Source organism: Emys orbicularis, chromosome 7 (genome assembly GCF_028017835.1).
Source record: "Emys orbicularis isolate rEmyOrb1 chromosome 7, rEmyOrb1.hap1, whole genome shotgun sequence".
NCBI lineage: Eukaryota > Metazoa > Chordata > Testudines > Emydidae > Emys > Emys orbicularis.
The window spans coordinates 1202605-1270712 of NC_088689.1; the positions used below are offsets into that span (position 1 = coordinate 1202605).

General features: G+C 64.3%; 2 protein-coding genes across 2 annotated transcripts; one reads left to right on the forward strand and one right to left on the reverse strand.

Moving 5' to 3' along the window:
• Positions 1-1774: 1774 nt before the first annotated feature.
• Positions 1775-27958, forward strand: CRTAC1 (cartilage acidic protein 1). Its single transcript, XM_065407538.1, has 16 exons — positions 1775-1965; positions 7634-7830; positions 10306-10436; positions 11852-12008; positions 16109-16243; positions 16621-16766; positions 18147-18283; positions 18987-19069; positions 20082-20182; positions 22467-22635; positions 23390-23535; positions 23896-23938; positions 24313-24456; positions 26279-26404; positions 26769-26891; positions 26943-27958. Exons 1-16 carry the CDS (start codon positions 1775-1777, stop codon positions 27956-27958), a joined length of 3045 nt encoding a protein of 1014 aa, XP_065263610.1.
• Positions 27959-30308: 2350 nt separating this feature from the next.
• On the reverse strand, positions 30309-42400 carry GOLGA7B (golgin A7 family member B). The gene is made up of 5 exons (XM_065408086.1): positions 42389-42400; positions 36520-36645; positions 33716-33868; positions 30711-30812; positions 30309-30395 (listed from the first exon to the last, which is right to left on the reverse strand). The coding sequence occupies exons 1-5, from the start codon at positions 42398-42400 to the stop codon at positions 30309-30311; spliced, it is 480 nt and encodes a 159-aa protein (XP_065264158.1).
• Positions 42401-68108: the final 25708 nt, after the last annotated feature.

The following is a 68108-nucleotide window of genomic DNA, read 5'->3' on the forward strand; positions in this document are numbered from 1 at the left end:
CAGGTCCCAGGCCTAGCCAAGCTGCCTCCCCGGCTCCTGCTCGCTGCTGGCCAGAGGCGCCTGGGAAGCTGCACAGACCATGGGTTGGATGCTCTCAGGTTGTGGTAGTCTCAGCCATGTCCCTGGGGTGGCGCCAGGGCTACCCGGGAGGGTGGGGGGGGGGCAAATGGGGCAATTTGCCCCAGGCCCCTCAGGGGCCCCCACGAGAATATAGTATTGCAACTTTTTTTTATGGAAGGGGCCCCTGAAATTGCTTTGCCCCAGGCCCCCTGATTCCTCTGGGTGGTGCCCGGCTCATGGGGCTGTGAGGGCCAGGGACTGGGGATCTCGTGCTGCAGTCACTGCGCTGGGCTGTTGTCACGGACTCCCAGGTCGTGCCCACTCTTGGCCCCATGCGGTCCGTGTGTGGGGGGGGTGCCCCTTTCAGTGAGACAGCCCTTCTCGGGGATCCACTCTCTCTCGGGGTCAGGCCCCTCCATCTCCTGGAGCCGCACCTCTCTGAGCCTTAGCACGTCTGTCTCTGCTGTGGGCCCCCTCAGGGAGTCCACTCGCTCTGGACCCCCGGGGCCTCCACCCCCCCGAAGGGGTTGATGCAACCCTGTTCTCTAGCCCGGAGTGACTCTCAGCCAGCGTAACACAGGAGGGTTTATTGAGCGTCTGAACCCAGCAGAGGAAACTCTCAGGGCCTCAGGCCTGGCCTCCCTCAGCCCAGCACATCCCAGTCTCCCCTGCATCCAGGTGGGCTCTGCCTGCTCCCCCTCTCCAGCCCAGAGCCCCCCCGCCCTGCTTCCCAGCTGGGCATCTGAGATCACCGGCCCCAAGCCCCGCCTCTGTCCATTGTCTTCTCTCCAGGGAAATAGGGTCGCCTGGGCCCCCTCTCCTCGCTTCTGTCCTCGGGCTGGAACCGGCTGGTTAGGTCACGGGGTCCTCTCTCCCCAGCCCATTGTCCTCCCACTGGGCAGAACCGGCTGTGGCTCCTGAGCTGGGCCGCCGGGTCGTCAGGTCACCGGTCGCTGGGGTATCCATCCTCCAGGCCATCAGCTGGGTCCCAAGTTCCCTCTCCGGTCCTCTGTAACCACAAACTCCCTCTCCCCTCACCTCGTTAAACCAGTAACAGCCAGGGACACTGAGTCCCACCCCCTCCGCATGCAAACCATTGGAAAACAAGGAAAAAACAAATCCCCCACTTCATCACAGCTGGGTATGCCCGTCTCCTGGCCAGACCTCGCTGTCTGGTTGCCCTGTGCAGCGTGGGCCCGTCTCCCCCCGTGGCTTCGCCTGGTCCCCGGGGCCTCGTCTGCACTAGAAAACGGGCACCCAGGGCACTGGGCAGCCACCTGGGTGTCACACAGCACAGGCCTCCGCAGAGCCTGCTGCACCCGCTGCTCATGTGCCTCAGCTGTCAGCAGGCGCTGCCACCGGTGCCTGTCCTGGGCCCACCGCTCACAGGGCCAATCCCTGCCTGGGGGCACAGGCCAAGTGTGGACGGACAGCTGGGGCCATGGCCCAGCCCTAGGTGCCATCTGCAGCAGTGACCTCACCGCAGCGAGGGCGCCTTGGAGGGGCTGAACTCTGGAGCGGCTGGGTCTGGGGGCAGGGCTGTGATGGCAGCTGCGTGGGGGCTCGAGCAGCAGCGCTCTCTGGCTGGTGTCTCGGGGGGCGGTGCTGGGGCGGTAATAGGCCGGGAGGCCGGGGGAGCTCCCCAGGCAGGGGGGCAGACGCTTGGGTGTCGCCCAGATTGAGCCCCGTGTGGGTTTGGTTCCAGGTGCCGAGGATGCTGCTGCTGCTGTGGTTGCTGCCGCTGGCGTGGCCCGGCGAGGGCTCCCAGCGCGGCGAGCCGATGTTCACAGCCGTCACCAGCCGTGTCCTCCCGCCCGACTACGACAGCAACCCCACGCAGCTCAACTATGGCGTGGCCATCACCGACGTGGACGCTGACGGGGACTTGGAGATCGTGGTGGCAGGGTGGGTAGCGGGGCGGGAGCAGGGTCCCTGGTGCTCCCAGTCCCACCCTTCCCTCTGCCCTGGGGGTGAGCAGGGTCCCGAGGCCCCGTGTCCCTCTGCTGGTCTGGGTGTCGTGTGCCCAACCCCGACGAGGGATGGGGCGCAGCTGAGCTCTGGCACTGGCGCGCTTGCAGGCCGTGCTGACTGCTGGGTCCTGGCACCTGCATGCTGCCTGGCTCCCGGGTGCTGCCTCTGGCCTGGGGCGTGTCTGGGCCAGCGGCAGTGCCCCCGGCCAGGGAAAAGCCTCTGACAGCCAGGGCCCTGGGGATGTGTCGCCGGGAGCCTGTTCTTGCATTTCACCCTTCCGAAAAAGCAGTGCTGGCTGCCGGCTCCCTGGGCTGCCCTTCTGCCCCAGCGGGGCTCCCATCCACCGAGAGGGGCCCGGTGCTTGGGGCATCAGCCACGCCCATGGCCCACTTGACCTTGAATGGAAGATGTCGGTGGCTCAGGAAGGGTGGCAGGGTGCCCCAGCCTCCAGGTCCCTTCTGCAGGGCGCTACCAGCTCATCCCTGTGGGGCTGGGGCCCCACTCACCTGTGATGCTGCTAATGGGCTGGAGGTTTTGTATAGCCCTTGACTGGGGCCCCCTGGCGTAGGCCAGCCCTGTGCTCCCTGCACACCCCGTCCCTGCAGCACCCACTGGAGCTGGCAGCGGTGCACGAGGGAGGGCACGCATGTGGGGGGGGGCGCGTGCCCAGGGGCATCTGCATATGTAACGAGCTAGGTGTGTGGAGCTCGTAGCCCTTGTCCCGTCCCCCGTGGATCCCAGCCCCTCTCCAGGGGCTGGGCCCGTCCTCCAGGTGCGGGGCATGGCTGCCTGGGCCCCTAGCCGCTGCATGGTGCTCTCCTGCTGATAGCGCCTCCTGCCCACAGCAGCCCCAGAGCCGGATCTCTGGGTATTACCCCCAGCCCCTTGCCATGGCCCTGCCTACGAGCCCCCCCCCCCTGCCCCAGAGCCCGCAGGGCGCACTGGCTGCTGCTTCCTCCTGCGCAAGGGAGAAGGGAAGCCAGCAAACCCAGCGAGAGCCACGCTGCCCCAGGCCAGAACCCTGCTGCCCCACTTAGGGTGTCCCCCCTTGTCCAGGTGCTGGAGGAGGGGCTAATGGCAGTGTAGACAGCCTGAGAGGATGTGGCAGGTAGGGGAGCCAGAGTCATGCCCGGGGCTCTGTGATTAAAGCCCCCCCAACACACATCGTTCTATCTCATAGAGCTGGAAGGGACCTTGAAAGGTCATCGAGTCCAGTCCAGTCCCCTGCCTTCACAGCAGGACCAAGTACCGTCCCTGACAGATTTTTGCCCCAGATCCCTAAATGGCCCCCTCAAGGATTGAACTCACAGCCCTGGGTTTAGCAGGCCAATGCGGAAACCACTGAGCTCTCCCTCCCGCCCATAGGGCTCACTTGGGCCCCGCGGGTGCTTGGAGGTGGGTTGTGAGCCCTGTTGCAGCAGGAGCAAGCAGCAGGCCCTGCAGACTCCCCCCGGTTCATGGATCTGGCTGGTGGCCCGGCTGGCGAAGGCCCCATCAGACGGTTGGGCTGGAGGTGTCTGAGCAGGGAGTTTCCATCTCTGGCTTCCAGCTGTGCCCTGCCCCCACGCTGGGGCAGCTGGGGATGGGTCTGTCCCTGTCCCGGCTGGGTGGCTAACGGCCTGGCCTGCTGGGGTGGGGTGTCTCAGGGGTTCTGGTTCTGCTGCTGTTGCCTGAGGCCTGGCTAGGTAAAACCTGCCCCTGTAAATGCCCATCCTCACCCAGCCTAGGGCTGCCCCCTGTTTTCCTCCAGCCCCCCAGCCCTTGCTGTGCCCAAGTCAGATGATCTCACAGAGGGGCAGCTCCTGGCTGCCTGCAGCACACCTGGATGGGTGTTTCCAGGTGAGGGCAGCGTGGGGGGCCATGCACCCCCCGCCCGCCCCCGGGCACAGCAGTAGCTGCTCCCCGAGCTCCGGCTCGTTCGGCCCCAGCGGTGCTGTGAGGTGGTGACTGAGCAGGCCGAGCAGAAGGAAAGCGGCTCTCCCTCGTTAGGGCAGCACGTGGGCCCGGCTGGGCGGGGGGGGCTCGACTGCTCCCACACGGGCAGTGCCCCGTGCCATGGTCCAGTGTGCAGGGCCGGCTCCAGGCACCAGCCCACCAAGCTTGTGCTTGGGGCGGCACCTGGAGGGGGGCGGCGCGGTGCTCCGGCCGCCGGGGAGAGCGGGGCCACGGCCGGGCTCGGCGCCCTCCCCCCGGCGCTCTGGCCGCCCTCCCCCCCGGCGCCCTCCCCCCGGCCGCCGGGGGGAGAGCGGAGCCCCGGTCAGGGCTCGCCGCCCTCCTCCCAGGGCTCCGGCCGCCCTCCCCCCGGCCGCCGGGGGGAGAGCGGAGCCCCCACCGGGGCTCGCCGCCCTCCTCCCAGGGCTCCGGCTGCCCTCCCCCCGGCGCCCTGCCCCCGGCCGGGGCTCGCCGCCCTCCCCCCGGGGCTCCGGCCGCCCTCCCCCCCCCTGGGGCGGCAAAAAAGCCAGAGCCGGCCCTGCCAGTGTGGGGGAACGTGGGCCTCGCTGCCATGGACAGAGCCTGCTGGCCTGCCCCTGCCACCTGGGCCCATCTGCTGGAGTAGGGGTGAGGCTGGAGCACCCTCCCTAGGCCTGTATCCCTGGAACAAGAGAGGCCCAAGCAGCACCCCAGCAAGTGCCCCCTCCACTGCCCCCCCCCCCGGCGATGGGCCTTAGCCCTGCCCTGAACGGGCTGCTTGTAGGGACCCCCAGCTGGGGCATCAAGGCCTCGGCTCTCCCCGCGTGGGGCAGGCAGGTTGCAGGTGGGGTAGTCTGCGTTCCTGGGGCGCCCTGGCGAGGGGGGCGGTGCGGCTGGGCTGGGAGTGCAGGCTGCTGCTGCTCCCCCCCCCCGGCGGATCTGGGCCTGCTCCCCTCCCGTGCCGCGTGGAGCGGAGTCAGCAGCAGCTGGAAGGAGGGTTGTGTAACCAGCCCTGGCGCCAGTTGTGTAACGTGTTTACTGGAGCTGAGGGCAGGGCAGGGCCCCTCTGGGGTGGGCAGAGCTCAGCGGGGGTCTGACTTGTTCCAGGCCTCCCCAAGCCTCCTGTGCTGGGGCCCTGTGGAGGGGCCTTGCCCTGCTCTAGGGCTGCCCCATGGCTGGAGGGGGCAGAGCACGGAGCCTGCAGAGGGGCAAACGCTCAGCTCCCGGCACTGGGCCACGTCCTCCCCGCAGTCTGTGCCGCAGGGGCCCCAGCAGGGCAGTGCCCCGACCCGTCCACAGCCGTGCCCTAGCTTCCTCTGGCGCAGCTGCCTGGGTCGCTGGCACCAGAGCTGTGGGCCTGGGCCCGGCCCCATGTGGCTGCCCCTCACTGTGCCATGCTTTGCCCTGCCCTGAGGCCATGGTGCAGCAACGTTCAGTCTTGCTCCTCCCTCAGCTGGGGGGCCCAGCCCCTCTGAGCCTTGCCTGGGGCAGCCATGTCTGGGGTGGTGAGCAGAGGGGCCAGCCCCGCTGTTTCCATGCGTGCTGGCAGGGTGCTCTTGGGGGGCCAGGCCACTCTGCATGCTGGAGCCTGTCGGCCTGACAGAACAAGAAGCAATGGTCTCAAGTTGCAGTGGGGGAGGTCTAGGTTGGACATTAGGTAGGGTTACCATATTTAACAAATAAAAAAAGAGGACCCTCCACGGGGCCCTGGCCCCGCCCATTTCCCACCCCCAGCCCCGCCCCAACCCAACCCCGCCCCCTCCTCCCTCCCACTCCCAGCCACGCGAAAAGGGCTGCCCGAGCGCTACCGGCTTCACGGTTTGCCGGGCAGCCCCCAGACCCTGCGCCCCCAGCCGGCGCTTCCCCAGCGCAGCTGGAGCCCGGGAGGGGAAGTGCCCAGCCGGGGGCGCAGGGTCTGGAGGCTGCCCGGCAAACCATGAAGCCGGTAGCGCTTGGGCTTCGGGCAGCCCCTGTGCCTCCGGACCCTGCGCCTGGCTCCCGGGTGCTGCCTCTGGCCTGGGGCGTGTCTGGCTGAAGCCCGTAGCGCTCGGCTCTTAAACAGAGCCGAAGAGTCAGGGGAGGAGCAGAGCCGCCGCGGCCGGAGGCTCTGCTCCTCCCCTGACTCTTCGGCTCTGTTTAAGAGCCGAGCTGCCCGAGTGCTACCGGCTTCGGGCAGCTCCCATGCCTCCGGACCCTGCACCGCCGGAGCCCGGGAGGGGAAGTGCCCGGCCGGCGGCTGGGGTCCGGAGGCAAGGGGGCTGCCTGAAGCCCATAGCGCTTGGGCAGCTCGGCTCTTAAACAGAGCCGAAGAGTCAGGGGAGGAGCAGAGCAGCCGCGGGAGGGGAAGTGCCCGGCCGGCATTTTCCCGGAGATGTTCGGCTTTTTGGCAATTCCCCCCAGACGGGGGTTTGATTACCAAAAAGCCGGACATGTCCGGGAAAAACCGGACATATGGTAACCCTAACATTAGGAAAAACTTTTTCACTAGGAGGGTGGTGAAGCACTGGAATGGGTTCCCTAGGGAGGTGGGGGAATCTCCTTCCTTAGAGGTTTTGAAGGCCCGGCTTGACAAAGCCCTGGCTGGGATGATTTAGTTGGGAATTGATTCTGCTCTGAGCAGGGGATTGGACTAGATACCTCCAGAGGTCCCTTCCAACCCTGATCTTCTATGAGGGCAGGGGCCACATGAGGCCAGTCACCCCACGCACGCCAGGGAGCTGAGCGGCGTCTCTGAGCAGCAGCAGCCACTTGGGTGGCATGGGCAGCACCCACCACATTCATGGCCTGGCCTGGCCATGTGGGGCAGAGGAGGGGGCAGTGACTCTCCACCGTTAGGGGCCACGTGATGGGGGTGATCCTGCAGCAAGGATACATGGTGACTGGCCACGTGCCTCCCAGGGCCTGGCAGGAGATGGGGGAGCTATGGGGTGTCTGCCCCGGCCATGCTTGCAGCTCTCCCCACGGCCCGGCTGGGACCTCGTGCCCCGGCACTGCTGTGTGGCTGGCCTGGATGTGGCCACCCCAAGCCTCCCCTGCTGGCTCAAGCAGGCGGACGCAGTGCCAGTCCCAATGCTGCCAGGCAGGGTGGGGCTCAATTAGGGGCAGAACCTCACCCCCCCCCACCCCACCCCCAGCTTGTTCAAGGATCCCCCCAACCAGGAGCACCCCCGCTCGTTCCTTCCTCCCCAGCCACTGCCCCCCCCCGCCCTCCTGCCTCTGGGGGTGCAGGGAACGAGAGGATGTCCATCTCCCCGTGGGGCTGGGCCCCGTGCTGGGCACAGCCTGGTCCTGCCTAGCCCTCAGGCTCCAGGGATTCCCTACTGATTTCTAGCCAGCGGGGATCATGTAGCCCGAGCCCTGAGACTGCCCCAAGCCGTTCCCCTGGGGCTGCTGCCCGCGCTGCGGCCCCTCTGTGCTGCCCCCAGCCCAGGGCAGCGGACGGGACGTTCTTCTCTGCAGCCCCCGGGGACTGCCGGGCATCTGAGCTGCAGCCCGCCAGACTGGCACCAGGCGGGCGGTGCCACCCCCTCCCCACGGCAGGGGTCAAGTGGGGGCTTCGAGGAAAGGGCCTTGGGGCCGCCCCAAACCCTCTGGGGGCCCAGGCCCGGCTGTGTCAGCCTGCTCCGAGGCACCTGCGCGGCCTGGGGCGAGTCCCTCGTGCCTGCCCCAGCGCTCACGCTCGCCCCCCCAGGTACAACGGGCCCAACCTGGTGCTGAAGTATGACCGGGCGCGGCAGCGGCTGGTGAACCTGGCGGCAGACGAGCGCAGCTCCCCATACTACGCACTGCGGGATCGCCAGGGCAACGCAATTGGGGTGACGGCCTGCGACATCGATGGGGACGGGCGCGAGGAGATCTACTTCCTCAACACCAACAATGCCTTCTCAGGTGAGCGGCACCCGCCCCCCGGCACGGAGCCCATGGGTCATCCCCCTGCACCCCCCGGCACAGAGCCCATGGGTCATCCCCACCCCCACGGCACCCGGGCCCCTGCACCCCCCAGCACAGAGCCCATGGCCCATTTCCCCTGCCCCATGCACCCCCCCCGCCTCCCAGCCCATGTCCCATTGCCCCACCACAGAACCCATCAGAGGCCTGGGGGTCCCCGGGAGGGCGCAACGACAGCTCTGGACTGGGAATTCATGGGGAGGTGCTGGGGGCAAGTCCCTGGGGGCGTGGGGAGGGCCCGCCCCGGGCCTGCCGTGCGGCGCCGCTGTGACCTTCGGCGCATGAGAGATGGCTGCAGCCTGGAGTTAATTTCTCAGTCGAGTGACTCCATTGATTCATGGCCGGGACACGGAGCCAGCGCAGCCGCTGAGTCAGCAGCGCCCGCGGCCCCCCCAGCCCTCCCGCCGCGCCGGGGGCCCACGGCCAGGCCGCCCCTGAGACCCTTCTCCCTTGCTACCCAGCACAGGGCCTCTCCCCAGAGCCACAGCACAAACTGCGGCCAAAGAGAAGGGGGGAGGGGGGAACCTGCTGTATTCACAAGCAGGTGCATGTCCCAATACCCCTCGCTGCCCCCCCGTACCCTGGCTGAGCCCAGCCTGGCATCCCGGGGCGCGGCGCTTCCCCCCCGTACCCTGGTCGAGCCCAGCCTGGCGCCCCGGGGCGCGGCGCTGCCCCCCGTACCCTGGTCGAGCCCAGCCTGGCGCCCCGGGGCGCGGCGCTGCCCCCATGTACCCTGGCCGAGCCCAGCCTGGCATCCTGGGGCGCGGCACTGCCCCCCCGTGCCCTGGATGAGCCCAGCCTGGCGCCCCGGCACGCGGCGCTGCCCCCCCGTACCCTGGCCATGCCCAGCCTGGCGTCCCGGGGCGCGGCGCTGCCCCCCCCGTACCCTGGCCGAGCCCAGCCTGGTACCCTGGGGCGTGGCGCTGCCCCCCCCCCGTACCCTGGCCGAGCCCAGCCTGGCTCCCTGGGGCGCGGCGCTGCCCCCCCGTACCCTGGCCGTGCCCCAACTCTCCAGGCGGGGGATGGGCTGACTAGCTTCCATCCCCCCATCCCCAGGGTAGAGATAGGGGCTGCCCCTTAACCCCTCGTATGCCCCCTCTCCTGCCATGGCATTTAAGGCTGCTGCCCATCTCACACCCCTAGCACAAGGCCAGGGCAGCTGCCCCTTATTCCCTGCACTCCATCTCCAGTGGCCAGTACTTCCCTGCAGGCCATGGCCCCCTGGCAGCCCTGGGCTGGCTGGGCTGGCCCCCCACTGGCACTGCAGGAGTCTGCCCAATGCCCCTCGTGCCCCTGGCCCCGGCCTGCCCCCTGCAGTGGCCAGGGACAGTGATGGGGCACCTTGCCAGGGAGAGGGGAGGGGTGTGACGGTGCCGAGTCGCTGCCGTGGTGGGAGCGGTGCCAGAGTCACGGGGGCCTGGCAGTGCCCTCAGCGGTGTGCGGGCACGTCACCAAGTGAGACTGGCAGGTCCAATGGCTCTGCAAGGGCCTGCCAGCCCTTCCTGCCCCGCTAACGGCCTGGCTCCTGGAGGCAGGGGCCGTTGTGCGCCGGGATCTCCCCTTGGCGACAGGTCACCAGCGCGCGGGGCAGCGCCAGCCTGCCCAGCCACTGCAGCGGGAGCTCCCAGCTGCCTGTCCCTGCAGGGCACCCAGCTCTGGTCATGGGAGGTCTCTGTGGGCTGGGCCCACTCATGCTCTGCCAGGCTCCTGGCCTTGCCGGGTGCCTCCACCTCGGGATGCTGGGCCCCGGTGCATTGAGCTGAGCTGGGACAGGGACCCTCCTGGCCTGGCTTTGGTGCTGCTCTCAGAGTGTCTGAGATCGGGTCCCCCAGGCCCCCGTCAGTGGGCTCCCCCCTTGTTTGTCCTAGCAGCAGGGGCCCTGCCAAACGGGGGCCATGTGGCCATCAACCTGAACTGCTCACCATGGATCCGTCTTCCTGACACACCTAATTACCCAGGTTGCAGCTGCCAGCGCGTTGCCTGTCCCTAAATCAAGCACTCCCATTACTCCTGTCGGCTGGCCGTGCGGCCGCGGGCCCTGCTATCGATTTCCCTCCCCCCTGTATGATGTACAGGCTCCGCACAGCTCACCTTAATGAGTTCATTCTGCCGGGCAGCCCTTCGCTGGAGAGCAGCCCCTGCCCCACGCCACTGGGCACCTGCCCCTGGAATGCAAGTGGGGGCTGCAGGCCGGGATTGAGGGGCCCCAGCAGGGCTGGGGGGCTCAAGAGAGCAGGGCCTGGGTGCTGTGATCTCCCCAGGGCAGTACAGTGGGGGTTCTGCAGGGTATGGCAGCCCCCCCCCCCCCCCCCCCCGCACCTTGCCCCCTGCCTGGGCAGATCCACGCCGAGCCGGCCCGTCCCCTGCTCCTCTCCCTGGCCCCTCCCTTCCCCCCTGACCCTCTCTCTCCCCCAGGCCTGGCCACCTACACGGACAAGCTGTTCAAGTTCCGGGCTGGGCGCTGGGAGGACCTCCTGAGCGACGAGGTGAACCGGGCAGTGGCCAGCCGCTTCGCCGGGCGCTCAGTGGCCTGCGTGGACAGGGTGGTGAGTGGGCAGCGAGCCCGGCTGGTGGCCCTCGGAGTTGGGGACGTGGGCACAGCGGGGTCATGGGGTGGGGGACTTCTTTACCACCCGGGTCAGGCTCTGTTCCCCAAACTCCCCCCGCCCCCAGGCTGTTACTGGGTGTGTGGGAACAAGGTGGCACTTCCGGGCCTCTCCCATCCCGGCTTGAGCCCTCTGCCCCCTAAGTCCCCCCCCACTGTCGGGGTGTCAGGGCCCCAGGCTCTCCCCCGGCTGTTGGGGTGTCAGGGCGCTAGGTCCCCCCCACCCCTGCTGTTGAGGTGTCCGGGCCCCAGGCTCCCTCCAGGGCGCTATGTTTCTCTCTCCACCCCCTACCCCCCCTTGAGGTGTCAGGGCCCTGGAGCCTTTCCCAGAGTTGCCTCTTGTGAGAAAGTGCCTGTCGGATGATTTATGCTCCTGTCACCTGCTCTTTCTTCTTCCTCCTCCTCCTGCTGTTTGTTTTCCAACGATTATCACTAAATCAGGGCCCAGCTGCTGCAGGGGAACAATGGGAGGGGGCGGGGGAGTGTGGGGGAGCAGGGCCTACCCAGGGGGTGGGGCGGGGTGCAGAGCCAGGCTGCGAGGTATGGGGGAGTGGGGCCAAGAGGCGGGGTGGGGTGGGGTAGTAGGTGGCAGGGGAGCCCAGCCGAGCTGCGGAGTCAGGGTGACCAGATAGCCAGTGTGAAAAATCGGGATGGGGGTGGGGGGTAATAGGAACCTATATAAAAAAAACCCCAAAATCGGGACTGTCCCTATAAAATCAGGACATCTGGTCACCTTAGCGGAGTGGGAGGCTTGGGGGTCAGGTAAGGGGAAGTGGGGCTGTACCATGGGGTGAGGACTGGGGAGGAAGGGGGTTGGGGGAGTGGGGCTAAGCCATGGGGTGGAGATGGGGCAGGTGGAGGGAAGCAGGACTGAGACACGGGGGGCGGGCTAAGTGGGGGGCAGCGGAGTAGAGCTGTGGCGCAGTGTGGGAGCCGGGCGGTGGGGGGGACGCAGCATGAGCACTCCCAGCATGCAGGGGGCAGCCGGACAGACACCGAATCTTGGCAGGTCCGGGCCTCGAGTGGTCCCCCACCCCAGGCTCAGCCCTCGAGCGACTGTCCCAGCAGGGCTGGGGGCAGCGAGAGCAGCAAGGACCCCCGGGGAACAGCAGCTGAGCGTGGGGCCCGGGGCCCTGACCCGGCTGCAGCCACCCCCAGCCATGCTGCGGGGCTCTAATCCGCTCCCCGCGGGGCTGGTCAGAGCCCGCAGGCTGCAGTGCCGCCACTGGGGAGGGGGACGCCCCCAGGACCCTGCCCCCGGCCCAGCCAGGGTGTCGCAGCCGGCTGCAGGCTGGGAGCCGGGGAGGGGCCTGGCCAGCCTGGCTCTGCCCTCACCCACCTGCCCCTTGCCCACAGGGCTCCGGCCGATACGCCATCTACATCGCCAACTACGCCAACGGCAACCTGGGCCCCCACGCACTGCTGGAGATGGACGTGGCCGCCAGCGACCCTGCTCGCGGCATCGTGGTGCTGACTGACGTCGCCGCCGAGGCCGGGGTCAACAAATACACAGGTCCTGGGCAGCCTGCGTGGGGCTGAGGCCTACGGCGCGGGGATGGGGTGCTGCGGGAGGGGCCTGTGGGGAGGGGGCGGCGCAGGGGGGGCCCGCAGGAAGGGGGCGCCCCATGGGGAAGGGCTCATGGGGAGGGGCCCGTGGGGATGGGGTGCTGCGGGATGGGCCCGTGGGGAGGGGGCGGCGCAGGGGGGGCCCGCAGGAAGGGGGCGCCCCATGGGGAAGGGCTCATGGGGAGGGGCCCGTGGGGATGGGGTGCTGCGGGATGGGCCCGTGGGGAGGGGGCGGCGCAGGGGGGGCCCACAGGAAGGGGGCGGCCCATGGGGAAGGGCTCATGGGGAGGGCCCCGCAGGGATGGGGTGCTGCGGGAGGGGCCCGTGGGGAGGGTCCTGTGGGGAGGGCCCCACAGGGATGGGGTGCTGTGGGAGGGACCCGTGGGGAGGGTCCTGTGGGGAGGGCCCCGCAGGGATGGGGTGCTGCGGGAGGGGCCCGTGGGGAGGGGGCGGCGCAGGGGGGGCCCACAGGAAGGGGGCGGCCCATGGGGAAGGGCTCATGGGGATGGGGTGCTGCGGGAGGGGCCCGTAGGGAGGGTCCTGTGGGGAGGGCCCCATGGGGAGGGCCCCACAGGGATGGGGTGCTGCGGGAGGGGCCCGTGGGGAGGGCCCTGTGGGGAGGGCCCCATGGGGAGGGCCCCACAGGGATGGGGTGCTGCGGGAGGGACCTGTGGGGAGGGCCCCGTGGGGAGGGCCCCACAGGATGGGGTGCTGCGGGAGGGGCCCGTGGGGAGGGCCCTGTGGGGAGGGCCCCACAGGGATGGGGTGCTGCGGGAGGGACCCGTGGGGAGGGCCCCGTGGGGAGGGCCCCGCAGGGATGGGGTGCTGCGGGAGGGACCCGTGGGGAGGGCCCCGTGGGGAGGGCCCCGCAGGGATGGGGTGCTGCGGGAGGGACCCGTGGGGAGGGCCCCGCAGGGATGGGGTGCTGCGGGAGGGACCCGTGGGGAGGGGGCAGCGCAGGGGGGGCCCGCAGGAAGGGGGCGGCCCATGGGGAAGGGCTCATGGGGAGGGCCCCGCAGGGATGGGGTGCTGCGGGAGGGTCCTGTGGGGAGGGCCCCATGGGGAGGGCCCCGCAGGGATGGGGTGCTGCGGGAGGGGCCCGTGGGGAGGGTCCTGTGGGGAGGGCCCCATGGGGAGGGCCCCGCAGGGATGGGGTGCTGCGGGAGGGGCCCGTGGGGAGGGTCCTGTGGGGAGGGCCCCATGGGGAGGGCCCCGCAGGGATGGGGTGCTGCGGGAGGGGCCCGTGGGGAGGGCCCCGTGGGGAGGCCCCCGCAGGGATGGGGTGCTGCGGGAGGGGCCCGTGGGGAGGGCCCCGTGGGGAGGGCCCCACAGGGATGGGGTGCTGCGGGAGGGGCCCGTGGGGAGGGTCCTGTGGGGAGGGCCCCATGGGGAGGGCCCCGCAGGGATGGGGTGCTGCGGGAGGGGCCCGTGGGGAGGGTCCTGTGGGGAGGGCCCCATGGGGAGGGCCCCACAGGGATGGGGTGCTGCGGGAGGGCCCCGTGGGGAGGGTCCTGTGGGGAGGGCCCCGTGGGGAGGGCCCCACAGGGATGGGGTGCTGCGGGAGGGCCCCGTGGGGAGGGTCCTGTGGGGAGGGCCCCATGGGGAGGGCCCCGCAGGGATGGGGTGCTGCGGGAGGGGCCCGTGGGGAGGGTCCTGTGGGGAGGGTCCCGTGGGGAGGGCCCCGCAGGGATGGGGTGCTGCGGGAGGGGCCCGTGGGGAGGGGCCCGTGGGGAGGGCCCCGCAGGGATGGGGTGCTGCGGGAGGGGCCCGTGGGGAGGGCCCCGTGGGGAGGGCCCCACAGGGATGGGGTGCTGCGGGAGGGGCCCGTGGGGAGGGCCCCGTGGGGAGGGCCCCGCAGGGATGGGGTGCTGCGGGAGGGGCCCGTGGGGAGGGTCCTGTGGGGAGGGACCCGTGGGGAGGGCCCCGCAGGGATGGGGTGCTGCGGGAGGGGCCCGTGGGGAGGGCCCTGTGGGGAGGGCCCCGTGGGGAGGGCCCCGCAGGGATGGGGTGCTGCGGGAGGGGCCCGTGGGGAGGGTCCTGTGGGGAGGGACCCGTGGGGAGGGCCCCGCAGGGATGGGGTGCTGCGGGAGGGGCCCGTGGGGAGGGCCCTGTGGGGAGGGCCCCGTGGGGAGGGCCCCGCAGGGATGGGGTGCTGCGGGAGGGGCCCGTGGGGAGGGCCCCGTGGGGAGGGCCCCACAGGGATGGGGTGCTGCGGGAGGGGCCCGTGGGGAGGCGCGGCGCGGGGCTATCCATAGAGCAGGTGGCAGACCTGGCACACATGGTGCTGGGGCTGTCTCTGGGCTGGGTGACAGCACCATCTGTGACTCCTGCCCAGGAAGGGGGGCTGCATGAGGACAATCCCCAGAGCAAGGGGCCTGGAGCCAGCCCCCCCCCATCCCGGTAGGGAGTCTGGGATCCAAGGTCTCCCCCCGGGCTGTCTTGCTCCATCTCTGACCCTTGCCCCGGGAGTGCCTGGTCTCCGCAGCAAATCGCATGGGCAGCTGCTTCGCAAGGATGGCGCCATGCGGGCAGCTGCCATGGCTGCTCCATGGGCATTGGGGACAGCGTCCGGGTGGATTTGCCCATGGCCGGCCCCTGCACTCACTGCCTCTCCCGGCCTGTCCCTGGGTACCCGGGAAGGCCTGGCTCCTGGGGGAGCAGCCAAGGGCAGGGTCCCCACCTCGATCTTTCCTATCCAGCTAGAGAGGGGGAGGGGCCAGGGGCTGGGCCCCCAGAGCTGGGGTTGGCTGTCCCTTGCCCCAGACCTGCCAGAGCCTGGTTCACAGCCGCTCCGACCTCCTGTATCCCCCTGGCCCCGCCCAAGGGCCAAGCCTGCCGTGGGGAGCCGGCGGGAAAGGCCGTGAGTGTGGGGGGCCAGGGGAGATGGCAGGTGCTGAGGGTTAGAACGGGATGTCCCTGTCTGGAAGGGCAGACGCCCCAGACCAGTGGTGGGGTCTATTATTAGCTTTCACCAGGCCAGTAACAAATGTGGACTTTCAAAGTCTTACAACAGTCTTGCCGTGGAGTCCCAGATGGTCCCCTTGGGCTCTCCAGCCTAGCGCGCCCCCGGCCAGCCACACGGCCTCATAATGTACCCCCAAAATCACAAAGTTCAAGCCACTTCCAGTCCCAAGAGAGCGGTTGCTTCCCCGATCTCACCCCAGGGATAGCGCGGGAGCCGGTCCTGGAGCTGACTCCAGCGAGGAGATAGAGACAGTTATCAACAGGCACACAGTCACGCCGCCACTCCGAGGAGTTTGTCTGATCCCAAAGGTAGCAGAGCTGCAGGAATGTCCGTGCCGAGTGGCTTCCAGGGCAGACCCACACCTAGCAGGGCTGGGATCTTTGCCCCTCGGGTGCAGACAGCGGGAAAGAGCCTCAGTTTCCCCTGGTCAGGGATATGTAGCCCCTGCGGCCCAGAGCCCAAGGGGACAGGGTGAGTTCACGCATAGGTCTCTGCTCCCTGGAGATCAAGGAATGCAGTGAGCAGGGTGCCCTACAATGCCGTGTTTGCTGCCGGGGCCCCCTTGCGCGCGGGTCGAGCCTTCGGCATGCTGCTGGGGGAGTGGGACGACTGGGGACTTCCCCTTGTTATGGTGTATGTGAGTCTTACTGGTGAGCCTAGGTGAGTTTTACTGTTTTGCATGAATACTGTGTGTGCCTCAGTTTCCCTGTGTGCTGCACCAATACCTCGGTGGGGGGAATAGGGGTGTGTGACTTCGGCTGAGACCCTCTGGGGCAGGTGACGCTGCTCCAGCTGCCTGCACATAGGCGATGGCTGGTGCCCTTCGTAACCTGAGACCCAGGAGGGGGATGCAACCAGGTGAGGACCAGGTGACTCTTTGCCCAGGAAGCCAGACAAAGACAAGGAGGAGGAGAAACGGGGGTGGGGGTGTTGGAGGTGGGGTCGCTGGAAGCTGGCAGTCTGCTTGGGAGGACTGGAAGAGGGGGGGTCCGGGCCGTCTGGCCCAAGACGGACTTGGCTGAAAGTCACTGATTTCTGTGCTAACAAGCTCTGGGGCCTGACCTGTGCCCTGCTGTCCCCAGGCGGCCGGGGGGTGGCCGTGGGCCCCATCCTGAGCACCAGCGCCTCGGACATATTCTGCGATAACGAGAATGGGCCCAACTTCCTCTTCCACAACCAGGGGGACGGCAGCTTCGTCGACGCAGCTGCCAGCGTCGGTGAGTGAGCGCAGGCGGGTGAGGGACCTGCAGCCGGCGGGGGGGAGGGGGGGGCGGTGGCGTGGCCAGGGGGCCAGGCCTGGCATTACAGGGGCCAGAGCGCCCGAGCGATACCCACAGGGCCCGTGGGAGGCCGAGCTGGGGACCCCGAGCGTGGGTCTATCAGGGTCGGGAGCCAAGCGGCACTGACAGAATGGGACGGGGGGGAATAGGGCAGCCGAGTTGGCCCTGCTCTCTCTGGGGGCGGCCGGCCGCATGCCACACAGAGCCCCCCGCGGCGCCCGGCCCAGGCGGAGATGGGGCTCCCTCTGCTGTGGGGCTGGGGGTGTCGCTGTCCTTGGCCCCACTCCCAAACAGTCTCCTCTGCTGCCCTGCAGGCCTGGACGACCCCTACCAGCACGGCCGTGGCGTGGCCCTGGCCGACTTCAACCGTGACGGCAAAGTGGACATCATCTACGGCAACTGGAATGGGCCCCACCGCCTCTACCTGCAGATGAGCGCCAGCGGGCGGGTCCGCTTCCGGGTGAGAGTGGGGCGCACACGCTGCCGAGGGGCACTGGGATCAGGGCCCCCAGCTCCCCCAGGCTTCCACACCCTCTCCGGGGGGCTTGCTGTCCCAGCTCTCCCTGCGGGGGGTCACTCACAGCCCATTCTGGGGAGCCCCGCGCCCGGCCAGGCTGTAGGGCGCCCCTGGTTCCAGCTCTGTCGGGCTGTGACCTCCTTGGTCTGACTCCCGGTGAGAGCCCCGGCTCCTTCCAGCAGCCCCCTCTGAGCCCCCCCACCCGCCTCCCAGCCCTTCGATCTCCAGCTGGGGGGGTGGCTCAGCCTCCCTACGCAGAGGCGGGGAGATCTCTGTCCCCTGGCGCACTGGGTGTCAGTGTCCTGGGGACTGGATTTGCCATCGGCGTCTCAAATCTCCACTGATCTGGGGCCAGGCCCAGACAGCCAGGTGACACCACCCTTGTCTCTGCCTGCCCTGAGAGAAAACAGTCCTGTCCCACCCACGGGGGAACAGCGCAGGGGAAACTGAGGCATGCCGGACTCATAAAGATATCCCTTGGCGCTGCCCGCTGTGCTGTCCAGCCCCCGACGCTCTGTGGCCCTTATGCTTATACGAAGCACACAGGATCTTTTTCAAGGGAAATGGCAACAGACTGCGTTTATTGGAGATACAACGGTTAGCATGTGCATTCAATCACACACACACACACACACACACACACACACACACACACACACACACACACACACACACACTGTGGTCAGCTAGGTTGATCACGGGTAGGGAGGAGCCGGGTTCTGCTGGTCGTGACACGATGCTCTGGGGAAGTCTTGGCAGGACGAACCCAAAGTTTCATGGCAAGGCCCCCTGTTTATATAGTGATTTTCCTTCACTGGGACCAACGAGTTCTGCACCGTCATGCTGTAATCAATTGTTGTTTGACAAGGGCTTGTTTTCTTAAATTGTCCTTCTCATCCTTTATCTTGTTCTTTCCTCAAGTCTCTCAGGGAGTTACCCCAGACTGGGTTTGATCACTGCTCTCTTGTCCCCATTGATAGGTGCCTGTCTCATCTTTACAGTCGTCAATCTGCCTTCCTCTGACATGTCAATAGGGGCGTGTTGCAGCCTCCTGGCACCCTTGCGTCTGTCTCTGGTTTCTCCCTAGAACATCTGGTTCAGCGATGGCCTTCACACTTCTCTCTTAACACACAAATTCCTCATTCACACACAAACCACAATTAATTTCCACAGAACATTTTGAACAGGAACATCAAGTTGAAATGCAGAAGAAAAACAACCATGGCTACATTATTATCTTATAATTCTTTATCCTTCACTCTAAATTATACAAAATACAAACAATAAATCCTAGAACTACACCCTGACCCGTCTCTCCCGCAGGACATCGCCACGCCCAAGTTCTCCATGCCATCCCCCGTCCGCACCGTCCTCGTGGCTGACTTCGACAACGACCAGGAGCTGGAGGTGTTCTTCAACAACATTGCGTACCGGGGCTCCTCCGCCAACCGCCTCTTCCGGTAGGGCCGCCCGCCGGGGCAGGGTCAGAGGGCAGGCTGCCTACCGGGTGGGGGCTGGGAGCAGGAGATGGGCCACATGCCCAGGAGACCCGGGGGCCGCGGCTGCGTGCCCAGGAGGTAGGGCGGGCGGGCTGGATTCCGGTGCCCCTGGCGTGGAGCTGTGCTCCGTGCCCAGGAGCAGGAGGTGTGCCCACGAGAGCCCGCGGGCACCAGCCACTGTGACTAAGCCCTTTGCAATGTCATTATTAGCCCCTCACTCACAGCGCTAATGGCCCCTCGTTAATTGTGGGGATTGATAGCTCCTTTGTCCCGGGTGGATAGTGCCAAGTGTCCGCACGGCCAGCCCCATGGCCACTATCCGGCCCCGCCATTCGCCCGCACTAAGGCCCATCTGGCTCTGCCGGATCCTGGCAGTCTGTCCAGCAGGGGCTCCGAGTCTGTCCCTGCCTGGTGCCGAAGGGAGACGATGCTGTGTGCGCCAGGCAGGGCTCCCGCCGGGATGCAGCGCTGGCATGGGCTCTCGCCCGACACGGCTGCCCCCTCTGCCAACCCTGCCCCTTGCAGCCCAGGGACCCTGCGTGGAGCCAGAGGCTCGCGTGGCAGGGGGTCGCGTGGCCAGCAGACATGGAGGGGCTCGGGCAGCCGGTGGGGTTGGGGGCCCCGGAGCCTGGCTCTCACCCTCGTCCCCTGCCTGGCCCTGCAGGATCATCCGCAGGGAGCACTCGGACCCCGTGATCGAGGAGCTGAACCCAGGAGACGCCATGGAGCCCGAGGGCCGGGGCACTGGTGAGTCCCCCACGCCTGCTGCCCCTCAGGGGCTGGGCCAGGTGCTGAGATGCCCCAGGCTGTGCTGCCTGGGGACCCAGGGTGCTGTGGGGGTCAGTGGGGTGACACATGAGTCAGCGCTGGCCAGCAGGGGGTGCCTGCAGGGCTGGGTGGGGTGCTGCAGCCACTGCGCGGGAGGGGGAGTGAGCGGGCGAATCCTGGGCTGGCTCCGGGTTGCGGGCGGCTGGATCGACGGCTCCATTGTCCTCTCCCGTCCCTGCCCCCGGCCTGGCCCCTCTGCGCCCTCAGCTGCCCAGTGCCTCCGTCAGTTCCTGGGGGTCGGGGTCAGGGGGCTGCCCCCTCAGTGCGGGGAGCCAAGCCTGGCACAGGCCAGTGGCTGTGGCTGCTGACGTAACCCCACCCCGGGGACCCGAACCTGGCTCCGTGCGTGCTGCAGGCGACAGGCAGGAAAGTTGAAGAACCTACTGACAGGCAGCATGATCTAATGGTCAGAGCAGGGGGCTGGGAGCCAGGACTCCTGGGTTCCATCTCCAGCTCTGGGAGGGGCTAGGTGGTCAGGGCAGGGGGGTCTGGGAGCCAGGACTCCTGGGTTCCATCCCCAGCTCTGGGAGGGGCATGGGGCTAGGGGGTCAGGGCAGGGGGGGCTGGGAGCCAGGACTCCTGGGTTCTATCCCCAGCTCTGGGAGGGGCATGGGGCTAGGGGGTCAGGGCAGGGGGGGCTGGGAGCCAGGACTCCTGGGTTCTACCCCTGACACTGATTCTCTTTCATCTTAGGCAAGAAATGGCCCTTTGTAGCCAGGGCTGCTTCCCCGGCTGTCTGTCCCTCTGGGCTGCCTGCAGCCCGACGTGGCTACTGGGCGTGGGGTGGATCATCCCTGCAAGGCTGCGGTCACCTGAGCTGTTCCCCAGGTGCAGGCTGAGCCAGGGCTGGCGTGAGAGCCGGGCAGAGCTGGGCCGGGGAGGTGGGGGACTGCGATGGGGGCTGACCCCCCAGCCTCTGGTGTCATTGCAGGGGGTGCAGTGACTGACTTCGATGGCGATGGGCTGCTGGACCTGATCCTGTCCCACGGCGAGTCCATGGCGCAGCCGCTCTCCGTCTTCAGGGGCACCCAGGTGCGTTGGGGCCCCGTGCTCACCCCCTGGGCCGCATTAGGGCTTTGCTGTAAAGACTTTATATGAATACTGTGCGTGCCTCAGTTTCCCCCGTCACGGAGTCCCCGGCTGGGTGCGCAGGCACCGCCCCGAATGAAGTCAGGCAGGGCTCCGGTGCAGGGCGGCTCCCCTCAGGGCACACGCTCCCCAGGGCAAGACGCTTCCTGGGCGTCGCTGCTCCCTGGGTCTGACCTCGGAGCGTTCAACCCCCTGTTCACCCCACCCCGGGAGCTCCCTGCAGCGAGTGCCCCTGGATCGGACACCTGGGGAAGCCTCAGGCGCTCCCCACGGGCCCTGCCCCCCACTCCGCAGCCAGCAGTGACTCTCGGCCAGCGTGGGACACAGACGGGTTATTAGTCGTCGCTCGGGAGCACAGCGTAGAACAGAGCACAGAAATCGGGACATTCACAAAAGTCCATCTCGGGGGATCCCCCCGGAGTCCCAAACCAGGAGCCTGACTCGCTCCCAGCAGCCCAGCCTCAGACGCTCCTGTTGCCCCTCCTCCGTCCTTTGTCTCTTTCCCAGGCAAAAGGGCCACCTGGTCTCCACCCTTCTCCTTGCTCCAACTTGTCACAGCCCCGACCATCCATTGCCGGGTTACAGAGTACTTCGGCCATTATCTATGTCAGGCAGCGAGGGGTAGCCACACCTGCCCCCTGGGGGCTCAGGAAAAATCACAGCCCCTTGTCCCACCCCCTAGGTATTTGTGTAACACACAGGGGAAACTGAGGCGCACACCCAGTATTCAGAGAAAACATTAAGCACATTCCCACTGTGTCATTCCCCTTCCCCCAGACGAAGTCTCTGGCTCTGCCCCATTCAGCCTGGTCCCCGGGAGTGTGTCCCCCAGCCGGAGGCCCCCCCCGCGCGACAGTCTGCGACCCCGAGTCAAGGCTGGGGAGTGTGTGCAGGCTTTCGCTCCAGCCACACGTCCGGATCATCCCCCGTCAGCACCTCTGCGGGTCTCTGATCCTGCCTCTTGGGCCCCTCCTTGGCCCCATCTCGGGTCCTTCTTCACTGAGGGGCCAAACACCCCCCTCAGGGCGCGAGATTCGTGGGCACTAACTGTTCTGGGCCTACCCCTGAGGCCGTGCCAGCGTCACCTCAGCGCCCGTGTCCAGTACCTGCACTTCCTTCCCAGCCACCTCCCTGGGGCCAAAGCCGCCTGCTCCACACAAATGACATCACAGGTCTCTGAGGTCCCTTGGAGGGGGTCGGCCGCATCCACCGTCACCCCGGATTTGGGCTTCCCAGAGTCCTGCTTCTGGGGCACCCCTGGGTGGCCTCTCTTTGGGTCCTTGACCTGGGCCGTTCCCTCCAGATCTCTCCATGCCTGGCCCTGCTGCCCACAAACTGCTCTGCCGGACGGCCTGCGCTGTGCAGATCCTTGGGCTTCCTGTCCACAAGCCATGTTTTCTGCTCAGCTCCCCCCACCTCCAATCTGTCAGGGGACCCAGGTCGCAAGGACACCCCCTGCAAGACGGGGGCCCCAGGTGGCACGGACGCCCTGCTGCTGCTCCGGCTGCTGCCTCTGCTGCTCTCAGACCCTCCTAGAACCTGCTTCTCGGACCGATCATCCTTCTCCAGCCGTGCCAGCTGCTGCCCGCTCCCCCCCCTCTCCCAGCAGGGCTGGCGATGCCCCGAGGGGCAGGTCACACCCCCTTCTCCTGCTGTTCCCTTTGGCTGCCAGTCACTTACAGCAAAATATTTCTGGTGCATTCAGCGACCTCCCATCCCCGTGGTGCCTTCCCCAGCCCGCTTCTGCCCCCCGTCACAGGCCCACAGGGCCGGTGCTCTTCAACAGCCCCCAGGAGGCCCCCTTGAGGAGCCCGACCCCCCCAGGGGCTCGCTCTGTCGCTGCGGAAGCCCCTCGGCTTCACTGCCCCCTTGGACCGAGCCTTCAGCACCCCTGGCTCACACCGTGAGCTCCCTTCAGCGAGTCCACCGGAGAGAGACATGGAACCCCAGGGGGCGCAATGCCCCCCACCTCCAGCACCTGCCGGGGCGCAGCCGGCGTGGTTACAGCAGGGGGTTAGGAGGGGCTGGACCCCAGCTAGGCAGGCCTTGGGTAGCACCCCGAGCAGGAGGCTACAGCCTGGTCCACACACCCAAGTATCCAGCCCTTCTCCACCCCCAGGTGACAAAGCAGCATGGGGGAAACGGAGGCACACAGAGTATTCCTACAAACTTCCCAGAAAATCCCCACCCCTCTGCCCGGCTCGTCTCACCCGTCTGTCCCCCGCAGGGCGCTGGCAATAACTGGCTCCGCGTCATCCCGCGCACCCGCTTCGGGGCCTTTGCGCGGGGGGCCAGGGTGGTGCTGTTCACCCGGCGCAGCGGGGCGCACCTGCGCATCATCGACGGCGGCTCGGGCTACCTGTGCGAGATGGAGCCCGTGGCGCACTTCGGCCTAGGTGAGTCGCCAGCAGCCTGGCCCTGCCCATGGTCCCCAGGAAGCCCTGGGCATCCGTCTGCGGCTCCTGGCCGGAGCTGAGACATGCGGTCAGGGCAGCATTAGACTCCCTGCTGTGTTCCCCAACGCTGCCGGTGCCCCTCACTCTCGACCCGCAGCCCCTGCTTGCCCAGCCCTGCCGGTGCCCCTCACTCCCGACCCGCAGCCCCTGCTTATCCAGCCCTGGGCTCCCCACAGCCCTGCTGGTGCCCCTCAGTCCCAACCAGCAGCCATCTGCTAACCCCGCCCTGGGTTCTTCCCCCGCTCTGCTGTGGAGGGGTCTGTTCCTTTAACACTTTCTGGCCCAGAGAGTTGGTGGCTAACAGATTGGGGGGCTGGGGGGCCTCATTGTTGGGGTTCAAAGCATTGGCTGCAGCTAGGTGCCTGCTGCCTGGGCCGGGAGGGGGAGCTGAGCAGCCCCTGCTGCCCCCTCCAAGCTGCTGCTGTGCAGAGAGGCGGGCGCTTCCAGGCCCCCTGAGCCCCCCCGTTTCCGGCCCAGCCAGGCCTGTGGGGTGAGCAGGACAGCTGAGCGCTCAGGAACTGGACCGAACGGTGTCTTGGCGCTGGGCCCTCGCCCTGCCCACCCCACTGCCCCCCAAGCTGCTGCTCTCAGCAGGGAGAGGAGGGTCCCCTGGGCGGACAGCGGCCTGCGCTGCTGAGATCTGCTCCCTCGCCCGGCCCCCCAGCTGCCCGCGCTGATGGCTCCTCCTCCGCAGGCCGGGACGAAGCCAGCAGCCTGGAGGTGACGTGGCCGGACGGCAGGGTCGTGACCCGGGCTGTGGCCAGCAGCGAGACCAACTCGGTGCTGGAGATCCCCTACCCCCAGGGTGCTGAGGGGCAGCTCCCGCCCACCTCGCTGGAGGTGAGTGCCAAGCAGCGCACCTGGCACGGAGTGGGGCCGGCCGGGGGCAGCTCCCAGAGGCAGGGAGGGGGACATGGCACAGGGAGCCAACAACAGGACGCAGACACCCGCTTGGACGGGACAGGCCAGGGACATGGTGCCTCTGGCCTCACCCAGGCAGGCCAGGCCCAGCCACCCCTGCCAGCTGCCCTGCCCTGTGCGACGCCGTCCCTGGTGTGTGGGCTCCGGAGCGCTGGGGAATCAGTGCCCCGTGCCCCTGCCTGGCTGCAGACAGGGCGGGCCCTGAGCTGGGGGGCCTGGGGCAGCCCCTCCCCACGCTAATCCCAGCCCCCCGGGTCTGTGCTTCTCCCCTTGATGCAGTGTGGCCAGGGGTTCTCCCAGCACGAGAACGGACGCTGTGTTGGTGAGTCGCTGCTTGCGATGCGCCCGCGGGAGGGGCTGGGCCAGGCAGGAGCCATGGGGGGGGGCTTGGGCTGTAGCATGGCCAGGGGAGGGGCTGTGTGCCAGGGCATTTCTGGGCCGGTTACTTGGCGGGGGGGCTGTAGCCTGGCAGGGGACGGGGGGGCTGTTGCACGGCTGTAGGGCAAAGATTTGGTGCGGGGCTGCAGCCTGGCCGGGGGGGTGGGGGGCTGCAGCCTGGGGGTGCTGGGGCTCTTGGGGGGCCCTGGTTGTGCCCCAGCCATGGTGGCTGTCGCATCTCGGCGGGTGGGGAGCTGTAGCGCCTGCCCCGGAGCCCAGGCTGTGGCTTGGCTCACGCTGTGCCCTGTCCGGTTCCAGACACGGACGAGTGTGCCGAGTTCCCCTTCGTGTGCCCCCGGGAAAAGCCGCTCTGCAGCAACACGTACGGCGGGTACCGGTGCCGCAGCAACCGGCGCTGCAGCCGGGGCTTCGAGCCCAGCGAGGACGGCACGGCCTGCGTGGGTGAGTGCCACACGGGGGCTGCCCGGCCCGGAGAACCAGACCAGCCCCCACCCAGTGCCAGGGCGCTCTGGAAGCCTGGGGAGCCCTGGCCCCTGGTTAAAGGTGTTTCGGCGCCCCCCGCAGGCCCAGCCTGGTTACTGGCCGTGTGGATCTGCCCATGCTCCTGGAGCTGGTCCCAGCCCCATGGCAGGGCTGGCCCTGACCCATCTCTGCCCCGACTGGCTGTCACTGACCCTCCCTCCCCTCCTCTCTGTCTCTCCTTCTCTGTGCAGCGCAAGTGGCCTTTTTTGGTGGATACCCCTCTGCAGGGAGCCGGCTCTGGGCCTGGCGCCCCCCGAGCCCCCTCCTCCCGCTGGGCCTCGGACTCTGCCTTCACTTCTATGCACTTTAACCTTTGCCAATGACCAGCCAGAGCCAGCCTGTGTGTACGGACTGGACTGTCTCTGCCTCCCTCTGCCTCTCCGTCCCTCTGGCCCCGCTCCGGCCCCCCTCCGCCTCTCTCCTCCCGTCTCTCCAATGCCCCTCGAAGCGCTGGCTGGGCCGGGGCCATGTTTGAGCAGGGCACGGAGCCACCCGGGCCACAGCAGCGACTGTGCTGAAGGCAGAGCCCTGTGCCAATCACCCCTTGCATGTTTTCTGAGAAAACAGACAGGGAAGCGCCCTGTGACCCCGTCAGTGCCCCCCTCATGGGAGCTGGCCCTTAACGAAGATGGTGGCTCCGGGGTAGTTGCTTGCTCAGTCGAATCGATTCCGTATCATGTGCCTGCTGGTTTGGCCTGCAAGGTTTGCTTCCCCTGCTCCCATCTCGGCAATGGAGGACACCCCCCCCAATCACTGTGGGGGAGGATGCCCCCCACTGTGTTTTCTAGGCTATTGACCCCCCCTGTCTGGAGTTGGACCCGGCTCAGTCTTCCAGCCCCTCCCCAGAGAAGCAACCCAATAAACTCTATACTGTCGATTTGCACCTGCCTGATGAGTTGCTTGGGGGGGTGACGCCTGGGGGCCCCGCTGGTTCCAAGCTGGCGCCAGCTCCCTGGGTGCCTGTGGCGGGGTTAGGCTGGCCATGGCGTGGGGCTGCATGGGATGCAGGTGGAACATGAGAGGGTCATACCCCCTCTCGCCCTGGCGGGACCCCTCGGTGCTCAGCCTACGGGATGGGTACGCCCTGAGTTCCGGTCCCCGGGTGGGTGACTGGCTCTTTCTCCACCACAGCCACCGAGCGGGGCCCGCTCCCCCTGCTTTGCGCATGCGGAGAGGGCGGCTGAGGGTCGTGGGGAAGGGAATGGAGGGTGGGCGTCGGACCCAGCTGTACCAGTCCCAGCTGACACGAGCCAGCGGCTGAGAGCTCGTCCGTGCTGCCCAGCGTGCCCGAGGCGTCGGCGCCCATGGGTGGGCTGGGGGCTACGGGCTGGCTCCGGCCCCATTAGCTCCTGCTGGGCCAGCTGCTGGCAAGGGGGCTGGGGAGGGGCTGGTGGAACGGGGCTGGGGGGCACTGGGGCAACCAGGGAGCGGGTGGGTGGGGGGCAATCAGGGGGCCCCTACAGGACATCTTTAACACCCCTCCCCATCTGTTCTGAACCATGGGGGGGGGGGGCTGACAGTCATGTGACCCTGCCTCAGCCAATCCACTTTTGGCTCCCCAAAATGAATGAGCAGCTCCGGTTTGAAGGGCGATTGGTTGGAAGGAGCAGTCACATGACTGTCTCGGCCAATGGCACAGTTCGGCAGCATGCGGGTACCCGGGGTGCCAAGCGTGAGGCTCAGGGGGTGGGGCTTGCTGGAGCTCCGCCCACTGACCCCCTGCTCTCTCCCTGCTCCCCAGACATTGACGAGTGTGCCCGGGGGCTGCATGCCTGCAGCCAGCTCTGCACCAACACCCCGGGGGCCTTCGCCTGCCGCTGCCGCCCGGGCTTCCGGCCTGACGCCCGCGCCACCGGCCAGTGCCTGGGTGAGTAGCCGGGCCCCAGGCCAGGGGGCAGCCGGGCCCGGGGAAGGGCCCCCCCCTTGTCCCAGGCTGGAGGGCAGAGCCGCCTGGACGCAGGAGGCTGCAGCAGCACAGGGGTTAATTCGGCCTGTGAGGCGGGTGCCACCCGGACTCGGTGGCCAGGGAGCCCACGCGTGGCCAGGACTGGCACAGGCAGGGCATCCACTGGCCCCGCCTGGCGCTGCCGTCTCTGCCCGGCTCCCTCCACCGGCATCAGGCAGAGCTTGGCACCGCCGCCCTCATCCCCGCCCACCAGCCCCCGGGAGGGAGCCCAGCGCCCGTGGCCCAGCTGGGCTCTGCGGGGTGACGCCCCCCCCTTCTCTTTCAGACGTGGACGAGTGCCGGGAGCAGCAGGGGCTGTGCGACCACGTCTGCCACAACGAGCAGGGCTCCTTCCACTGCCACTGCCACAACGGCTTCTCCCTGGGCCCCGACCGGCGCCGCTGCCTGCGCCCCGCCTAGCCCCGGGCTGCCCCACGCCCACGGCAACCCCCACGCCCAGGGCAGCCCCACGCCCACGGCAACCCCCACGCCCACGGCAACCCCCACGCCCAGGGCAGGCCCACGGCAACCCCCACGCCCACGGCAACCCCCACGCCCACTGCAACCCCCACGCCCAGGACAGCCCCACGCCCACTGCAACCCCCACGCCCAGGGCAGCCCCACGCCCACTGCAACTACCATCCCACGGCAGCCCCCACGCCCACGGCAGCCCCCACGCCCACTGCAACCCCCACGCCCAGGGCAGCCCCACGCCCACGGCAACCCCCACGCCCAGGGCAGCCCCACGCCCACTGCAACCCCCACGCCCACGGCAACCCCCACGCCCACGGCAACCCCCACGCCCACGGCAACCCCCACGCCCAGGGCAGCCCCACGCCCACTGCAACCCCCACGCCCAGGGCAGCCCCACGCCCACTGCAACCACCATCCCACGGCAGCCCCCACGCCCACGGCAACCCCCACGGCAACCCCCACGCCCAGGGCAGCCCCACGCCCACTGCAACCCTGACGCCCACGGCAACCCCCACGCCCAGGGCAGCCCCATGCCCACGGCAACCCCCACGCCCAGGGCAGCCCCACGCCCACGGCAACCCCCACGCCCAGGGCAGCCCCACGCCCACTGCAACCACCATCCCACGGCAGCCCCACGCCCACTGCAACCACCATCCCACGGCAGCCCCCACGCCCACTGCAACCCCCACGCCCAGGGCAGCCCCTAGGCCACGGCAACCCCCACGCCCAGGGCAGCCCCACACCCACTGCAACCCCCATGCCCAGGGCAGCCCCTCGCCCACTGCAACCCCTAGCCCCTGGCCGCCCCCAGCCCACTGCAGCCCCCACGCCCAGGGCAGCCCCACGCCCACTGCAGCCCCCACGCCCAGGGCAGCCCCACGCCCACTGCAACCCCCACGCCCAGGGCAGCCCCACGCCCACTGCAACCCCCACGCCCAGGGCAGCCCCACGCCCACTGCAACCACCATCCCATGGCAGCCCCTTGCCCACTGCAACCCCTAGCCCCGGGCCGCCCCATACCCACAGCAACCCCCAGACCCACTGCAGCCCCTACACCCCGGGCCGCCCCCAGACCCACCGCAGCCCCTGGGGGCGCAGAGGGAACAAGTCCCCAGCTGCAGGGGCCGTGCAACCCTGGCTCCTTCCCCCTCCGGCCTGGCCTCCCCTCCAGCCACCTGCCGGACGCAGGGCTCGGGCCCAGCCGGGGCTGCTCACGCCTGGTGCTGGATGAATGAAGCGTTTCCCAGCTGACGCAGTCCTCGGCCCGTCACACCAGCCCCGGCCTGGGCCGAACATCCTGCCCGCAGACGGTCGCTCCCTGCCCCACACCAGGCTGAAGCCCCCCTTCCCCCGCACTGATTTTCCCTCCGTCCCTGTTTTCCCGTGTGATTTCCTGCCCCCTTGTTCTTTGGCACTCTGGGTGCCGCCCGGCCAGCCCCGACCTGCCCTGGCCCCAGCTGTCACCCCCCCGTCTAGTCCCCTTTCCCCTTCTCCTGAATGTGCCCCCCCTTCCCCACGCCTTCCTCTGGCCCCCCGTCTGTTCCGTCGCCCCCTGCTGGATTTGTGTTCCCGAGCCCCCCCCCGGGTTCCCCAGGCAGTGCAGCGTGTGCTGGGGGTGCAGGCGCCGACGGGATCCAGTAGCGGGGGGCTGTACAGCGCCCTGCATGGACTCCCAGCTGCAGTGCTGCCTTTTACCACCAGGTGGGGCCAGGGGAGCTAGCTGGGGGGGAGCAGGATGGAGCGGGGCCCCTGGCCCCAGGCAGGGGGGTTACGTGAGCCAGGGGAGAGACCCCCAGGGGGCTGGTTTCCCTGTACCTAGCTCTGGGCCAGCCCAGGTACCAGCGGGCTCCCCAGCCCTGCGGTTGTGGTGTTAGGTCCAGACCAGGCCTGCTGCCCTGCTGCCGCCCCCAGGCCAGGAGAGGCACCGTCCCAGCCAGCAGGGCCCCCCAGCTGCCCGCTTCCCTCGTCCCCTCGACGCAGGAGGAAGTGGTGCAGGCAGCTGGACTGGCAGCACAAGGTTTATTGTGTGTCCGGGGGAGGGGGGGGCAGGGGCCGTTCCCAGTGCTCTGTGCCCCCAGCCTGCTCTCCCAGAGCCCTCTGAGAGCGATATCTGCTCAGCCCTGCCCGCGGGCCCTGGCCCCGTCGCCCGTCTGCCCCAGGCTCTGCAGCGCCCCCTGCTGCGTAGGGCAGATCCATGGGCCGTTCACTTTGGCCTCCGGCATCATCCCGGCCAGGGGAACCTCACCTGTCACCCTCTGCCCCATTCCCTGCAGTGCCCCCGCCCCATAGGGCCGGGCCTGGCTCTCCTCTCTAGCCCCATCCCTGCCCCCACTGGAGCTGGCCCGGCTCAGGGCACCCCCCAGCCCAGGCAGGACGCGGGGGGGGCACCTTCCAGGAAAACTGCCTTGGGGGGGTGCCCCTGATGGGGCTGATGGGTCGCTCCTCCCCCGTGGGTAGGGTCAGCACTTTAACCTTTGATGGGGGCACAAAGCCCCCAGGACACGGCCCCAGCGCTGGGGCCATGAGCTCTGGGGTGGGGCGGTTCGTGCTGCGGGAAGCGAAGGGCTCATGCAGGGGACGTGCGGGGAAGGGACAGGGGGAGCAGGCAGGGCGGGGCCGGGCCATGCAGCCCCCGGGGTGTGGGCTCCAATCCCTTTGGCTGAGGATGAGTTTGGCGAGGGATGGTGACCCCCTGGGATGTGCCGTCACCGCCCAGCCCCTCCCTCTCCCCCGCACGTCCACCAGTGTCCCCAATGGGCTCATTCACGCGGGGCGGGTGCCTGGACAGCCGAGGCGGATGGTGCCCCAGGGCCCCACCAAGCCGGGTCTCTGGCCCGAAGCAGCTGGGAATGGGGAGTGGGAGTCGCTAGCTGGGAGGGGATTGCGGAGGGGGGAGGACATGGCCTGGGGTGGGAGGCACAGCGCCCCGTACAGGGCGGTGCCTGGGGCTTGGCCAGCCACAGCAGGGCCGGGCAGACGCCGTGTGCCGGGGCTTCACTCCCTGCAGCAGGAGCAGCGGCCGGCAGCCCCCCCGGGGCAGGATCCCCCCGCTGCCCCCTCTGCAGCTCCTTCAGCTCTTGGCTTTATGGGAGGGGGATGCCCCAGGGGGCACTGCCCAGGGCATGGGCTGGGGGCAAGTCCTGGGACAGGCCCATTGGCTCTGGGCTGGGCTGGCTACCAAGGGGCCCCATGGGGCTCAGCCCAAGGCGCCCTCGCCCCGCTCCGGCAGCAGGAGCCCAGCGGACGCGACCCCACAGCCCCTTCCTCCCGGGGGCGCTCAGAAGCGGGTGCTCTGGTACCGCAGCCGGCGGAGCTCGGCGAGGCCTTCGTCCCTGCAGGGACTCCCTGCCAGTCACCGGCCCCCCCCGCCCCCGCTGCTGGTGCTGGCGCTGCTGGTGCTGCCGCTGCTGCATCTGTCCTCGTAGATGGAGATCTCGATCTGGGCCCAGGCTAAGGACAGACAGCAGGACAAGGGGGACGGGCAGGCAGGGCTGGGCCAGTATCTGCTCCCAGTTCCCAGGGTCAGCCGGGGCCCTCCAGCCCTGTGCCCGGGGGGGGGGGGGTAGCTGAGTGCCAGGGCAGGGGCCGGTCTTGGGCTCGGGGCAGGGGCCCGTTTGCTGCAGCCACGTGCACCACTGTCAGAGCATCGCGCTGGGCAGCGGTGCCCGTGCCCATCCCACCAGGCTCACCCATGCCCACCTTCCCTGCACATCCCTGCCCTGTGCCCGCCCGCCCGTCCGTCCCAGGAGGATACGACCCGCATGCCCCGCTCCACGGGGTCGGTGAGCAGCAGGCCCCGTGGCGCATACACCTGCTCGTTCTGCTCCTGGATGTACTTGGAGATCTTCTTCAGCACCTGCGAGGGCAAAGGGGACAGCCCAGTCAGCACCGCGTGCCCAGGCGCACCTGGGGGACTCCCTGGCCCGGGGCACCAGCCTGCATCCTTCCCTGGCAGGGGATCGGGCCCTTTGGCTGTGCTGCCTGTCACTGAGGCTAACCAGCACACCCGTCCCACTGCACCCGCCCCACAGCAACAGCCTCTGGGGGCAGGTCACTGTCCGCTTGGGAAAGGGGGAGATCCTGGGAACAGTGAGGGGGACGACAGGCCCACGTTCACAGTCGGGGGCAGAGCTGGGTTAGAACCCAGGAGTCCTGGCTCCCAGTCCCACCCCACCCTCTAACCACTAGAGCCCACTCCCCTCCCAGAGCGGGGCTAGAACCCAGGAGTCCTGGCTCCCCTCCCAGCCGCCTGCTCAGAGGAGGGGCAGTGTCTGAGGGAAAGGGGGGGCTGGTGACCGCCCAGGCAGCAGAGCTAGCTGGAGCAATAGTGAGATGCCGCCCCCAGAGTGCTGGGAGGGGGAGAAGCCAGGCGGGGGTTCTGCAAAGGGCAGGGCAGTGGGGCAGTCCCAGGGCTCACACAGGCCCGAGAGCTGGGGTGCCTGCCAGCAACACCCCTCAGCTGGGCCTTTCCCTGTCCGAGAGGATCCCCAGGGCAGAGCTTTGCTGGGCTGAGTTACCGCCCGGTGCCTGCCCAGACCAGTCACCCCGAGCCCCACTGCTCTGGGGCTCTGGGGCTGCCGCCTGCGGGGCACAGGGCCGAGCGTGGGGGCAGGGGCCCCTTGTGGGGAGGGCAAGCCGGGCCCAGCAGCAACCTGATGCCTGTGTGATGAGGGGGGCCCTCTGCAGCCCTCAGCCCCCCTCTCAGAGCCCGAGGGGCCCTCGCTGAGTAACCGCCCTTAGGAGACCCCTGCTCTTTGCCCTGAGGGCGGGGTAAGGGCTGGGGACTGTATCACCGGCTGCCTCGTCCCCCGCTAGTCTCATGCAGCCAGGCCCCAGGAGTGCGCGGCCCAAGGGACACCCCATGCCAGTGGTGACTGGGGCACTCCTCCAGTCACCAGGGTTTTTGTTTTGTGTGGACTGGATGGGTCAGGAACCTACCGGGCTATGAAATCGTGTTAATGAGAAGCCAAAGCAATAAACCAATAGTCATAGAGCTACCTTTATCCTAATATTATTGTACCAGATTGTGTCTCTATTTCCTTCCCTTTCCCGTCAGCTGACTCGATTTCAGTGGATCCGATCCACCCTCTTTTTCCACTCAGGGTTCGCGCAAACCCACACATCTGCTCACACTCATTTCCCCGCACACCCACAGATCCGCTCACACTCACTTCCCCACACACCCACAGGTCCGCTCACACTCACTTCCCCACACACCCACAGATCCGCTCACATTCACTTCCCTGCACACCCACAGATCCGTTCACCCACACTGTCCCTCAGGCTTATAAAAGGCACCTACTCCCACTCTCGGGGCTGGGCTGTCGTTCTGATGCTGGGGGAAGAGAGTATTTGAGAGAAGGGGCTGCTGTCCTTGTCTTTTCTCCTTGAGGAGAGAGGCCCTGAGCTAGCGCGTTCGGCTCCGGGCACGGCTCTGCACTGTTTCCTGTGCTTAGTGTCGTCTCGGACCCGGCAGTGAGCTGAGTTGCAATCAGCCACTCACCATGGGTTGGGCTGGGCTGGAGATGGGGGCAACGGGAAGGGAGCTGCAGTGGGCAGTGGGGGCTAGGGAGGAGCAGGATTGGTCAGGCACAGGGAGGAGAAGGGCAAAGGGAGCTGCAGAAAGGGAAGTAATTTTTAATATTTGTCTCCCACCTGCCGTAGGTAGCAGCAGGGGCTCTCCACGGAGCATTGCTTGTTCAGGAGATGGGGTATTATTCATAGAAACACGTCATCTTGTCATAGATTCATAGATTCTAGGGCTGGACGGGACCTCGAGAGGTCATCGAGTCCAGTCCCCTGCCCGCATGGCAGGACCAAATACTGTCTAGACCATCCCTGATAGACATTTATCTAACCTGCTCTTAAATATCTCCAGAGTGCTTATGAATGCTTAGAAACGCCTGTGCACAGGTGTCGCAGTGAGTTCCACAAGTCAGTGATTCATGATGTTAAAAAATGTCTCCTCTCCGTTTTAGACGTGTTGCTTTTCATTTTGATTGAATGTCACCTTGTTCTTGGACTGAGAGGGTTAAGAGGAGCTCCCGGTTCTGCACTCGCTACTAACTGTACTAATCTGAGCTCACCTGGCAGCTTTCCCACCTAACCCGAGGAAGTCCCAAGGGCCCCCAGACCTCGGCATCACCTCCACATTGGTGCTGCACAGAACAAAATTCATTGCGCACATGGATGGAAAAATTAGAGGGAACATTGTGCAGCAGCCCCAGGTTTTACACAGGGCCCCACTCCTGGCCCTGCATGTGGGCTCCCTGCTCCCAGCCCCCCGCCTGGGGTCCCAGCCCCCTGCCCGGGGTCCCGGCTCCCAGCCCCATGCCTGGGGTCCCGGCGCCCAACCCCAGCAGTGGCCCCCTTACCCCTGTCTGCCCCCCCCCCCCCGGAGACACAGCCTGCTCCTGGCCCCAGCTCTGAGGGGGGCACGGACAGGGGAAGGGGACTGGCTTTCAGCACCCCACTGTTAAAAGTGTTCCCACGTCACTGCCTGGGCAGGCTCCGGCTGGCTGGCACGGGGGGTACCCGGGGAGAATTTCCCTTCCGAGCTGCCTGGGGACCCTGCCAGGAAGGAGCGAGGGGGTCACTGCAGAGAATACGGCCGTTGCCCCCTGTAGAGCAGGAGGTGGGACCTGGGGGAGGGGCGCTGCGGCCTTGTCCCTGCATTTCGACCGGGCCGACTCCGTGGCCGTGGGGGCCCTGGCTGAGCACTCGGCACCCAGCTGCTGGCCCAGCCCGGCCCGGCCCTACCTTCTCGTAGTGGGTCTCCATGCAGAGGAAGATGAAGTAGGCCGTGGCACACGCCAGGCACCCCTCCAGGTAGGAGCTGCCCCCGATCTTCTCGGCCTCGGCGTAGAAGCCATTGAGGGTCTTCACTGTCTCCTCAAAGAGCTGCCGCTCGAGCTGGGGCAGAGAAACCCGAGTGAGGGCGCTGGGAGTCACACAGGGTCCCGCCGGCCGGCCCTGGGAGCCCTGCCTGGGAGCAGGGGCCGGGGCATCGTGAGCATCCCAATGAGCTGCCCCTGAAGGACCCCCGAGCACAGACAGACCAGCTCAGCTGGTAGGAATGAGGGACCCACGGAACAGCCATCACAGTGCCCCATAGAGAGCCCCCCGGGAGGACAGCGCCCCCCCATACACATGCACACAGACAGACACCTGGGTGGGCACCTCCCCACCCCCGCGAGTTTGCTCACGCACACAGAGCCAGGGCCTATGCACACAGACGTATGGGCACATGCAGGACTTGGCCCGGCGTGAGGCTGGGCAGCTGCCCCCCAGCCAGGCCCAGCTGCCACCAGCCCAGACCCCATGGTTGTGGGTGCAGCTCTCGGTGGGGGAATGTGCCAGAGTGGGAATTTTCTGTACTATTTTGTATGAATGCGGTGTGTGCCTCAGTTTCCCCCATGTGCTGCATGGATAGCTAGGTGGTGGGGAAAGGTGGGAATGGCTCCTGGCTGGCTCAGGTTTGGGACCCAGGTCACTGGGGGGCCCATGAAGACAATGGCCAACCCAACCCCTGGGACCCCTCACCCCCCAGGAAGCCGGCCAGGTGTGACCAGCTGGACAAAGGGCTGAGGAGAGGCCAGCTGGGGCTGGCCGGGAATTTGAACACAGAGCGGGAGCCACGGGCGGACACTGCTTGGCTGGGGCTCTGGACTGACCAAGCTAGACCAGGCTGTAACCTCCTGCTCGGGGTGCTACCCAAGGCCTGCCTAGCTGGGGTCCAGCCCCTCCTACCCCCTGCTGTAACCGCGCCGGCTGCGCCCCGGCAGGTGCTGGAGGTGGGGGGCATTGCGCCCCTGGGGGTCCATGTCTCTCTGGTGGACTCGCTGAAGGGAGCTCACGGCGTGAGCCAGGGGTGCTGAAGGCTCGGTCCAAGGGGGGTGGTGAAGCCGAGGGGCTTCCCCAGCGACAGAGCGAGCCCCGGGGGGGGGGTCTGGCTCCCTGAAGGGGGCCTCCCGGGGGCTGTTGCTGAGCACTGACGCTGGGGGTCCGTGACGGGCGCCATCCGAGGGCTGTGCTGGCATCTGTGCTAGCTGGGGGCGGGGGGGGGGGGGGGGGGGGGGAGGCCCTTCCCAGAGCCGCTGGCTGGCCGTGCCCAGGGATCACAAGTCCACAGAGCCTCAGGGCCCCAGGCCGACACCAGGAATAACTGGGGGGGGGGGGAGCGGGGGGGGGGAGCTGTGGCACAGGGCCAGAAAGGGTTAAGCAACTAGTAGGCTAAATGACCCAAATTCCACCTTTAAAGGCATGTTAGAGAAGGAGGTCAATGGTAATAAGGGGCCAGTCCCTATAACCAGCTAACAAAGGCTGGTAAATAGACTAGAGCTTGGAAACCAAACCTGCATTGTTAGAGAATTAGCCGGGCTACTAATTGTCTGTGTTTACTTCTCCCTTGCTGGATGTTCCCCATGGAAACAGCTGGTTCCTGTCTCTCACTAGAGCTATTGATTCAGAGATCAAAGGGGGATATTAACATTTAGATCAAACCTGAATGTAAGGCTAGGTCCTCACTACGGGGGGGGGGGGTCGATTTAAGATACGCAAATTCAGCTACGCGAATAGCGTAGCTGAATTCGACGTATCGCAGCCGACTTACCCCGCTGTAAGGACGGTGGCAAAATCGACCTCCGCGGCTTCCCGTCGATGGCGCTTACTCCCACCTCCGCTGGTGGAGTAAGAGCGTCGATTCGGGGATCGATTGTCGTGTCCCGCGATCCCCAAGAGGTCGATTTCTACCCGCCGATTCAGGCGGGTAGTGTAGACCTAGCCTAAGAATGTCATTGTCTCTATTTCGCTTGGAAGTTTGTAGTAAACTGTCTCTGAACTGCTGGAATGGTTCATCGCCTTCTGCTAATCAATGCAACTAATGACCTGGGTGTACACAGGAAACAGGGGATTCTACTCCAGAGCCAAGGGGCACCTGCTGCCAGGAGGTGTCAGCCTGCCAGGGACCTCTCGGCCATGGCCTTGTTATCTTCAGGGGAGGCCTGAGGTCCCCAGTTCCAGTCTGGATCGCCCCGAGATTGGACTAGAACTCGTGTCCGGGTGTTTAATGACCTTGAACCAGCACTCTCGCTCTGTTCTTCTTTAATACAGTTTAGTCTCGTTAATAAGCATTGGCTGGCAGCCTGTATTTGGCAGGATCTAAGCTGTCCTTAACCTGGTGCGTGAGGCGTCCGATCCTCTGCGATTGGTAGAACTTTCTATGTGATGAAGAAGATTTTCAGTAACGCTCGTTGCATTTGGTTTGGGTGTCGGGGTGGGAGCCCAAGGCTGGGTTGCTAAGGGAGCTGGGGGGTGGCTCTGGGTAACCAGTGAGGTGTTACAGAAGCTGGTTGGTTGCTGGCTTGGTGAATCCAAGTAGTGGAATAACCACCAGTTTGGGGATTGTCTGCCCCGTCCTGTGCACTTTGCCCTAATTGAGCAGCCTCAGCCTGGCGCCCCCGGGACTCCCGTCACAGGGGCCTTCGCCCGAGGCTCTGCCTGGCCCTGCTCTGCCCCTCCTAGCCCCACCACCTGCCAGCGCAGCAGGGCAACGCGTTCCCTACCCGGCTGTCCAGCTCCAGGGGGAACTTGGTCTGGAACTGGCAGAGGGTCCCGTCGCTGTAGTCCCGCTGCACAAAGACCTTGGTGGCCAGCGAGGCGCTTCGCCGCAGCTCCTGCAGGTCATGGGCCTGGGGGGACACGGGCGCGGCAGGTTACCCAGGGGCAGGGACGGGGTGGGGGGGCTGCCGCAGGACTCGGGGAAAGGGAAGGGGGATCCTGACACTGAGCAGAGCTCAGGAGTGCAGCCCCGGGCTGGGGAGCAAAGACCAGGTGACACACACATTCCCATCCCCCACCCCCTGTCCCCCCTCCGCGCACACCCTATCCCACCTCCCACCCCCTGCACCCCCTCCACGCACACCCTGTCCCATCCCCCACCCCTGTCCCCCCCTCCGCGCGCACCCTATCCCACCTCCCACCCCCTGCACCCCCTCCACGCACACCCTGTCCCATCCCCCACCCCCTGCACCCCCTCCGCGCGCACCCTGTCCCACCTCCCACCCCCTGCACCCCCTCCGCGCGCACCCTGTCCCATCCCCCACCCCCTGCACCCCCTCCGCGCGCACCTTGTCCCATCCCCCACCCCCTCCGCGCGCACCCTGTCCCATCCCCCACCTCCTGCACCCCCTCCGCGCGCACCCTGTCCCATCCCCCACCCCCTGCACCCCCTCCGCGCGCACCCTGTCCCATCCCCCACCCCCTGCACCCCCTCCGCGCGCACCCTATCCCACCTCCCACCCCCTGCACCCCCTCCGCGCGCACCCTGTCCCATCCCCCACCCCCTGCACTCCCTCCGTGTGCACCCTGTCCCATCCCCCACCCCCTGCACCCCCTCTGCACACACCCTATCCCATCCCCCACCCCCTGCACCCCCTCCGTGCACACCCTGTCCCATCCCCCACCTCCTGCACCCCCTCTGCGCGCACCCTGTCCCATCCCCCGCCCTCTGCACCCCCTCCGTGTGCACCCTGTCCCACCTCCCACCCCCTGCACCCCCTCCGTGCGCACCCTGTCCCACCTCCCACCCCCTGTACCCCCTCCGCGCACACCCTGTCCCATCCCCCACCCCCTGCACCCCCTCTGCGCGCACCCTGTCCCACCTCCCACCCCCTGCACCCCCTCCGCGCGCACCCTGTCCCATCCCCCACCTCTTGCACCTCCTCCGCACACACCCTGTCCCATCCCCCACCCCCTGCACCCCCTCCGCGTGCACCCTGTCCCATCCCCCACCTCCTGCACCTCCTCCGCACACACCCTGTCCCATCCCCCACCCCCTGCACCCCCTCCGCACACCCACCGCAGCCGCCCCTGGCCAGTTCAGTGCTCAAGGGTCCCTGTTCCTGGACAGAGTCCCTGTTCCCCAGTGTGCTGTGTTAATGGGCGTCCCCAGGCAGTGCCAGCGCCATTCCAGCACAGCACTGCGGGGTTAGATTAACAGTGAAACTACTGCAGCGGTGGTGACCAGCCGATAACTCACAGCTAAACGGCTACGACTTAGTCTAGCAAGGGCCAGGTCAGTCCCCCCAGCTGTCCCACCTCCCCAGCTGTGGGGGGACTGACCCGCTCCTGGGGCAGGACTGCGCCCTGCGGCCCAAAGGTGCCAGGCCTTTGGCATCTTAGTGAAAGCGGGAACTTGGCGTTCTCTGCCCCTCGCTTTTAGAGGCCAGGGAGCCTTTGAGATGGCATCTCCTGATGGTTACTCCGCAAAGCAACGTGTAGCCCATAGACACTCCCTGCTCCTTCTTCCCCCACTTGTGTTTGCTAAACCGCAGCTTGGTCTGTGTCCTGCCATCTCCTCCCCTGCTGACCCTGGGTCCTGCTGCCACGTAAATGGAGGGAACCCCACAGTCCTCTGCTGAGGACAGACATGTTGGCCGGCTGGGTTTGAACGGGTGCTAGCAACATCCTCGGGGGGGATTCCTGACGGGCCAGGTAATGGTGCTACGCACCTTTCCCCAGGCTGTTACTGACCAGCGAGTTATTTGTTTTCAAATGACCCCTCACAAGGCACATTTTGTACAAAGGTTGTTACACTGGTGTGTAGAGAGAGTGAATCTGTGGGTGCTGTCAACCCCCTCTCCGCCCCCCCACCAATCCCCCCACCCTATACCTCCTGGTGACAAAATTTGAATGTTTTCTGATGGCTATGTGTGCCTCAGTTTCCCTGCATGCTGCAGGTTTACCCAGGGGGTAGAGAGGGTTGGAGGCTCAGAGACACGGGGGTCCAGCTCTCTGGGGCCTTAGGTCAAAGATCAGGAGCCCTGGAGAAGACAATGGCAAATCCAATCATCTGGACACGGACCCCTAGAGACATGGACGTCCCGCCTCTCCAAGGGGGACTGAGCCGCATCCCCCCGGCTGGGGAACAAAGGCCTGGGGGGAAGGGGGGAGTTAAGTGGTGGCTATGGGAAGCAGTCGGGGCACCTGAACTGGGACAAAGAGAGGTCAGAGGGACGGGGGTTGGGCTCTGTGCTGAGCAGGATGGACTAGGCGGTCACTTCCTTTTCTCTGGGCTAACCAAGGACTTCCTGTGCTGTGTCCAGTCAACTAATAAACCCGCCTGTCGGCCACGCTGGCTGAGTGTCCCTGCAGCCGCTGGCGGAGGAGCTGCCTGGCTCCCTAAGCCTCTACACATCTCCCTCGAGGTCTGCCCAGCTGAACGCGCTGCCTGGTGCTCACGGGTGCAGCAAGGGCCCGCAGGCCCAGCATCCAGCGAAGGAGACGGAAGCCGAGGGGCCCACCCTGGGGGAAGGAAGAGTGGGACCCCCAGGGGCCTGGCCCACTGACGGGCTCCCAGAGACTGTTCCAAAGCTGGGGCCATTGCACCGGTCCTGGGACTCCGTGACCAATGCGCTTCCCTTGTGTCAACAAAGCGTCCGTGTGCCCCACCATGGCCCACGGGCCGGCCTCGGCGCGGCACTTGGGAAGGGGCTCAGGGGCCTTTCCTCCAGCCCAGCGTGCGCAGAGACCACTCCTCCCCTACCAGCCGGAACACCGACCTCCACCGTACAGGGAGCGAGCAGCACTCAGGGTCTCAGTGCCCGCCCCAGCTCCCCTCCGTCCTCTGCTGCCCCTTGCAGACACTGCCCTGCATTGGCCCTAGCCCCAGCTTGGGGAGGGGATGGATCTTGCAGGGTGTCTTTGGGGTGCTCCTTTCTCCTCGCTAAGGGGTCAGCATCACGGGGAGGGAGCCTGGATGCTGCGCCTCCTCCTGGAGGAGACCCCCCAGCTCCATGGCCAGGCCTGGGACCAGCAAGGGGGAAACACTCACTCTGCAAGCCAGGGCAGGGACAGCCCATCTGCGACAAAGTGGGATTTGTCTGTAATATTTAATATCCCTATGTGCCTCAGTTTCCCTCCATGCTGTGCATGGCTCCCATGGGGGAAAGGGTTCCATTTGCTCCCAGGGCAGCCGCGAGCTGTTGGTTTGCGCAGACAGCGGGTCACTGAACGGCCTGGTCGTGGCCGACCCACGAGGGAAAAATGCGAGAAGACCTTGGAACCCCCAATGGGCAGAACGCCGCCACCCCCGCAGCCCAGAGCCCGGAGCGAGGAGCCTGCACCCTCAGCGTGGCCCTGCCCGGGGGGGCAGCAGGGAATAACGGGGGGCTCTGGGAGAGGCTGGGCTCTCGGCTGGGCCTAGCGAAGGCCAGCAGAGACAGCGCCCGGGACTGGCGCTCACAGGGCTCGGCTCGGGGATTGGGCTGGCTGCACCAGACGCTGCTCCGTGCTCTGGGCTCCCTGGGCCAAGCAGCTAATCAACCCGCCCGTTCTCACAGCCCTGGGTGAGCGTCACTGCAGATGCTGTGTGAGGTGCATTAATCCCTGTTGAACCCCTCTCAACCCTGCCCCCCACTTCCCCCCGCTGTCCCGGCCTGGCCTCAGGCCCCTCTACCCCAATACTGCTCCTCCTGCCCCCAGCCCAGACACTACCCCACATCCCCTCTACTGACCACCCCCCTCTGCCCCCGAGCTGAGCTGGGACCCAGAGAGGCAGGGAGCCCGCTGGGATTTGGTCTTGCTGTGGATTCTCTGTGGAAGGCGCCGGGACGCCCCGGGGATGGGCGCAGGACAACAGCCGGAATTGGGCAGGGAGGGAGTGGAGGCCAAAGAGAGCAGCCCATGGGGGGGCTGTGCTGACCCCATCTCACTCCTGCCCCCATGTGGCTCCACCCCATTTGGGCCGGGCAGGTTGGCGCACAGGTCGGGAGTCCAAGGAAACAGCTGCTTTGCCATAGAGTAGACAAGGACCAGCTCCGGGCAGCCCCCGGAGCCCCCCCCTCAGCTTGGGGGAGTCTCTGGGACCCCCCCCAACTCCGGGCAGCCTCTGGGACCCCCCCCCAGCTCCTGGCAGCTCCTGGAACCCCCCCCCCAGCTCCGGGCAGCTTCTGGGACCCCCCCAGCTCCGGGCAGCCCCTGGAACCCCCCCCCCCCCAGCTCCGGGCAGCCTCTGGGACCCCCCCCCCAGCTCTGGGCAGCCCCTGGAACCCCCCCAGCTCCGGGCAGCCCCTGGGACCCCCCCAGCTGCCGGGCCCCGCACCGCCCCCTCTGGACCAGCTCCGCTCCCTGCCCGCAGGCTGCAGGTGCCGGGATGCTCGGGGACAAGCCGGACGGTTCCTCGGAGCCGCCGGGCTGCAGCCAGGAGCCGCCACGCACCGCTCGCCGCCGGGTGCCCCGTGTCCGCGCCCCCCGGTACCCGCCCGGCTGCGCCCCCGGCCCCGCTCACCTCGCTGGCCATGGCGCGGACCGGCGGGCGCTGTCCCTGGTGCTGAAGCCGCCCGGAGCCCGGAGCGAGGCGCAGAACCGGGGCTGAGCCTGCGCGGCGGCCCCGGATGCTGGGAACGGGGGCGGGAGCCCGGTGCGGGGGGGAGGGGGCTCTGGGGGCGCTCGGAGCCCGGCGCTGGGGGGGGGGGCGGAGCCCGGCGCGGGGGGGGGGGGCTCCGGGTGCGCTCAGAGCCCGGCGCTGGGGGGGGGGCCGGTGCGGGGGGGGCGGAGCCCGGCGCGGGGGGGGGGGGGCTCTGGGGGCGCTCGGAGCCCGGCGCTGGGGGGGGGGCCCGATGCGGGGTGGCCGATCCCGGTGCGGGGGGGGGGCGGTCCCCGGGGGGGGCGCTCGGAGCGCAGGACTCCGGGGCCCAGCGGCGCGCGGCCCGGCTCGGTGACAGGCGACTCCGGGGGGCGGGGCCCGCGCTGGCTCCGGAGGGAGCCGCTCCCCCACCCCACCCCGCCAGCTGCCGCCCGGTCCACTTGTGCACGGCTGTCGCGGGGGGGCGCGGCGGGGTCGGAGCAGCAGGGCCGGGAAGCTCCGGCCTGGCGGGGCCCCTGCAGCCCCCTGCGCCCTGGGAAGGCGCCTCCTGGGGGGGGGGGGAGCAGAGCCCAGTGTTTGCATGAGCCTGGGGTGCCCGAGCATTGCCCCCCCCCCAAGAGCACAGACCCCCCCGGGGCGGAATAACCACCTCGCGCTCTGCCCCCCCCCCGCCCCGCCCTGGCCCCGGGGTCCGGCTTGCAACGCCTGGGGTGGGGTATGGTGGTGCCCAGAGCCCAGTGCTGGAGTGCAAAGCCCCTACTGGGCCGACCTTCACCACAGGCCCCCACACAAGCTCTCCGCGTGGCCTGGCCTGCGGGTGCCGGGGTGGGGGCTGGATTGGCCATTTTCTTCTCAGACAGCTGGGCGCCAGTCACCCCTGTGGCTCTGAACCGCTGCAGAAAACAACCCCCCTTTCTACCCACTAGGGAGCCCTGCCGCACTAGGGGAAACTGAGTCATGCACAGGCTTCATCCAAATATTAGAAACAATTCCCACTTTGTCACAGCTGATATCTGTGAGGGCTCCTGCCGCAGCACCGTCAGCCAGTGCCGGGGCCTGCTGCTTACCCAGGTCACCATGGCAGAGGTGCAGTGCCCACCTGCCTGTCCGTCTGTCCGTCCAGGTACATAGAATCATAGAATCATAGAATATCAGTGTTGGAAGAGACCTCAGGAGGTATCTAGTCCAACCCCCTGCTCAAAGCAGGACCAATCCCCAACTAAATCATCCCAGCCAGGGCTTTGTCAAGCCGGGCCTTAAAAACCTCTAAGGAAGGAAATTCCACCACCTCCCTAGGGAACCCATTCCAGTGCTTCACCACCCTCCTAGTGAAATAGTGTTTCCTAATATCCAACCTAGATCTCCCCTACTGCAACTTGAGACCATTACTCCTTGTTCTGTCATCTGCCACCACTGAGAACAGCCGAGCTCCATCCTCTTTGGAACCCCCTTTCAGGTAGTTGAAAGCAGCTATCAAATCCCCCCTCATTCTTCTCTTCTGCAGACTAAATAACCCCAGTTCCCTCAGCCTCTCCTCATACGTCATGTGCCCCAGCCCCCTAATCATTTTTGTTGCTCTCCGCTGGACTCTTTCCAATTTTTCCACATCCTTCTTGTAGTGTGGGACTGTCACAGACTCACAGATCGTGCCCACTCTTGGCCCCATGCGGTCCATGGGGGGTGCCCCTCTCAGTGCGACAGCCCTTCTCGGGGGTCCACTCTCTCTCGGGGTCAGGCCCCTCCACCTCCTGGAGCCGCACCTCTCTGAGCCTTAGCACGTCTGTCTCTGCTGTGGGTCCCCCCAGGGAGTCCACTCGCTCTGGACCCCCGGGGCCTCCACCGCCCCTGAAGGGGTTGATGCAACCCTGTTCTCTAGACCGGAGTGACTCTCAGCCAGCGTAAAACAGGAGGGTTTATTGAGCATTGAACACAGCACAGGAAACCCTCTGACCCTCAGGTCTGGCCTCCCTCAGCACAGCACCTCCCAGTCTCCCCTGCATCCAGGTGGGCTCTGCCTGCTCCCCCTCTCCAGCCCCGAGCCCCCCTGCTTCCCAGCTGGGCATCTGAGATCCCCGGCCCCAGGCCCCGCCTCTGTCCATCGTCTTCTCTCCAGGGAAACAGGGTCGTAAACTGGGGCCTCCTCTCCTCTGTCCTCTGGCTGGAACCGGCTGGTTAGGTCACTGGGATCCTCTCGTCACAGCCCATTGTCCGCCCACTGGCCAGAACCGGCTGCGACTCCTGAGCTGGGTCTCCGGTGAGGGTCATCAGGTCACCAGTCGCCGGGGTGTCCCTCCTCCAGGCCATCCCTCTCCGGTCCTCTGTAACAACAAACTCCCTCTCCCCTCCCTCTGCATGCAAACCATTGGAAAACCACGAAAAGATAAGAAAATCCCCCACTTCGTCACAGGGGCCCAAAACTGGACACAGTACTCCAGATGAGGCCTCACCAATGTCGAATAGAGGGGAATGATCACGTCCCTCGATCTGCTGGCAATGCCCCTACTTATACAGCCCAAAATGTCGTTAGCCTTCTTGGCAACAAACGCACACCGTTGACTCATATCCAGCTTCTTGTCCACTGTAACCTCTAGGTCCTTTTCTGCAGAACTGCTACCTAGCCACTCGGTCCCTAGTCTGTAGCAGTGCATGGGATTCTTCCGTCCTAAGTGCAGGACTCTGCACTTGTCCTTGTTGAACCTCATCAGGTTTCTTTTGGCCCAATCCTCCAATTTGTCTAGGTCCCTCTGTATCCTATTGTGATGAAGTGGGAATGTTCTGAATGTTTTCTTTGAATACTGGGTGGGGGCCTGTGACGCAGCAGGGAGTGGGGAGTGTTGACCTGGGAAGGTTGCAGGGGAGTTTGGCTGGGGCTCTCTGCATTGGGGATGGGAGACTGGCCTTGAGGGAAGATACCTGAGCATGTAACCTGAGAATCCAGGAGGGGGGTTGGAGGCCAGGTGACACCTCTGCCCGGAAACTGGACAAAGGCTGGAGGAGGAGCCAGGGGGAGGCTGGGTGAGATGGCTGGAGGGAGTTTCAGTTTGGAGCTTGCTGGGGAAATGGAGGGGAGCCCAGACAGGGCTCTGGCCTCCCTGGGGCCCCACAAGATGGACCTAACTGAGGGGGTCCTGTTGTCTGTACTGCAAGACCTGTCTTGGACTGTATTCCTGTCGTCTAAATAAACCTTCTGCTTTACTGGCTGGCTGAGAGTCACGGTGAATCGCAGGAAGCCGGGGGTACATGGCCTTGTCTCCCCCCACACTCCGTGACACCTATCCCTACCCTCCAGCCTATCTACCACTCCTCCCAGTTTAGTGTCATCTGCAAACTTGCCGAGGGTGCAGTCCACGCCATCCTCCAGATCATTAATGAAGATATTGAACAAAACCGGCCCCAGGACTGACCCTTGGGGCACTCCGCTTGATACCGGCTGCCAACTAGACATGGAGCCATTGATCACTACACGCTGAGCCCGACGATCTAACCAGCTTTCTATCCACTTTATAGTCCATTCATCCAGCCCATACTTCTTTAACTTGCTGGCAAGAATACTGTGGGAGACCGTATCAAAAGCTTTGCTAAAGTCAAGGAATAACACATCCACTGCTTTCCCCTCATCCACAGAGCCAGTTATCTCCTCATAGAAGGCAATTAGTTTGGTCAGGCATGACTTCCCCTTGGTGAATCCATGCTGACTGTTCCTGATCACTTTCCTCTGCTCTAAGTGCTTCAGAATTGATTCCTTGAGGACCTGCTCCATGATTTTTCCAGGGACTGAGGTGAGGCTGACTGGTCTGTAGTTCCCCGGATCCTCCTCCTTCCCTTTGTTAAAGATGGGCACTACATTAGCCTTTTTCCAGTCATCCGGGACCTCCCCCCATCGCCATGAGTTTTCAAAGATAATGGCCAATGGGTCTGCAATCTCATCCGCCAACTCCTTTAGCACCCTCGGATGCAGCGCATCCGGCCCCATGGACTTGTGGCCCCATCACTGGCATGTCTCAATGCCCCCCCACCCCCTCATGCCTGCCCCCAGCTCAGGTTGGCGCTGTTCCACATGGTGTTGTGTCCTTCGGCCGGTGTGCGGTGCCCACGTCTCGCTCCGGGGCTGGCGGCGCAGGCCCACTGGGTGCCTGGAGTTACACCTGGGCGTGAATGTGCACTGGCATCTCTCGCCTGGCGCCTGGGGGCGGGAGCTGTTTACAGCCGCTGCTGTTTGACCAGAGGCCCTGGGAGCCTGGCCTGGGCGGCTTTGCTGCAGAAGGACCAGCCAGTAACATGGGCCCAACCCCCTGCTGCCTCCCGCACCACCAATGGCGCCGCCTCTCCTGGCTAATAGGCCTTGTGTTCACAAGGGGCTCCACAAATTCTCCTGTTCCTGCCATGGGCCCCATGCCCCCGGCCTGGACTCCAGAATAGCCCCTCCCTCCCTGTCCCAAATACATCTCCCTCAAGCCACCCGCAGGCCTCTCCAGCACCCCTTGAAATCCCCGTCAGCCCCGTCATCTCGCCTGGGAATAGCTGCTTGGCTCTGTAGCTGGGCCGAGATGCCAGGAATTAGCTGGTGTAGTTCTGCTGTCGGGCTGCGCTGTGATCTCTGCATCAGCGCGCGTGGCCACTGGCAGCTCTCGCAAAGTGCTGTAGGCAGCTTGGGCCCAGGCTATTGGCGCGACCGGGGCGGGCGTGTGACGTAGTGGGGGTTTTCCCTTGTTATGTTGTATGTGAGCCTGTGTGAGTCTTACTGTTCTACATGAATGCTGGGTGTGCCTCAGTTTCCCTGTGTACTGCACCAATGTCTAGGAGGTGGGAATAAGAGTGTGTGACTTTTGCTGGGGCTGCTCCAGCTGCCTGCACAGTTGCTATGGCCGCCCCTTCCCTTCCTAACCTGAGACCCAGGAGGGGGATGCGACCAGGTGACTCTTGCCCCGGGAAGCAGGACAAAGGCTGGAAGAGGAGCAACGGGCAGGGCAGGGGCCAGGCAGCTGGAAGGAGTCAGTCTCGGATGGCTTGGGGTGCAGGGGGAGGGCAGAGCCCTGGCTCTGGGCTCCCCTCTCCCCAAGATGGACTTGGCTGAGTCATGTGATAGGGTGATAGGTGTGAGTGTGGGGGAGTCAGGACCCTGCACCCCTCTTCCTGGGATTCACCATGACTCTCAGCCAGCCAGTAACACAGAAGGTTTATTAGATGACAGGAACACAGTCCCAAGCAGAGTGTGTAGGTACAACCAGGACCCCTCAGCCAGGTCCCTCTGGGGGGCAAGGATCTTAGACCCCAGACCTGGGGTTCCCTGCCTCTTCCCAGCCAGCCCAAAACTGAAACCAAAAACCCCTCCAGCCGGCTCTCCCCCCTCCTTCTCTCCCTTTGTCCAGTTTCCCCGGGCAAAGGTGTCACCTGGCCCCATCCCCCTCCCAGCTCAGGTTACAGGCTCAGGTATCGTCCCTCACCTAAAGTCATCCCCTGCTCTCCCATCCCTCATGCAGACAGCCCCAGTAAAACCAAACGACATTCCCAGGTCAATCCGCCCCGCTCCCTACTGCGTCACAGCCCCTCACTCCCAAAGACACGGAGGTAACATGGGGCGGGGGCAGCTGCTGGGAGGGAGAGGGGCTCACAGGGCCACCCAGCACAGAGCTCTCCAACCTACCCCCCCCCTAGCACCCAGCCCTACGCCTGACAGGGTTCCCCTCATGTCACCCAGGGAGCCCAGCAGAGCCCCCAGCCCACCGGCCTCCACACAAGGCCCCACAAGCTGCCCTGGGGTGGGGTCAAGGATCTCTGTGAATGCCCCCATGGCGCTGGCAGCCTCTCCCACTCCAGCCTGCCCCAGGCCGTGCCTTTGCCATGCTCCCCCCCTGCAGGCAGGGCGCTGCGGGCAGTCTGTGCTGGGCGGGGGTCTGGTTCCTGTCCATATCTAGCTGCTGCAGCCAGACTTCGGCCACCCCACACTCTCTGTGCACGGCGCTGCCACCCGCCCGGAGCCAGGGCCGGACCCAACTCCCAGTGCCCAGATGGGCGCCCCTGGTAGCACTGGGTCCTGAGTCCCAGAGGGGGGCTTGCAGTGGGGGAGGAGCCTCCAGGCCCCCATACTCATCCCCCAGCAGCCCAGGGGACTGACAGACCCAGCACCCCCTGTGACGAAGTGGGGGATTTTCTTGTGTTTTCCTTGTTTTCCAATGGTTTGCATGCCGAGGGAGTGGGACTCAGTTTCCCTGGGTGTTACTGATTTAACGAGGGGAGGGGAGAGGGAGTTTGTTGTTACAGAGGACCGGAGAGGGAACCAGCCAATGGCCTGGAGGAGGGACACCCCAGCGACTGGTGACCTGACAACCCAAGGACCCAGCTCAGGAGTCGCAGCCGGTTCTGGCCAGTGGGAGGACAATGGGCTGCGGAGAGAGGACCCCGGTGACCTGACCAGCCGGTTCCAGCCAGAGGGGCCAGAGGACAGAAGAGGGGAGAGGAGGCCCCGGCGACCCTGTTTACGACCCTATTTCCCTGGAGAGAAGACAATGGACAGAGGCGGGGCCTGGGGCCGGTGATCTCAGCTGCCCAGCTGGGAGCAGGGGGGCTTGGGGCTGGAGAGGGGCAGCAGGCAGAGCCCACCTGGATGCAGGGAGACTGGGATGTGCTGGGCTGAGGGAGGCCAGGCCTGAAGCCCTGAGAGTTTCCGGTGCTGGGTTCAATGCTCAATAAACCCTCCTGTGTGACGCTGGCTGTGAGTCACTCTGGGCTAGAGAACAGGGTGGCATCAACCCCTTCGGGGGGTGGAGGCCCCGGGGGCCCAGAGCGAGTGGACTCCCCGAGGGGGCCCACGGCAGAGACAGACGTGCTAAGGCTCAGAGAGGTGCGGCTCCAGGAGGTGGAGGGGCCTGACCCCGAAGGAGAGTGGACCCCCGAGAAGGGCTGTCGCACTGAAGGGGGTTCCCCCAGGGACCACATGGGGCCAAGAGTGGGCATGATCTGTGAGTCCGTGACACCCTCCGGCCCTAGCTCCTGCCTCTCAGCCTGTCATCCCCACGGCAGCAGCCGGCCGCCTCCCCCGCTTGGCAGGATGGGATGTGTTGCCATAGCGATGCTGCCTTTGACTGTATGAATAAAGCCCCCCCCCCCATGGGAGCCACGGAGCTCAGCTGCCTCCAGCCCCCCCCCCGGGCTTGTGACTAGGGTGGGAAAAGCACCGGTCTGGGGCTGTGGGCGCTGCCTGTCTGTGCCCAGCCAGAGCGGCCCAGTCTGCCCACAGGGCCCTGAAGTGTTTGGAGACCGGGGGATGGGTCCAGGGTTCAGCACAAAGAACCCACCCCTCCCCTACTGCTTGAGCTTAGCACCACCCCAAACCGGCAGGGGGACGGCACCCCAACCCGCAGGGCTGGGAGCGTGGGCTCCCCCCCTGCCTGCCTGGCAGCACCCGCACCACTGCAGCACCCCCAGAACCAGGCATGTGCCCCCTGGGCACGGCTGAGCCTGCAGCCAGCCATGCCGCATTAATGGGCAGGGGCTGAGGCAGCGCAGCCGGGCGTCCCCCAGCCAGAGCCAGCACAGACCCCCTCAAACAGCTGCTGGGCACTGCAGAGTGCGTCCCTCAGTCGCACCTGGCTGGGCGGGCGCCAGGGAGGAACATCAGCCCGAGGCCCAGGGCTGGGAGCGAGACGGGCACATTCGGGGGTGGCACATCGATTTCCTCTCTCCCGTCTGCAGCCGCTTCCAACACGAGGCCCCGTCTCAGGCTGGCTCTGGGGAAGCTGCCCCCTCCGCTACGCGCACAGAGCCCGGGGCTGCGGCACGGCGAACGGCTGGTGCCTGGGGGCGAGGAAACCTTCCCCTCTGGCACAGGGCTAGAGCTCCCACCTGAGCAGTGCGAAACAAACCAGGGGCTGAGCCTCTGCAAAGGCAATCACCATGCAGATCCCTCGGTCTGCCCCACACCAGCGCCCAGAGCCCCCCATAGAACCCCCGAGTGTGCCCCACACCAGCGCCCAGAGCCCCCGTGGAAGCGCTGGGTCTGCCCCACACCAGCGCCCAGAGCCCCCCGTGGAACCCCTGGATCTGCCCCACGCCAGCACCCAGAGCCCCCGTAGAACCCCCGAGTGTGCCCCACACCAGCGCCCAGAGCCCCAGTGGAACCGCTGGGTCTGCCCCACACCAGCGCCCAGAGCCCCCCGTGGAACCCCTGGATCTGCCCCACGCCAGCGCCCAGAGCCCCCCGTGGAACCCCCGGGTCGCCCCACGCCAGCGCCCAGAGCCCCTGTAGAACCCCGAGTGTGCCCCACACCAGCGCCCAGAGCCCCCGTGGAACCACTGGGTCTGCCCCACGCCAGCGCCCAGAGCCCCCGTGGAACCCCTGGATCTGCCCCACGCCAGCGCCCAGAGCCCCCCGTGGAACCCCCGGGTCGCCCCACGCCAGCGCCCAGAGCCCCTGTAGAACCCCGAGTGTGCCCCACGCCAGCGCCCAGAGCCCCCGTAGAACCCCTGGGTGTGCCCCACACTGCGCCAGGTGGGCAGCATGCTGGGCTGGGGGGCAGGCAAGAGCACGCTCACTGACCCCCCCGAAGCTCTGCCCTAGACGTCACTGATACTCTGAAGCGGCACTCAGAGCCCGGGCTGGCATCTCGCTTTGCTACAGCTCCTTGGCGTGGGCGGCGAGGTGCCACCGCGCTGGGGGCTTGGGCCCTTCCGCTCCAACCACAGCAGCTGATAGCTGCTATTTTTAACCTGCCTGGAAGCGGAGGCGGCACGTTTCCCAGCGCGGCGGCAGGAGCTGTCATTACTCTCCCAGCTGGGCCCCTTCCCTCAGCAGTGAGCTGGGACCAAACCTGCCTGGCCAACAGACGCCCCTGCCCGGCCCATCAGCCCACAGACACTCACACCCGGCCCGTACAGCCCACAAAGGGGGCAGCGCTGGGCCGTGCAGGGGCTGCGGTACCGGCCCTGTGCTCCCCTCACACGCAGGCCAGACTCTTCGCACGTCCCCCCCTTCTCGTCTTTTCTCAAGATTAACCAGGCCCCGGGTTTTAGCCTTTTCTCACAGAGCAGCATCCCTAACCCTTGGAGCATTGCTGCTGTTCTCCTCTGGAGTCTCCCCCATGTGTCCACACCTTCCCTAACATGCGGGGTCCAGAACCGGACCCCGTATCCACCCAAGGCCTCCCCAGTGCTGAGCAGAGCAGGATAATTACCTCCTGTGTCTTACATACAACACGCTTGTTAACACAGCCCAGGATGAGATTAGACTTTTTTGCAACTGCGTCACATTGTTGACTCATATTCAATTTGTGATTCACCCTGACCCCAGCTCCTTGTCAGCACTGTGACTACCTAGCCAGCTGTTCGCCAGTGTGTACTTGGGCATTTGATTTGTCCTTCCTAAGTGAAGCACTTTGCACTTGTCTTTATGGAATTTCACCTTGTTGATTTGAGGTCAATTCTCCAATTTGTCAAGGTCATTTTGAATTCTAATCCTGTCCTTCAAAGTGCCTGTGACCCCTCCAGCTTGGTGTCCTCCGCAAATTTTATAAGCATCCGCTCCACTCCATTATCCAAGTCATTGATGAAAATATTGCAATGTATCAGACCCAGGACTGACCCCGCCAGACCCCATCAGATATGTCCCCCCACCCCCAGCTGGACAGTGAGCCATTGATAACTACTCTGAGTATGGGCTTTCAAACAGGTGCACTTTATAGTCATTTCATTCAGACCCCATTTCCCTAGTTTGCTTATGTGAATGTCATGTGGGACTGCGTTGAAAGCCCGACTAAAATCAAGGTCTATCACGTCTACCGCTTCCCCCCTTTCCGGTAGGACAGCGATCCTGTCAACGAAGGAAATCAGGTTGGTTTGGCATGACCTTGAATGCATCGAAATATTCTTTAGCCTGCTCTTCCCGTATTTTGGCTTGTGTTCCTTCCCCGGGTTGTTAATATTCATTGGGCTGAGTCACCATTAACGTTTTAAATGAAGACTGAAGCTCAAGGGGCATTAAACACATGTTCTTTCTCGATGTTATTAACACTCCTTTCCCACTAACTAGAGCGCCTAGACTTTCCTTTGTCTTTCTCTCACTTCCAATGTATTTAAATAACCTCTCTCTCCCTTGCCAGGGCCACGGGGGGAGGGGCTGACAGCAGTGAGTGGGGGCGTGGCCTCGGTGGGAAGAGGCGGAGCAGGGGGCTGCCACGGCTGCCGCCCCTGTTCAGAGCAGTTCCAGAGCAGCAAGACTGTGACTCCATGAGCTTCACTAATGATCATCTGGAGGATGGCGTGGACTGCACCCTCAGCAAGTTTGCAGATGACATTAAGCTGGGGGGCGAGGTAGATACACTGGAGGGTAGGGATAGGGTCCAGAGGGACCTAGACAAATTGGAGGATTGAGCCAAAAGAAATCTGATGAGGTTCAACAAGGACAAGTGCAGAGTCCTGCACTTAGGACGGAAGAATCCCATGCACAGCTACAGACTAGGGACCGAGTGGCTAGGCAGCAGTTCTGCAGAAAAGGACCTAGGGGTCACAGTGGACGAGAAGCTGGATAGGAGTCAACAGTGTGCCCTTGTTGCCAAGAAGGCTAACGGCATTTTGGGCTGTATAAGTAGGGGCATTGCCAGCAGATCGAGAGACGTGATCATTCCCCTCTATTCGACATTGGTGAGGCCTCATCTGGAGTACTGTGTCCAGTTTTGGGCCCCACACTACAGGAAGGATGTGGACAAATTGGAGAGAGTCCAGCAGAGAGCAAAGAAAATGATTAGGGGGCTGGGGCACATGACTTATGAGGAGAGGCTGAGGGAACTGGGCTTATTTAGTCTGCAGAAGAGAAGAATGAGGGGGGATTTGATAGCAGCCTTGAACTACTTGAAGGGGGGTTCCAAAGAGGATGGAGCTTGGCTGTTCTCAGTGGTGGCAGATGACAGAACAAGAAGCAATGGTCTCAAGTTGCAGCGGGGGAGGTTTCAGTTGGATATTAGGAAACACTATTTCACTAGGAGGGTGGTGAAGCACTGGAATGGGTTACCTAGGGAGGTGGTGGAATCTCCTTCCTTAGAGGATTTTAAGGCCCGGCTTAACAAAGCCCTGGCTGGGATAATTTAGTTGGGAATTGGTCCTGCTTTGAGCAGGGGGTTGTACTAGATGACCTCCTGAGGTCCCTTCCAACCCAGATATTCTATGATTCTACGATTCTATGCTCGGCAGCTCTTCACCTGGGCTGGTCTGATAGTTGCTGATGGTTGGCCCTACGGGATCAACAGCTTCTAGTTTCCCTGGCACGGCTTCCCTCTGCTTGGCCAATTCTGTCTCCAGTGGCCTTTGCCTCCACTTCACCTGCAAAAGTCAGCTGGGCTGGGCCCCACTCGGGAACAGCCCCTCTCATCTGACCCACGGGATGCCGGAGAATAGCTGGCACTTGAGCCTCCTCCAATTTTTTAGCCACTTCATTAGCAATCGTTCCTTGAAGTGCTGCCTCGGGTATGAAGGAGTTGCCCTGGGGCTGGGAACAGGGGCGCTGGAACTGGGGGCCAAGGGGCCAAGGCCCTCCCCCTTTTCACCACAGGGCCTGGCTCCCAGCCCCTCCTCTTGCCCCCGAGGCCCGGCCTGGGTAAGAGCGGCCCAGGGAGCCCAGACAGCTGAGGGGAGCAGCAGACCCTCCACCTGCCTGGGGTGGGGAGACCCGAGAGCAGCCCCCAGCCCGTGTCCCCACCCCCCAGGGGCCGCACCTGGGCAGCTGTGGAGAGCCGCGGACCCTCCACCTGGCCTGGGCAGGACCCCAGAGGGTGGGGACACCCCGGGCAAGTGGAGGGGCTCAGACTCCCCAGCCTGGCTCCTGGCTTGGCCAGAGGAGGGGCCTTGGGGGAAGAGGCAGGGTCTCATGCCCTCCACCCACTTTTAGGAAGACTCCGTCGCCCCTGGCTGGGAATTAACAGCTGATCCCTTTAAGGAAACTCCAATTTCTGCTCCCACCTTTGTGACTCTGTCTAATTGGAGCCACAGCTCTCCGCAACCTGCCAGCCTCCTTCACAGCAGGTGAGGGATGCCCCATTAAACAATTTATAAACTGGCTCTTCACACAGGACTCTCTCAGGGCTGTCACAGACCCACAGGAACGGAGCTGGGCCCCTTCAGTGGGCCAGACCCCCAGGGACCTCACCCTTCCTGCAGGGTGGGCCACGCGACCCACCCCTTTCTGAGATTGAACCTTCAGAGAATCACAGACGTGTGGGGCTGGCAGGGACCTCGCTAGGTCGGCTAGTCCAGCCCCTGCACCGAGGCAGCACTCGGTATTATCTAGACCAGCCCTGACAGGTGTGTGTCCAACCTGCTCTTAAACACCTCCAGTGACGGAGATTCCACAACCTCCCTGGGCAATTTATCCCAGTGCTTAACCAGCCTGACAGGATGTTTTTCCTAAAGTCCAACCTAAACCTCCCTTGCTGCAGTTTGCTCTCCAGGGGCCAGGACAAGAAGCAATGGGCTTAATGTGTCACCTTCCTCTTTGTAGCAGCTGTTTACAGACTAGAAAACTGCCTGGCACCGGGGGCCTGTGCAGCGAGCCCGACTCTGGGACTTGCCCAGTCTGCAGGGAGTGAGGCCCCTCACTCTCCCAGGATCTGCAGCGACTCAGCAGTGCTTTCAGAGCAGGCGGGTTATTAGTCCCCGGGATGGGTCCGCACGGGAACCCTTTGGTAGCTAGGTGAAGGCTAGTCCATTCTGGGCAGCCCACGTCAGGCTCTGTGACTCTCGGGCTGATCCTTAGGCAGTTCCCAGGTGAGAGGCCAGGCTCCTTCTCCCCCTCCCCCCCACCTCACCATCCCTGGGGTCTCTGCTCAGCTCCCTCCCTGCTGAGAGGTGGAGAAATCATCCTTGGCTGCCAAGTGTCAGTGTCCTGGCGACTGGGGCTTTCCATTGTCTGCTTGGATTTTCCATCCAGCTGGGCCGGCCTTGGCCAGTCCTTTGTGTCCATTCCGGCCACTCAGACAGCGGAGAACCTGCTTTGGCATCACCAGCCACAGCCCTGCTAGGCGCTGCGCAGCTGTCCCACCCCTCCACTCCTTACCCGCACCTGCCACGCGCTCACAGCCGCGCCACCCGCACCGTGCCGCTCAGCCAACGGCTGCTGCCCACGCTGTGAAACTCACTTAGCAGCTGCAGGGCTTACGGGAACTCTGCAAGTACCAACTCCAGCATCCACGGGCAGCACCACCCCTCGGCACAGCCACACGCCAGACTGCAATGCAGCCCAGACTGCTGCTGAGAGAGCCCCGGAGGAGCAGGGCTGCCCAGGCCTCACATGCCCGTAGCCCAGCTGGACTGGCCCTGGCCCAATGGGCTGCAGGAAGGCAGCAGGGCACTTACCTGCAGTTCTGGCTTTTGACCATCAGAGGCCGCTGTGGCACCTGCTGAGCCGGCAGTCCCGGACCCTCCCCGCCCAACCCCGCTGGAGGGAAAGCCCCCCCCCCCCCCCCCCCAGCAGTGCAACCAGCCCTGGGCTCCCTCCAGCCCCCCCAGAACCAGTGCTCCAGCCATGGGACACAACCTGAGCCCTTCCCCCAAGGGCCAAGGAGCCCCAGCAGGCCCCAGCGCTGCCTGGCTGGGCAGCCCCCCACCTCCCACAGGCCAAGTGTGGGGCTTGGGAGCTGGCCCACCAGCGCTCCCCAGGGGGACCCAGCGCCACCCCTCCAGCCTCTGTGGGCTCAGATATTGCACCTAAGATCCCGGCAGGCTGGGTGTGTCTGAGTCCCCTGGCACCAAGGCCTGGGCAGGGTAGGCTGGTGCACTGGGCTGGGACCCAGGAGTGAGGGGCCAATCTCTTCCCTGGCACTGCCTCCCCGTACGACCCCGGGGCAGGCCTTGCACCTGCCCTGTGGCGCGATTCCCCTCAGTCACGTGGCGATAATCCTGCCCTGCCCCGGGAATGAGGATCCGGCCGTCAGTGACCGGGCCCCGCCCTGACGCCCCAGCAAGGTTTCCATTCCCCCATGGCTGGTGCAAAGTGGCCCCAGAGCTGCTGAGAGTGGCCCCCGCACAATTCCCCCACAGAGAGCCCCCCCCCCAGCTGTACAGTCTGCCCCCAGCCCCACATCCACCCCCATGGGAGCCCTGGTGCAGGGAGGGGAGGGGACAGGGTGTCCCCACACCCCAGTTATTCCCAGCCACTGGGGCCCCCAGGCTGCTCTGGGCAGGACTGGCCCAAATCAGCCAAACAGCACGGGCGAGTCCCACCCACGGGATCCTTCCTTCCCTCGTGTCTGAGTCAAACACGGCTTGTCCTTGTGACCACAGCATCAGAAGGGCCCGTTGTGATCCTTCGGCTGACTCCCATCCAGCGCAGGCCAGACACGGCCCCCAAATAGTTCCTATCTGACGCCCCATCTTCATTTCACATGGTCAGTGCCGGGGGCTCCACCGCCCGAGACACGGCTCTGGGGGTTAACCCCCCCCCATCCCAAATGCCTCATTTCCAGCTTGACCCTGTCTCGCTCAGCTCCCAACCCCTGGCTCGCGTTAGCCCTTCCTTGGCCAGACGGCAGCGCCCCCCAGGAAATGCCTGTTCCCCGCGTCGCTGCTGGGGGCTTGGGGAGCCTTCGCTGTGTGACACCCCCGGCCTGAGCTCCCTAGGGCTCACTGGGCGGCATTAACCATTCTCCTGGCTCTTCCCTGCCCCTCTGCCGCCCTGCCTGGCATCTCCCCTGGGCCGGTCCCTCCGTGCTGTGGCGCTCCAAGGGCAGGCCCTGGCCCTGCTTCTGCTCAGGGATGAGGAGGCAGATGCACAAAGACCCCTCCCCCTCCCGGCAGCTGCTGCCATGACTCACTGGAGCAGGTGGGGCTGGGCTGTCATCAGCTCCCTGATCCGATTCCTCTTCAAAGGCAGGAATCGGCACATCGCAGCCCAGATCCTGATGCTGCTTCGGGGGCGGCTGGGGGCGGGGGGCCGTGGCCAAGGGACGGGCAGGGGAGCGAGGCGCTTTCCCGGGCCGGGTGACGCCGTGACATTTGGAAGGGATGTGCAAATAAAGCAGCTCACCGTCCCCAGGCGGGAGATGCCAGGTGCAGGCCGGGGCCTGGTTCTGTCGCTGGCTTTGTGCGGAGGCGACGCCTTGGAAAACACAGCGAGTTCCCAGCACGTTGCCTGGCCCCACACCAGATCCCCCCGCCTCACCTTGCAGCTGGCCACGAGCCCCCATATGGGCACAGGGCTCCCAGAGGGAGGCCAGACCCCGGCTCCCTCCGCCCCCAGCCATGGTTGGTGAGCAGAACCCAAGGAAACCAGACGCTATTATCTGGGGAACAACCCACACAGGCCATTGGCAGGGTGTGGACCCAGCTGTCACAGATCCACGGGCCACATTCCCCCCCACCCGACACAGCTTCACGGGCCACGTCCGTCCCCCCGACACAGCTTCACTGGCCACGTCCCGTCCCCCCCCTGACACAGCTCCACCGGCCACATCCCCCCACCCCCGACACAGCTTTACCGGCCACATCCCCTCCCCTCCCCCCCCGCCCGACACAGCCAGAGCACATCCCACCAGACATGGCCGGGGCCAGAGTGTGAAAACCCCCCCACTCCAACACAGCGCACACGAGGGTGCATCCCCCCCCCCCCCGACACGGCCAGAGCTGGAGCCCATCCCCCCAGCTCTGCAGCGGGTGAGGAAGGGGATTATGCCCGGGGGGGTTGGCAGCAGGGCAGGGGCGAGGAGCTGAACCAGAACACTATGCCAGGCGGGGGACTGGGACGTGCCTGAGGGGGAGGGGAGTTGTCAGTACCTGGTGAGGGTCCTGTGGCACCAGCAGCAGAAGTGGCAGCCCCCAACGCCAGCCCCCCCGCTCTGGGGCAGGCCCCGCTCCTGTCTCCATGGCCTGGCCAGCCTCACGCAGCTGAGTGACAGGCACAGGTGCACTCCTGTCCCAGTACCGGGGGGGGAGGGTTGTTGGGGATCGCCCCCCCACCGGCTCCCTTGCCCTCCTGTCCCTTCCAGCCCACCTGCCTCCTGGGCCAGGGACAGCAGCACCCCTCCCCCACCCATGGGGCTAGGGTGACCAGATGTCCCGATTTTATAGGGACAGTCCCGATTTTGGGGTCTTTTTCTTATATAGGCTCCTATTACCCCCCCCCCCGACCCGCTTTCTGGTCACCCCAGCGCCGAGCGGGGGCAGCTAGGGGAGCCAGGGGGCCAGCCCTGCCGGGTGCGGGACGCTGGCTGTACCCTGCCCCCCAGCCCCATCCCTCCCTGCCAGGCGGTGATTCGGTGGCTGTAATGGAGGCGTGGTGACAGATGGGGGGTGCAGGCCAGCTGGCAGGGAGCCCTCCGCTCACAGGGCCTTTCATCTCCTGTCCGGGGCTCGGGCGGGGAGGGGCGCCCGGGGGTTGGGCATTGGCCTGCTCCCAGCTCCCTGGGGAGGGGGACTCGGCCTGGGCCCTGCCATGGGGAAGGGACCCCTTGGCCCTGCAGGGGGGTGGAATCCCACTCGCACCTTGGCCAGGAGCCAGTCCCAGAGCTCCCTGCACAACCCCCCCCCCCCCCAACTTCCCAGCTCAGACCGGACCCTCCCAAACCCAGTAGCCGGATCTGTGCCTCTGGCTGTGATCCCAGCAGAGCGCACGGAGCTGCCTGGTGCACTACCATGGAAACCCACTGGTACGGTGAACTCAGCAGGGGGCGCTCTCCCCGGTGTGACCAACATGCCCCAGTGCGGCACTAGGGGGCGCTGTGCTGCAGGGAGTGGGATGGGGGCTCAGTAGGGGGTGGTCTCCCCTTGCAGGCTGTGCTGACCCCAGTGTCCCAGTGCGGCGCTAGGGGGCGCTGTGGGGCAGGGCGGGGGGCTCAGTAGGGGGCGCTCTCCCCCTGCAGGCTGTGCTGACCCCAGTGCGGCGCTAGGGGGTCTGAGCTGCTGCCTTTTGAACAAGCCTTTAAACGGCTTCTTGCCCCTGGTGATCATTAAGGAGCTCTGGGGCTTTGGGTGAGAATCAGGGTGCGGAACCCAGCATCCTACCGACGCCCGGCCCCCCTGTCTGCCCTGGCAGCCCCGGTGCTGCGGGGCCTCGGCACACTATGGCGTCGTAGTGCTGCTGCACACCCAGCTGCTGCGTCTCACCCCAGAGGTGGCTGCATGTCAGTGGTGGGGGACGTGTATAGCTGCAATGTCATGTTATAAAGCCCTTCTGGACAAAGGGACTCGTAGCACAGTCAAGGTACACGGGTCTCAGGGCCCCCTCACGGGACCCAGGCGCTGGCGTCCACTGGCAGCCAGTCCCTCAGGGAGGAGGGACAAAGCTCCCTGCCTGCGCCCCAAGCTTAACCTGCTCCTGGGAGGAACCCCAGCCCGGTGCCTCGGCCCCGGAGCTCAGGCCTTGGGCACAGCTTCTGGCCCTGTCGGAACCAGGCTGCTGAGAGCTGTGACAATCTGCCCCAGCTGGGCTCTGCCCCACGGGGCGTCCGACCGGGGGGAGGCCTAGAGCCAGGCGCTGGAATCGCCCTTCCCCAGGCGCCCACCTAGGGCACGTGTGGGAGCTCCGCAGAGGGGGTGCGTGGGCGGAGGCTGGCAGGAAGCTGACAGCCCCGGTAGCTAATTGGTGTCTGCCAGGGCAGAGCAGGTACTATGCTGAGCTGCTCCCCAGGGACACGCAGCAGCTGCGGCTGCTCCAGAGGGGAATTGGAACAGCTCCAGGGGCCAGGCAGCCAGCCCCGGCTGAGCACAGCGCCTCCGAGGGGAAGAGAGAGACGCTGCGGGGGGAGCTCTGCAGAGACTCTCTCGCACACGGTCAAACCCTCCCAGCTACAGCCCGGCACGCGGACGAAACCGGGGCAGGAGCAGCCAGCGCCCCAGACAACCAGGCACCAGTCGAGTGGGGCACAAAGGGACTCAGCACAGGGGACCCGACCCACCTCGTCACGGTGCCAAGATCCCAGCTGGGGGCTGGCCCGACAGCCCCTCAGGCTGCAAATGAGGGCAGGGGACAGGGGTCCCCGTGCAGCCATCTCCGCACAGCGGCGTGAGCTCAGCCTCTGCCGTGCTGGGAGCGTCGGACACAGAGCCGGTGCCACCGGTGAATCTGCCAGGTGATACAGCGGGCACGGTTGCCCTGGCCACGAGTGCAGCATACACCAAAGGTTGGCCAGGCCATGCCCTGCTCCCAGTGCCAGACGCCCCGAGTCACTGATGCCAGGCACAGAGCTCCCACAACCGAGCAGCAGCCAGCGCTTTGCCCCGGGCGAGGGATGCCGTGCAGGGCAGGGCAGGCCCAGAACAGAGCAATACCCATGCATGGGACTGCGCCCTCTCCTGGCCAGGCCCCTGGGGCAGGCAGGAGCACAAGGCCCAGCCACTTCTGTGACGCTGGCAGAGCAGGTGCGAGTTCATGCGAAGGGCCCCATGTCTGCACTGAACGCTGACAGCCAGACACGGCTGGGATCAGTCCCCCACATTGCAAGGTCAGGTTTGAATGGCTGCGTTGTGAGCCTCTGGCTGGGACTCCCCAGCCAGGAGAGCTGGCGTGAAGGGCTGGTCTGCAGCAGACTGGGAGGAAAATACCCCCTGCCCCTCCCCCTTCCCAACAATACTAGTGTCCTGGAAACTTTGAACAGTTACAGACGGCCATTTCCTGACACAGGACGTGCTGCAGCCAACCAACACAGGTGAAGGTTGTATTAGAGCTCACCTGGGAACTGATTCAAGGGACTGAAAGTCAGTGGTTGTTTAAGTGCCAGATTTGAGTACCTTTGTGATGCACGAACAGAGTAAAGTCCCAATCAGCAGTATATAGACTTGGTGCTTTAAAGGGGCCAATTTAACAAAGCTGAAAACAATTCTGAACTAAATCATTTGGGAGAAAGAATTTAAACAGGAAAACGTAAATGACAATTGGGAATGGTTTAAGACCATTTTGCTAGATGTCCAAAAAGCCACAATCAAGAAAGAAGGCCACACTGCTTAAAAAAACAGCCTGGCTCAGAGGGAAAGTAAAGGAATATATATATATATATATATATATAACAAATAGAAAAAAGGGGAAGTTGACAGTAATTAATATTAATTAGAAGCTAAGAATTGTAGAAAATTGATAAGGGAAGCAAAAGGACACAAGAAAAATTCTATGACCAGCAACGTTAAGGACAATAAGAAGGAGTGATTTTTGAAAGTTGTGATACTCTGTACCTTGGAGGAGCACCCTGTAATCCCCATATTCATCATTTGTATATAATTGTGGTGTTTCATATAAAGCATGCCATGTAAGGTATCATGGGAAAGATTATGATTTGCTGAAAGCCATTGTACTATCTAAAAACTTCATATCACTAATGATATACGTAATGAGATTGTGTTGTATGTTCGTCACTGAAACATGCTGTGCATTGGGGAATAGCCCAGATATTAGCTCCCCAGAGACAACACAAGGAAAGTAACCAACGCCTGGGCAGGTGTCAAACAACCATCAACAGCCATTGTCCAGCAAGGGAGTTAGAATTCAATGACTCACTTGCACAAGACCATAATAGGGGAATTGCTCAACGTTGCCTGGAGACTTGACAATGCCCGCCAGACATGCCTGGACTTGTGTTCTCCAAGCACATGGACTGAGGATATAAAGTAGTGGACAGAGGCCCCATGTTTGCCTTTTCTCCGCCCCCACCTATGCTGAAGGCAATAAGAACACTGGAGCTGAGGAGACTGGTCCCCAGGCTAACAGGAAGAATCTGTGTAACACCGACAGACCCCGGTTGTTGGTGGGCAGGATTGAACCTGGGACCTCTGGAGCTTAGTGCATGAGCCTCTATTGCATGAGCTCAAAGCCACCTGGCCCTTAGCTGAGATTGTAGCAGACTCATGAATCTCTACGTGGTCTCGGTGCCACTGGAGGGGACAGAGCTCCACACCCAGGAGGTGTGTGGGTTACACCTGCATATGAAAGACTCTAACCAACCTGCAGTATCCAGTGCAGGGAGAAAAACTGCTTAGACCAGAGATTGCCTAGTCTAAGAAGGTTGAGAATTTAGACTGCGTGCTTATCTTTTCTATTGGTAACTCCTCTGACTTTTGCCTGTCACTTATAATCACTTAAAATCCATCTTTTCTAATCAATAAACTTATTCTAGTGTTTATCTTTGCCAGTGAGTTTGCCTGAAGTGCTTGGTAAATCTGCTCAGGTTACAAAGGCTGATGTATGTCCACTTTCCATTGATGAAGTGGTGAACCAATTAATAAACTTGCGTTGCTCATGAAAGGTCTTGAGCAGTGCAAGACGGTGTATTCCTGAGGTACAAGGCTAGGATCTGAGGGGGGAATTGGCTGGTGCCTTTTTCTGTGTGATTCATGAGTGACTCTGGGAGCATTCTTGCAATCCAGCTGGGTGGGGGGCTCCACATGCTGATGGCTGAGTGATCACAGCGCCTGGAGGGGTTTGCTGCTTGTCACCAGTAAGGCAACAACCCAGATTAGTGCGTTAAGGGGGCACAGCGGTCCCACAGTCCCAGGTTGCACCCCAGGGATCCACTCACAAAAGTATATCAGGAACAAATGGAATCTGAACAATGGCATTGGTCCATGTGTGACGTTACTGACAGAATCTGTAACCATATAGATCACTGCTGCAACCATTGTTATATATTTGCAGTAAATATGGTACAAAGGTTGTCGTGTGAGGTGTCTATGGGAAGATTATGATTGGCTGGGTATAATTAGGCTATCTGTTTATGTGTATCATTCTGTAGTTGAAGTTATGAATATTGGCTCTATACTGTCTGTATTTCAAACCTAGGCTATGCTTCTGGGTGACATCCCGGACAAGTTGGTGTTAGCTCTGCCTAGCCTGCTTGATGGCCCATTAAGGACCATCAGCTACACAACTGACCCATTGAGAGAAGGCAGATACTCTTTGTAACTCAGCAAGGCATGCAGGGACCTGCCTATGGACAGAACTCTTGGTTTTTCCATGCCATGTGATGGACAGCTTGTCTTTGGAACAAAGAAAGAAAGACCACATGGCAAGAGAATATAAAAAGCTGCTACAGCTCCTCCATCTTGCTTCATACCTCTGGAGGGACTTTGCTACAAACTGAAGCTCTGAACAAAGGACTGATGACCCATCCCAGCTGGGGATGTATTCCAGAGACTTGATTTGAACCTGCAGTTTATTCTATCACTGCTACAAGCCTGAACCAAGAACTTTGCCATTACTGTATGTAATTGATTCCATTTAACCAAGTCTAGCTCTCATCTGTATCTTTTTCCTTTTATGAATAAACCTTTAGATTTTAGATTCTAAAGGATTGGCAACAGTGTGATTTGTGGGTAAGATCTAATTTGTATATTGACCTGGGTCTGGGGCTTGGTCCTTTGGGATCAGGAGAACCTTTTTTCTTTTACTGGGGTATTGGTTTTCATAATAATTTGTCCCCATAACGAGTGGCACTGGTGGTGATACTGGGAAACTGGAGTGTCTAAGGAGATTGCTTGTGAGACTTGTGGTTAGCCAGTGGGGTGAGACCGAAGTCCTCTTTGTCTGGCTGGTTTGGTTTGCCTTAGAGGTGGAAAAACCCCAGCCTAGGGCTGTAACTGCCCTGTTTTCAGCGATTTGTCCTGAATTGGCACTCTCAGTTGGGTCCCGCCAGAACCGCATCGTTACACCTTGGTAGAATTATCAACAACAATGCAACCAAGGGAGAACGGTTCAGTAAATGTGGCTGTTCTGCACTTGGGGAAAAGCCAGATGATGATATCCTCTGATGATAAAATACTTCCCATTCCAACAGTAACTAAGAAGTTCATCAGCAGCTACTAATGTTAGACTTTTTAAAATGAGGAGATCCAGATAACTTGCATCCAAGAATTTGAAAAGATTTGGCTGTGGAACTTGCTGGACCTTTAATGTTGACTTTCAATGAGTCTTGGATCGGTTTATGGAAAATAAATCCTGCCAAACTAACCTGGTGTCTTTTGATGCGATGACAAGGTGACGCTTCTGCCAGGTGTCGTCGTCAGAAACAACGGCCAGGTTCAATATCCAGGGGTGCTCTTAAAAATTGCAAACACACCTGCTTGAGCTCCTTTTCAGAAACCTGGGAAGGACTACACCCCTCCCCTGAGTACAGGCAACCCTTCCCTCTGCCAAGCACTGCATCACTGCCTAAGACAAGGAAGATCTTATGAAGGGAACAGGAGACACTGCATCAACTTGGGAAAACAGCACCAATAAATCAGTGGGATACGGATAAGTAAACCCCTGCCCTCAGGGGATCTCAGGCAGCGGACAGTGGTCCCTTTAACATGTCACTTCCCACTCTGCAGCACCCCACTCACAGTTTGGCATCAGTAGCTAGCAAAGTCCCAGAGCCCAGGAGAGCATTCGCACAGGTCCAGTCCATCTGCAGCCCTTGAGAATCCACTCGCTGGTCCAGTCCTCACACCCCACCACCAAGCTGGCTATAGGGATTTCACCTTTGCCAGTGCTGGACAGATACGCTCCCAGCCAGCTCCTATGGGTGCTCTGCACAGCTTCAGCAAAACCCTTGGGCACAAACCCTTCAGCAGAAACAATTTTCTAACATATAAACCCCAACCCCAAACCCCAGCCACCTCCTGCTCCACCACCCAGCAGAGCGAGTGCTTGGTTAGGGTGACCCCTCTCTCAGGGCACATTCAGCCCAGCTCCGGGCCTGCTGATCATCCAGCACGACTGGCACCTTTCCAGTCTCCCTGCAGCCACAAAGCAGATGGATTTTAACCCAAACAACCAGACTGGTCACACGGGAATAACAAACATGCAAATGAGGCCTGGCTCATTTGGTCTCTTCTCCTGCATCACCACTAGATGGCAGCAGAGAGCTCCCTCCGGTAGCCCTTCAGAGCCCAGGCTGAGCAGAGCAGCCTCTGTGTGTGTGTGTGTGTGTGTGTGTGTGTGTGTGTGTGTGTGTGTGTGTGTGTGTGTGTGTGTGTGTGTGTGTGTGTGTGTGTGTGTGTGTGTCACTCAGAGCGACAACGTCCGTACAGTCGGGGTGAAGCGATGTGGCAGCACCGAGCACGGCCGAGGGCTCTTTTTGACACCAGGGACACTCACCCCAGGGGCGCAGGCTGCAGCCACCCAGTTTTACCACCCAGGGGGCCACGCCTTGTCCTAGGCCATGGCCACATCCGAGGTAACCGCCAGTCACCACCTTGACTGGCTGCAGCTGCAGATAGTGGCCCAGATGCCACCCTCACAAATCAACACAAATCTCCCAGCAGAACTCGCCTAGACACGAATCAACACAACCGCCCACAGAACAACCCACACACACAAGCATCCCAGACACACTCCCCAACACAAAGCATCATCCTCCTGCATGACACCCCAACACAAATCACCACAACTACCCACAGAACAACCCATCTGTGACGAAGTGGGACTGTTCTTAATGTTTCCTCTGAATACTGCGTGGGTGCCTCAGTTTCCCCTATGCATTTCTTAAGTCTCCATAAATGGCCGACACTCTGTATCCTGGCAACAAATGGCTGGGGCCCTTCTCCCCCTGCAAGGGAATAGCTAAAGGTGAACAAAGAGATCAGGTGACCTCCTGGCCCGGGAAAGAGACAAAGCCCAGAGAAGAGGGGCTGCAGGGGGTTTCAGTTGGGAGCTGGCTGGGGACGGGAAGTGAGGGCAGACGGGGTTGTCTGGCTCGCTGGGCCCCAGAATGGACCCGGCTGAGGGGTCTTGTTCGCTGTACCTACAAGCTCTGTTTTAGACCGTGTTCCTGTCATCTAATAAACCTCTGTGTTACTGGCTGGCTGAGAGTCACGTCTGACTGCGAAGTTGGGGTGCAGGGCCCTCTGGCTTCCCCAGGACCCCGCCTGGGTGGACTCGCTGTGGGAAGCGCATGGAGGGGCAGAGGATGCTGAATGCTCCCAGGAGAGACCCAGGAGGTGAAGCCGTGTGAGCTTCTTGCCCTGGAGACAGTCTGCTCCGAGGGAGAGGAGGCTCCCCAAAGTCCTGACTGGCTTTGTGGGGAGCAGTTCCAGAGCATCGCCCGGGGACTCCGTGACACCATCCAGCACACAGAACCACCCCAGACACACACGCACACCAACACAAATTAACACAACCACCCACAGAACAACCCATCCAGCACACACAACCACCCCAGACACATACAGATCAACACCACCCTCCTGCACAACACACCCCAACCCAAATCAACACAGCCACCCACACCCCAGCACACACAATCCCCAACATCCCTGGGAAGCCCAGCGTGCCTGCTGCACAGTGGGCAGGGTCTCCAGCGTTCTCTCCCTGGCTCTGGGAGCAGACTGGGACTAGTGGTTAGAGCAGGGGGCTGGGAGCCAGGACTCCAGGGTTCTCTCCCTGGCTCTGGGAGCAGACTGGGGCTAGTGGGTAGAGCAGAGGGGCTGGGGCAGGGCTGCGCACACGTCCGGGCTCCGTCGTCCCTGGGATTCGCAATCGGTTCCTGGCCAGTGTCCAAGTTCCTCACAGTTTCCAGCTTGTGACACAGCGGCCGGGATGGAGTCAATGCGTGCGACGGCCCAGGCTTCGTGCGACGAGCAGGCGACGGAACAGACACGGAGCTTGATGAGGCTTTGACTAGAAACTAGAACGAGACCAAACGAACCTGGCCCACGTGAACTGGTTAAACGCTGGCTCACCGCCAGGTCTCCAAGTGTGAGTGCAAATGGGGAATTCCAGTGGGGTCCCGCAGGCCCCAAGCTATTTCCCACCTTTAGCAATGGCCTGGGAACACTCGTAAAATCGCCAACCAGGGCTTGGTACATAACGGTGTAGGCGGGTCACTGAGGCCGAGCCTCTGGGTGGCCTGGGCACAAGCAAACAGCAGGCGGTGGAGTAGAAGTCGGGAGCTAATAAACGCCTGGCCCCCGGGAGCCCCCGCTGAGCTCCTGCTTGAACTGCAAAATAGAAACCAACCTTAACCACGGTATCGCAGCTGCTCCCGGCTCTGGGAGGGGAGTGGGGGCTAGTGGTTAGAGCAGGGGGCTGGGAGCCAGGACTCCGGTGTTCTCTCGCTGGCTCTGGGAGCAGACTGGGGCTAGTGGGTAGAGCAGGGGGGCTGGGAGCCAGGACTCCAGGGTTCTCTCCCTGGCTCTGGGAGCAGACTGGGGCTAGTGGGTAGAACAGGGGGGCTGGGAGCCAGGACTCCGGGGTTCTCTCCCTGGCTCTGGGAGCAGACTGGGGCTAGTGGGTAGAGCAGGGGGGCTGGGAGCCAGGACTCCAGGGTTGTTTTCCTGATAGTGACCCTGGCAGCACCTTTGCCTTCCTGTGACTCAGTTTCCCCTCTGCAAAATGGGGTGATGTCACTAACCTGCCCCTGTGATGGGCTTTGAGCTCTAGAGCTGAGCAGTGAAGCTGTTCCTCAGGGACCCCCTGCTGCGATCAGCGGGGGGCAGTGGGCACTCAGCTGGGTACAGGGCTGAAGCTAGGGTGGAGCTGTTCTGGGGTCTGTCTGCAGGGGGGAGATGGTCTCGGTGCCGTCGCCCCTCTGTCCTTCCCGAGACAGATGGACAGACTTGAGCCCCGTCTCCTGGGCAGGATGCTGTGGGGACTTCGGCAGGGGCAGGATCGGGATATTCCTGACCTGCTGCTTGGTTCTCTGGCCCCATGGGGAGGGACTTGATGAGCTGCTGGCTCTGGAGATGACACCAGGGGCAGAGCGCACCAGGCTGTGCAGCCCACGTCACTCACGGGCTGTGCTTGGTGTGCTCTGCTCTGACCCAGGGAGCCTGACTCCCGACACGTGTGGTGGGCACCAGCTCCTCCCGCTCCAGCACCCACATCTGGGGAGCCCTGCCCCAGGGACACCCCCAGCCCACTCTACAGCCATCAGCATCTGCACAAAGCCAGAAGGGGAGAGTGGGCCAGTGCGCGGCAGCACAACCCACAGGCAGCTCCGCAGCCCCGCCCCTCTGCCCCACCCAGCCCCGCCCCACTGCCCCATGCAGCCTGTGACGAAGTGGGGGGTTTTCTTGTTTTTGTTGGGGTTTCAATGGTTTGCATGCGGAGGGGGTGGGACTCAGTTTCCCTGGGTGTTACTGGTTTAACGAGGTGAGGGGAGAGGGAGTTTGTTTTGCAGAGGACCGGAGAGAGGACTTGGGGACCCAGCCAATGGCCGGGAGGATGGATACCCCAGCAACCGGTGACCTGGCGACCTGGAGACCCAGCTGAGGAGACGCAGCCGGTTCTGGCCAGTGGGAGGACAATGGGCTGCAGAGTGAGGACCCAGTGACCTAACCAGCCGGGTCCAGCCAGAGGACAGAAGCGAAGAGAGGAGGCCCCGGTTTACAACCCTGTTTCCCTGGAGAGAAGACAATGGACAGAAGGGGCTTGGGGCCGGGGGTATCAGATGCCCAGCTGGGAAGCAGAGGGGCTCTGGGCTGGAGATGGGGAGCCGGCAGAGCCCACCTGGATGCAGAGAGACTGGGATGTGCTGGGCTGAGGGAGGCCAGGCCTGAGGCCCTGAGAGTTTCCTGTGCTGTGTTCAACTCTCAATAAACCCTCCTGTGTGACGCTGGCTGAGAGTCACTCTGGGCTAGAGAACAGGGTTGCATCAACCCCTTCGGGGGGTGGAGGCCCCGGGGGTCCAGAGCGAGTGGACTCCCCGAGGGGGCCCACGGCAGAGACAGATGTGCTAAGGCTCAGAGAGGTGCGGCTCCAGGAGGTGGAGGGGCCTGACCCCGAAGGAGAGTGGACCCCCGAGAAGGGCTGTCACACTGGAAGGGGCACCCCCCCACGGACCACACAGGGTCAAGAGTGGGCACAATCTGTGAGTCCGTGACACAGCCCTCACCCAGCTCCAT

Excerpts from the sequence above, each read along its gene's own strand:
- GOLGA7B (XM_065408086.1), bottom strand. Across the intron at positions 30,813-33,715 it reads TGGAGACCCACTACGAGAAG|GTGCTGAAGAAGATCTCCAA; the intron begins GTAGGGCCGGGC and ends TTGCCCTCGCAG. Across the intron at positions 30,396-30,710 it reads TGGAGCGGGGCATGCGGGTC|ATCGAGATCTCCATCTACGA; the intron begins GTATCCTCCTGG and ends GCCTGGGCCCAG.
- CRTAC1 (XM_065407538.1), top strand. The coding sequence starts at position 1,775 with ATGCTGCTGCTGCTGTGGTTGCTGCCGCTGGCGTGGCCCGGCGAGGGC. Across the intron at positions 16,244-16,620 it reads CGACGCAGCTGCCAGCGTCG|GCCTGGACGACCCCTACCAG; the intron begins GTGAGTGAGCGC and ends GCTGCCCTGCAG. Across the intron at positions 16,767-18,146 it reads GCGGGCGGGTCCGCTTCCGG|GACATCGCCACGCCCAAGTT; the intron begins GTGAGAGTGGGG and ends TCTCTCCCGCAG.